At 48.5% G+C, this 69,474-nt stretch overlaps 2 protein-coding genes across 5 annotated transcripts; one reads left to right on the top strand and one right to left on the bottom strand.

Annotated features, from left to right (window-relative positions):
• The first annotated feature begins 5,998 nt into the window (after window positions 1-5,998).
• Window positions 5,999-20,147, top strand: Elk4 (ETS transcription factor ELK4). 3 transcript variants are annotated; one of them, XM_042682298.1, is made up of 6 exons: window positions 5,999-6,143; window positions 8,889-9,032; window positions 13,613-13,828; window positions 14,727-15,608; window positions 16,340-16,456; window positions 19,853-20,147. In XM_042682298.1, exons 3-6 carry the CDS (start codon window positions 13,622-13,624, stop codon window positions 19,949-19,951), a joined length of 1,305 nt encoding a protein of 434 aa, XP_042538232.1. In that variant the 5' UTR covers window positions 5,999-6,143; window positions 8,889-9,032; window positions 13,613-13,621; the 3' UTR covers window positions 19,952-20,147. The 3 variants fall into 3 exon arrangements, with proteins under 3 accessions (XP_042538232.1, XP_042538234.1, XP_042538233.1); XM_042682299.1 differs by lacking the exon at window positions 5,999-6,143 and adding an exon at window positions 6,424-6,509; XM_042682300.1 differs by lacking the exon at window positions 14,727-15,608.
• Window positions 20,148-32,493: 12,346 nt separating this feature from the next.
• Window positions 32,494-58,572, bottom strand: Mfsd4a (major facilitator superfamily domain containing 4A). Of its 2 annotated transcripts, none has more exons than XM_042682305.1 (10): window positions 58,291-58,572; window positions 45,874-46,072; window positions 45,157-45,417; window positions 41,558-41,723; window positions 41,119-41,234; window positions 39,646-39,819; window positions 37,110-37,257; window positions 35,410-35,480; window positions 34,579-34,699; window positions 32,494-33,395 (listed from the first exon to the last, which is right to left on the bottom strand). In XM_042682305.1, exons 1-10 carry the CDS (start codon window positions 58,518-58,520, stop codon window positions 33,352-33,354), a joined length of 1,530 nt encoding a protein of 509 aa, XP_042538239.1. In that variant the 5' UTR covers window positions 58,521-58,572; the 3' UTR covers window positions 32,494-33,351. The 2 variants fall into 2 exon arrangements, with proteins under 2 accessions (XP_042538239.1, XP_042538238.1); XM_042682304.1 differs by having other exon boundaries at window positions 32,494-33,407.
• Window positions 58,573-69,474: the final 10,902 nt, after the last annotated feature.

Below are 69,474 nucleotides of genomic sequence, written 5' to 3' on the forward strand. Positions count from 1 at the left end.
CCCTAGCATGGTTAGCGAATTCTCAGGGAAACCATGGTGGGCTTACGGCATAAAAGTTAAAAAGAGGAAAAGTAGGCATAGGAAGAAAAACAAGATAGAGAACCAAAGATGAGCCCAGTGCTTGGTGGCTCATACCTGTAATCCTAACTACTTAGGAGGCTGAGATCTAAGGGTCTTGGTCTGTGAGACTTTTACTTCCAGTGAACCACTAGAAGACCAGAAGTGGCACTGTGGCTCAAAGTGGTAGTGTTGTTAACTTTGAGCAAAAGCACTTAGGAGCTATGCACCAGTAATGCTAGCTACTCAGGAAGCTGAGATCTGAGGATCACAGTTCAAAGCCAGCCCAGGCAGGAAACTCCATGAGACTCTTATGTCCAATAAAATACTAGAAAACTGGAAGTGGCCCTGTGGCTCAAGCAGTAGAGTGCTTGCCTTGAGCTGAAGATCGCAGGGACAGAGCCCAGGCCCAGAGTTCAAGCCCCATGGCTGACAAAAAAAAAAAGAAGTGGTAAATTTTCTCTAGTACATACTCCACATCCATTTTATAAGCTCTGTCTGAAAGGCTCAGTACAATTATTTTTGGCTAAAAGCAGTGGAGGAAGAAAAAAGCAGACTGGGTGTTGGGATGAAAGACACAAAGCATATGATGTTATTTCTGAACTGTTTCTGACAGGCTATTAAACATCTTAGATAGCTTCCATGCCCCGGGCAGGTAACTAAAGCAACTCATGTCTTGTCCTGTCCTTTCTGGGAAAATGATAGTTCTGTGAGGATTATAGCTAGGGTTCAAGATGCTGTCATAAACTTACCTCATAGAGGCCACAAGTATCTGGGTGGAAGACCTTTTTATGGGGTTTTGTTACCCCTGAATACCCTCTGAGTCTTACTGAGGATAAAATTTCTTTGCCTAGAACAGTGTTGGTGAGAAGTGTTTCCAACTAGAATTTTATGGCAAATTTTAAACCCTGACTGAAAATTTATTTTGTAAATGCTGCCAGCATCGATATACAACCACCAACTGTGTTTTCAATGACTTTTCCCCTCTAAGATTTAAGTCCACAGGAATATATGTGTAGGACCATCTAACAAGCCCTTAACACATAATTCAAGCAACACAGACATGGATGAGCCGTTGTCGTCTTCTTCTCCCCATCCTCCCCCTCCTCTCCTTCTTCCCCTTCCTCCTCCTCTTCCTCCTCCTTTCTTCTTCTTTTCTTCTTCAAGATATGAGGCCCAGAAAGCATATCAGAAGGATTTCATCGTCAGGAGGACCAAATTTCAAATTTAGAAAGCTCTAAAGTCAGATCTCTGACCTTTATTCGTGTATCTCAGTCATAGTGAAATTTCATCACACTTGTACCCACAAGTTGTAGATAGATGCTTTGATTTAAAGGATGTTATCTTGTTTTCTGCCCTGTGCCTGGACTGGGGTTGAACTCAGGGGTGGTAGGCAAACACTCTGCCATGTGAGTCATGTTCCCAGTCCTTTCTGCTTTAGGTGATTTTTCAGCTAGTGTCTCATTTTGTGCCAGGGCCAGCGATACTCCTCTCTTTGCCATCTGTGTAGCTGGAATCACAGGCATGTTCTACCACACCTAGGCTGTCTGCTGCAAAGGAGGTCTTATTAACTTTTTGCCCAGGCTGTCCTCAAACTGAAGTCCTCCCAATCTGTACCTCCTAAGTAGCTTGGATTATAGAGTAGCTGGGCTTACAGATGTGGCACATAGTACTGAGAAATAGCTATCTCTTTATGTTTTTCCCTGTAAGACACTGAGAGGCAAAAGAGGTAACTTTATGATTGCTCAGTCTGTCAGAATCTAGGATAAATTTCTTTAGGAAAAAGGGTACTAACTGGGAATAATAATGACACAATGAAACAGAAGAGAAGAAATGATGTTAAGTATGTGCTAGAAATGCAACTAAGAGCCAGGCGCTGGTGTCTCAGGCCAGTAATCCTAGCTACTTGGGATGTTGAGATCTGAGGATCATGGTTCAAGGCCAGCTAGGGCAGAAAAGTCCATGAAACTCTTACCTCCAATTAATTATCAGAAAACTGGAAGTGGAGCTGCAGCTCAGAGTGGTATTACACTAAGCCTTGAGCAAAAAGCAGAGACAGTGCCCAGGCTCTGAGTTCAAGCCCCAGGACCAACAAACACACATATAGAAATGTAACTAAGTCAAGGGATGGTTGACAGGGTAGGAACACCTGTAATGGGTGAGAAATAATCTACAGCTGGGCTCTGGTAGCTTATACCTGTGATCCTAGCTAATTGGGAAGTTGAAACCCGAGGAATGCAGTTCAACACCAGCCTGAGCGGGGAAAGTCCATGAGACTGTTATCTCTAATTAACCTCCAGAAAACTGGAAGTGGAGCTGTGGCTCAAATAGTAGAGTGCTAGCTTTGATCAAAAAAAAGCAAAGGGACAGCACCCAGGCCCTGAGTTCAAGCCCCAGCAATGGCACAAAAACAATCTAGGAAGTCAGAGGGAGAAAACAGGTATTTACACATTTCTTTTAAATCTCTAAAAGTTTATCTGGGATAACCGTGAGTTAGCTAAGGCTAAGCTTAGGCATCTATTTATCTGGTGAGAAAATGACTGAACAAGACAACACAATAGCAGTCTTCTTGGCCAGCCAACATAATCACTGAGGGATTGGTGGCAGCAGAGCCAGATTCTGTATTTATAGACTCCTGAGTGGGAAAACCAGGCACGTTAACCAGCTTCCCCAACCCTCAGTTTTCTAATTTGAAACTCACTTTTCTTCTAGTTTCTCTGCTGTCAACATGTACTGCATTTTTAAAAAAAGTCAATTTAAAAGCAGACGTGCTATGACTAATTTAAGAACTCCCAAAGCAGGCTCTTTTCCAAAAATACATTGCAATTGACAATACTGTAAACTCAGTCTAAAGGGCTATGACACAACTGCTGGCCCCGGGCAGAACCAGATGTTTACTACCCGTCTGGCAAACAGGGAGGTCTGCAGTTCTCCACACCCTTTTGCTAGACTTGGTATGGAGCTTAACATGAAACTTCTGTATAAACAAATGGTTTTAATTGGTTTATCTTAAAAGATCTAGACTAATATCTTTAGTTTTCATCTTGGTTTCTAAGATAGAAGTTGCATGGAAAAATTTATATTGGGGTCAAAATTGCTAGTGCTTTGCATATATTCTATTTCTCTCTCTCTTTTTTTTGTTGGTCGTGGGACTTGAACTCTGGGTTTGGGTGCTGTCCTTGTGCTTTTCAGCTCAAGGCTCTACCGCTTGAGCCACAGCTCCACTTCTCGTTTTCTAGTAGTTTATAGGAGATAAAGAGCCTCACGCCTGTAATCCTAGCTACTCAGGAGGCTGAGATCTGAGGATCGAGGTTCAAAGCCAACCCTGGGCAGGAGAGACCGTGAGACTCCTATCTCCAATAAACCACCAGAAAACCGGAAGTGGCACTGTAGCTCAAGTGGTAGAGCGCTCGCCTTGAGCTGAAGAGCTGAGGGACAGTGCCCAGGCACCAGAGTTCAAGCCCCACGACTGACAAAAAAAAAAAAAAAAAGTCTCACCGACTTTCCTGCCTGGGCTGACTTTGAACTGTCATCCTCAGATCCCAGCCTCCTGAGTAGCTAGGATCACATGAACCATGGGTGCCCGGCTCATATACTGTAATTCCTTTCTTTCTTTTTTTTTTTTTTGGGGGGGGGGGTCCGGTCGTGGGGCCTGAACTCTGGGCCTGAGCGCTGTCCCTCAGCTCTTCTGCTCAAGGCTAGCGCTCTACCACTTGAGCCACAGCGCCACTTCCGGCTTTTTTCTTTTTGCTTACGTGGTGCTGAGGAATTGAACCCAGAGCCTCAGGCATGCAAGGCAAGCACTCTACCACTGAGCCACCTTCCCAGCCCCATAAACTGTATTTCTTTAAACACACACATTTTCCCCCCTAGTACTTAGACCTAGATCCATGGACTCACCATGCTATACCCGCAGTCCTCTTAAAAATTATAAAATAAGCTGGGCGCTGGTGGCTCACGCCTGTAATCCTAGCTACTCAGGAGGCTGAGATCTGAGGATCGTGGTTCAAAGCCAGCCTGGGCAGGAGAAACCGTGAGACTCCAATCTCCAATAAACCACCAGAAAACCGGAAGTGGCGCTGTAGCTCAAGTGGTAGCGTGCTTGCCTTGAGCTGAAGAGCTGAGGGACAGCGCCCAGGCCCAGAGTTCAAGCCCCACAACCAACAACAACAACAACAAAAATTATAAAATAAAAAGTCTAAAGTTGAACTCACCATTCTCCTGCCTCATCCTCCCTGTCTGTGTTACTGAGGTTTGAGCCACACCTCCATCTCTTCCAACCTTTGTTTTTAATTGAGATAAGATGCTGGGCATAGGTGGCTCACACCTGTAATCCGAGCTACTCAGGAGGCTGAGATCTGGGGACCACGTTTCAAAGCCAGTTCAAGCAGGAAAATCTTTTTTTTTTTTTTTTTTGCAGTCCTGGGCTTGAACTCTGGTCTTGGGGGCTGTCCCTGAGCTCTTTTTGATCCAGGCTAGATCTCTATCACTTGAACCACAGCACTACTTCCAACTTTTTATGATTAATTGGAGTTAAAGAATCTCATAGAGGGGCTGGGAAGGTGGCCCAGTGGTAGAGCACTTGCCTTGCATGCCTGAGGCCCTGGATTCGATTCCTCAGCACCACATAAGCAAAAAGAAAAAAGCCGGAAGTGGCGCTGTGGCTCAAATGGTAGAGCGCTAGCCTTGAGCTGAAGAGCTGAGGGACAGCGCCCAGGCCCAGAGTTCAGGCCCCACGACTGGACCCCCCCCCCCCAAAAAAAAAAAAAAAATCTCATAGATTTTCCTAAGCTGGCTTCAAACCGTGATCCTCAGTTCTCAGCCTCCTGAGTAGCTAGGATTACAGGCAAGAGCCACCAGCGCCCAGCTGTAAAACTCACCTCCACTAAATTTCAAAAAGAGCCATAAATAGAGCTATTGATCAAGTGGTGGAGTGCTAGCCTGGAACAAAAGCAGCTCAGGGACAAAGTCTCAGGCCTTGAGTTCAAATGCCAGCACAGCACCAACGCACAACTGGCACGCGCGCACACACACATTATATTGAGAACTTGTGTCCTAGGGATTCACTGTGACCTAGGTGATTTATGCACTTGATCCCCTTTAATCATGACAGCTTTAGAAGATGAGGTTCTCTCATTCCATACAGAGGACAAACGCGCTCTGGAGAGGCTAACCATGTCGCGGAGGGTCCTGGAACTCTCAAGGGGTGCCGGCGCCACGGGATTCCAGGATACCTCCAACACCAACGCAAGCTTTTGCCGCCCTGCCGGTGTGGCCACTTGTCAAAGCAGAGAGAGGGTCAGAGTGCGGTTGGGGATCAGGTGTCCCGGGAGCTGGCACCTGGATGAGAAAGCTGCCACCAAAGACTTCTCGCGCAGGCAGTGACGGCGGGATCGGCCGCGCGCGGCTACCCGCGGGCCGAGGAGCGCCCAGCGGCCCCCCGCTCCGCGGCCACCCAGAGCTCGGGAGATCGTGGAACCCTCGACACCCCGGGGGAGTTCCAGGCCTCGCTTAGGTCCTGCGGATTCCGCCGGGCGAGGGGCTGCAGGGCTGACAGCGATCGGTGGGACTCCAGGGGGCGCCCTCGTGACGCGCACGCCCGAACCCCAGAAACCTCCCCCGCCCCAAATCACTGCGGGCCTGCGGCAGCCGCCCACAGCGCCCCTGGGGGTCGCGGCCCCGCCTTCCCAGCCCCCGGAAGTGACGTCGACGACGGCGGCGTCAGGGTGGGGCCCCAGCACAGCCGGGGGGGGGGTTCGAGAGTGGCGGCGGCCCGGCCGCAGCGAGGGACAGCCCGAGCGTGCGTCCGGCGGGCAGCGGCCGGAGGACCCGCGGCGCCTTCACCGCCGCCGCTGCCCTCACCGCCGCGTGCGGGGGTGGAGCGTGGGACGCGAGCAGCCGCGGCAGCTGTACGGCGGCGGGAGATGCGGCCGGACGCAGGCACTCGGCGGGCTCGGCTCGGCCACCGCCGCCTTCGCCGGCCCCGTCGTGCGGGTCGCCGCGGCTACCTCGCCGTCTTCGAGTTGCCAGCGTGAGGAGCATCGCGTTTGAGGCGGAGGCCAAGAGGAAGCTCCGCACGCGGTCTGGTGAGCGACCCGCCGGAGCCCCGGGAGGCCGTCGCGCCGCACCCTGTCCGGCCGGGAGCGGCTGCGGGGGCGGGCGGGGAGCGAGGCTCGGAGGCACAACAGGAAGTGCGCGCGCCGCCGCGGGGCGGGGCTTAGGTGCTCCCGTGCGGCCCCGCCCCTCGTCCACGCCCCGCCCCCGCCCCGCCCCTCCGACGCCGTCGGTCCCGGCCCGGCTCGGGGGTGGTCCCCCGAAGCGCTCCTTCCGCCTGTCCGGCTCCTCGAATCCCGCGTGGGCCTCGGGCGAAGGTGGCCGCGGGTTGAGTGGCGTGGGCGGGGACCACGGGGCGCCGGTGACTCCATGTCTCGACAGGAAGTCGGAAAATGAAAGTACAGTAACTGGGCTCCGGCCGGGGCCGCGGGCGGACTTTGGTCTCCGGGGGCGCGGGGCGCCCGCGTCTCCGCCGCCGGGCTCGCGGTGGGTCCGGCGGGTTTCATTCTGCACACCTGCTCCCGACCCCCCGGCACTTCCCGCTTGTTGCACCCGGCGGCCAGGCCGGGAGCTGGGAGCCCCGTCCTCCTAAGAGCCGTTGCAAAAGTCTTTTTGGGGGTTGGGGGGTGCGGAATGTAAAGCAGGCAGGAGCAGCAAATAAAGGGGTGTCCTCGACAGTCGCGATTGCGGTCTGAAGCGTGAGGCGGTGGAGTGGGGGGCTTCGACACTCCGATGACGGATCGGACGCCTCCCTCGGCCACCACAGGAGCAAAAAGAACCCCGAACCAACTTGATGCTGCAGTATTTAGGGCTGGCAGTGAGTGGTGTTTTGGTTAAAATTCCATGTGATTCAGGTTTCCACCTTTAGGGACCCTCTGACTTCACGAGTGGTACAACTGCGGAAGCGCAGGCCGTTACATACTTTGGGAAACACGATCACTTAGTTTTAGGTAATCTTAACTACTTTTGGGATTTGGGATGTACTCAGTGGCAGGGTGTCTGCATGAAGCCCCAGGTGGATACCTGGCACACAAAGCGTACAGTTACACTGTTCTCTTTATATAGAATCCTGTAAGTGTTACACTTTTTTTTAAAACTGTTGGGTTTGAACTTAAGAGCTTTCTTCCCATTTGCTGTAGGCAGCTTTGCTAAAACTTGAGCCGCCCTGCCAGATAGGGCAGGTAAATTTTTGACAAGGATGATTATTTTGATTCAAACGAATGTTGATAAATTTTGAAATTTGCCTTTTTGTTTTATTTAAGCAGCTGCACTGAAGAATTTTGGGTCTTTTAGCTACTTTCTTTCTTTCTTTTCTTTTTTTTTTTTGGGTCCGGTCGTGGGGCCTGAACTCTGGGCCTGGGTGCTGTCCCTCAGCTCTTCAGCTCAAGGCCAACGCTCTACCACTTGAGCCACAGTGCCACTTCCGGCTTTTTTCTTTATGTGGTGCTGAGGAATCGAACCCAGGGCCTCTGGCATGCAAGGCAAGCGCTCTACCACTGAGCCACCTTCCCAGCCCCTCTTTTAGCTACTTTCTGAAAACTATTGGGCCATGGGTCACTGCAGGAGCTGGACTGTGTATTATAAACATGTTTGAAGTGGAAAAGGTTTATTTAATAGTCTTCCATTCTCCCATTATTTTATTTCAACATGGTTTCCTGTTTCTTTTTTTATTCTGTGATCCATCCAGGGTCTATAGTATGCAAGAAAGTGATCTACTGCTGCCTAATCCCTCCCCCTCTACCTTAGTGTAATGCAGGGATTGGACTTTCTTTGAAGTGTTAAGGTAACATTTTCTTCAGCATTTAATCCATCAAAAATGAGGTATCTTCATTTGACCAGTCTCAGTACATAGTGTAGGCTGGTCTCAAACCCAGGGGCCTCCTGCCTCAGGCTCCTGACTTATTAGGATTACAGGCATGTGCCACCATGCACACTATTTTCCTTACTTTTTGTTTTCTATTGTTGTAACAAGAATAAGAGTGTATTTTTGACTCTTCAGTTTATGCCTATAATTTTTAACATCTTCTGAAGTTATTTTTTTCCCCTTTAGTTCTCTTTTATGGCTGAGGAAGTCTTTGAGGTTCATAATTAATACCACACTTGCAGGAACTAAATGAGTAGTTTCTATTTAACCATAAATCTGGGAGTTTGCCAAGTTCTCTCTCTTTTCTTTTTGTGATGGTGCTGGGGCTTCAACGCAGACCCTAGTCTGTCTTTTAACTTTCTTGCTAAATAATAAATAGAGCCACAGCTCTATTTCCATCACCAATTTTATTATTGTAAGAACAACTGATATTAAAAAAAAAAAAGAATAACCTGATATTAAAATTGAATAAGAGGTTGAAAATGTAGCTAGGAGTTAGAGCATGTTTAGTGTATGTAAGATCTTGCATTTGATCTCTAGCATTACACATAAAAAATGTTTTAATGGCAAAATACTGTTTTAGGAGCGAGGCACTGATAGCCCATGCCTTGTAATTGTAATGCTCAGAAAGCTGAGCCCTGAATGATTGGTTCAAAGCCAGACGAGGCAGAAAACTGAAAGACTTCATCTCTCAAACGGCAAGAATCTGGGCTGGATATGTGACTATGCCAGCCAAGTAAGCAAACTGAGCAGGCAACGACCCTAACTAAGTTCAAATCCCAGTTCTAGAAATAAATATATAAAGTACTCACTGAAGATGTCCATTCTTCTGCGAAGTTTTTCTCAAAAAAAAAAAGATCAGATTTCTAGTACTTCAATTCCAAACCATAATGCCCTTTTGTTTTCCTCTTAGCCACCTTCTGTCCTGGACACGTTGATGTGCTGGAGCATTGGCATTTACCATAGGACTTTGCTTCTGTCCTAAAGTATCCAACACCCCACCAGCATCTGACCTCATACACCAAACTCTTGTAGTTAGCAGAGGGAAAGGCCGAAGGTAAGCCTTCACTACCTTGGGGGTATTCCTATATTTTTAAAAACCTTCCTTGCTCAGGATGGCTCTTATGTGCTCCTGGGGGAGATGTTAATACCTCACTAATGACTTAGTGGCTGTATCATTTGGCCAGTTTAAACCTGTAAGGCTGAAACATAATAGGTATTAAGAGTCAAGGATTTGGGTCTTAGAATTTTTCCCAAAACAGGGCTGGGAAGGTGGCTCAGTGATAGAGAGCTTGCCTCACATGCATGAGGCCCTAGGTTCAATTCCTCAGTACCACATAAACCAAAAAAGTTGGAAGTGGTGCTCTGGCTCAAGTGGTAGAGTGCTAGTCTTGAGTTGAGGAGCTGAGGAACAGCACCCAGGCCCAGAGTTCAAGCCCCATGACTGACCAAAAAAAAAAAGAGTGCAATGAGGTTATTATGTAGATTGTTTCAGTAAACAAACTGAAAAATATCACACACAAAAAAGGAACTTTTCTTCCCCAAACAAATGGAAATATAGGCACTACCGTCATTTATACTTCAGTTCTCTGCCTGGCTTTTCTCTCTCCCCTCTTCATCTCTCATACGTGTACGTTCCTGCCTCTGCTCCTGTAATCATTCTTTTTTTTTTTTTCTTAAGATGATGGTATGGTGGTTTTGTGATGTAGTCTAGGCTGGCCTAGAGTAGCTAGGATTACAGGTGTGAGCCACTGGAGCCTAGCCCTGACCTCTGTCTTGAGTGGTAGAATTACAGGGGTATGCCATCATATCTGCCTCTGTAAACATTCTTTTTTCCCCCCTTTTGTTTTTGGTGGAGCTTGACTTCAGGGCTTGGGTATTGTCCCTGAGCTCTTTTGCTCAAGGTTAGCACTCCAGCTTTTAGCCACAGCTCCACTTCCAGTTTTCTGATGGTTAAAGAGAGAAGAGTCTCACAGACTTCCGTGCCTGGGCTGGCTTTGTTCCCCCATCCTCAGATCTCAGCCTTCTGAGTAACTAGGATTACAGGTGTGAGCCACCAGGGCCTGGCTTAAATATTCTTTTTTTGTGTGTGTGTGTCGGTCGTGGAGCTTGAACTCTGGGCTTGGGCGCTGTCCCTCAGCTTTTCAGCTCACGGCGAGTGCTCTACTGCTTGAGCCACAGCGCCACTTCTAGTTTCCTAGTGGTTTATTGGAGATAAGAGTCTCACAGACTTTCCTGCCCAGGCTGGCTTTGAACCTCGATCCTCAGATCTCAGCCTCCTGAATAGCTAGGATTACAGGCGTGAGCCACCAGCGCCCGGCCTTAAATATTCTTTATACAAAGGTGGTATTTGGGAATGTGGAAATTGAGTTGTTTGGTTAAGCTAATACTTTGAGTCATTTTAGCAGTTGTAGACTAGCAACTGATGGCTTAAATGGGAAAACTGGATTTAAAAAATAACTTTCCTGGGCTGGGAAGTTGGCTCAGTGGTAGAGTGCTTGCCTTGCATGCATGAGGCCCTGGGTTCGATTCCTTAGCACCACATAAGCAAAAAGCAAAAAAAAAAGCCAGAAGTGGTGCTGTGGCTCAAGTGGTAGAGCACTAGCCTTGAGCTGAAGAGCTGAGGGACAGCACTCAGGCCCAGAGATCAGGCCCCACGACTGGACCCAAAAAAAAAAAAACTTTCCTTGCTTGAATAAGCATTATCAGAAATATGGTCTGTCTGGTACATGCAGAATGGCAGGTGATTCTTCTCCTGACATACTTAGTTGATATAATAACCAACTGTTGTAGCCAGGGGCTGGTGGCTCACACCCGCAATCCTATCTGCTTAGGAGCTGAGATTGGAAGAGTTGAGGTAAGGCTGGAGACGTGACCCAAGTGTTAGAGTGCCAGCGAAGTAAGCAAACTGAGCAAGCATGAGACCCTGAGTTTAAATCCTACTGGCAAAAATAAGTAAATAAATCAGTAAGAAGCCCAGCTTAGGTGAGGCTAGGGGGAACTGATTGCTAGTGGGCATGGTTATTTAGCATTAGAGGAAGCTTTTCATTTATAATTTATACATGCCTATCATGTAGTGGCTAACAAGTGTGTGATCACCTTAGCAAGGTAAATTCAGGGCAAGAAGGTCCTTTGATGAACAGAGGATGTGAGTAATGAAGGAGGCTTGCACTCATGGCCTCAGCTTCTCCAGGAGTTCTGACTGGAGGCATCTTTCCTTTCCTGTTTTTTAACTGTTTTCCCATCTCTGCTTCGGGATGATAGCATCTCTGTACAACCAGCTTCAAAGTGCTGCCTGTGTGAAGATTCCTGGAAGACATTGCATGTGTCCAAGGGAAGCTAGAGTTAGAAACCCAGGTGTTATTAATCAGCCCTTAAGGGTCCCGTTAGAATAGAATTAAGTTGTTAGAATTAAGTTTTCTCAAGCCTAACTTACTTAGTTTGTGGTGTTAGGCTTGTGTACTTTAAACATCTTTTTTTTTTTTCTTGCCGGTCATGGGGCCTGAACTCGGTCTGGGAGCTGTCCCTCAACTCTTCGGCTTAAGGCGAGCGCTCTACCACTGGAGCCACAGCACCACTTCCGGCTTTTTCTGTTTATGTGGTGCTGAGGAATCGAACCCAGGGCCTCATGCTTGCAAGGCAAGCACTCTACCGCTGAGCTACCTTCCCAGCCTCTACTTTAAACATCTTTATTGATAATGTAATTTATATGCCATGAAATTCACCTGCCTAGGGTGCATAGTTCAGTGAGTTTTAGTATAATCATGGAGTTGCGCAAACATCTTTTTTTTTTTTTTCCAGCAGCCCCAAAAGAAACACCTGAGATAGTTGTAGTGTTCCGTACCTACAATCCCAACACTCAGGAGAATGAGGCATCTGGAGATCCATTTTCTTGTTGTAGCTCTTCTAGTAGTTAATGACGTAATTTTTTATTGGTTAGATTTTTTTTTTGCCAGTCATGGGGCCTGAACTCTGGTCCTGGGCGCTGTCCCTCAGCTCTTCAGCTCAAAGCTAGTGCTCTACCACTTGAGCCACAGCGCCACTTCCGGCTTTTTTCTTTTTTGCTTATGTGGTGCTGAGGAATCGAACCCAGGGCATCATGCATGCAAGGCAAGCACTGTACCATTGAGCCACCTTCCCAGCTCTTCCCTCCCTTCTTTGAGAGTCTGGTCACATAGCCCAAGTTGTTTTTGAACTTATTTTCTTCTCCATTGTGGGGATTATAGGCATGCACCATCATACCTGGTTTAAATTTTTCTTTTTCTTCTTTTTTTTTTTTTTTTGATGGGTTGTGGAGCTTGAACTCTGGGCCTGGGTGCTGTCTTCAGCTCAAGGCTAGTGCTCTACCAATTTAGCCACAGCTTCACTTCCATAAATTTTTCTTTTTTTAAGTTGTAAAAGTTATTTATATATTCTTGGTTAAGGTTTTTGTTTATGTGTTTGTGTCTGTTTTGTAGTACTGTGGATCAAACCCAGGGCTATGTAGAGGACCACAGTAGTTGGAATAGGAGTAGATTATTTCCTCTACTTCAGCCCCCAGGCTACCCTGAGACAAATTTCTTGGCCAGTAAATAAAACTGGGTTAGCTGGGTGCTGGTGGCTCACACCTGTAATCCTGGCTACTCAGGAGGCTGAGATCTGAGGATGATTATTTACTGCCAGCCCCGGTAGGAAAGTTAGAGCACTAGCCTTGAGCAAAAGAGCTCAGGAACAGTGCCCAGGTCCTAAGTTCAAGCCCCATGACTGACAAAAAAAAACAAACAACTGGGTTATTTACATAGGTGCTAGAATTGTGGTCTTCTGAGAGAATATAACAATGAGAGTTTGAGGTAAAATTTAATAACATACTTTTTTGGAGGGTCGGTGTGAGCCACTGGTGCCTGGCTAACTTACACGCTTGATTGACAAGTTTTTCTGTTCCTGTTATTTTTGAACTAGTTTTTGCCTCCATGAAAGTTGCTTAAGAATTTTTTTTTTTTTTTCCAGTTCTGGGAATCAAACTTTGGGCTTCAGACTTACTAGGGAATGCCCTGCCAATTTAGCCACTCTTGGGCCATGCTTAGGAGGTTGGGTAAGGGGAAGGGGGCGGGTGGTGACAGATTAGAGTATTTGAACTCCAAGCCTCATGTGCTCTCGGCTTTGCTTGCTCAGCTGGTGCTCTACCTGCCGCAGGAAGTCCTGCTTTTTGCTTGTTATTTTAGAGACAGTCTCACACACTTTTTCTGCACAAGTGGCTTCCACCCTTGATCCTTCTGCATAAGTGGCTTCCACCCTTGGTCCTTCTGCATAAGTGGCTTCCACCCTTGGTCCTTGGGATCTTGATCTCCTGAGTGGCTAGGATTACAGATATGAGTTACCAGTGCCCATAAGTGCTGAGGACTTCTTAAACAGCATGTCATGCTTAAGAGTTTGGATTCTGGATCCACATTGCTTGGGCTTACTTAGCTTCATTTGTTATGTGATTTGGGGCAAGTTACATAATCCTTTGATTAGTCCATTTTTCTTTCCATATGTAAAACAATGCAGTAGTACCTAACTTATGGGATTCGTATGGAAATGAAATAACTTGTACACTTAGAGCACATAGAGCCAGGCCTGACAGTGTTAGATAAGTTATTGTTACCACATATCTTTCAGCCTATTGCTATGGACAGTGCCATCACCCTGTGGCAGTTCCTCCTCCAGCTCCTGCAGGAGCCTCAGAACAAGCACATGATCTGCTGGACCTCTGACAATGGGGAGTTCAAGCTTCTGCAGGCAGAAGAGGTGGCTCGGCTCTGGGGGATTCGCAAGAACAAGCCCAACATGAATTACGACAAACTCAGCCGAGCTCTCAGATACTACTACGTGAAGGTAATGCACCTCCCGGTCTTGAGTCTACAGATAGCCTCAAGACCAGCGTCATTCCTTCATTTCTATAGAGATTGTGGGTATTGCTCTCTCTGTTATTTTATATTTCAGCAGTGTGTAAATGTAAAATGTTCAGCTATATGTCTATAAATTCTTACTCAGTAACCTATTCTTATTAAATATTCTTTATTCCTGGCTGAGTTGTCTTTTAAAACAAAAAGTACAGGATTGGAATATGAAAAAAAGAAATAGTTTTTTTTAGGATAAATATTCCCGTGTTAGTCATAATGTATTTAAAAAATTGTTATACATAGATTTTTTTTAAGCTCTTAATTTTAGTTTTAATCTAGGGAACATAGATTAATATCTTAAAGAATAGCTGTTAATGGAATTGATTTCTTAGTAAAAATTTTATATATTTGATTCGTCGTTACTTTGAATTATGTTCTTGGGCACTGAGGAAAAACAAACAGCCTTGAAGGCTAGACTTAGAATAAGAGGCCGAACTTGTTTCCTTTTGCCTTTAAGTTGATCTTATCAGCTTTCTCTGAAGGAAGTAGCAACCTCACAGATGCAATGCTCAAATTCCTTTCTGCCTTCTTAGGATGCTATGGCTTGTGCCTGTGGACTTATTTGATATAGCAGTCCAGTGAGTTCTGACTTAATAAGTATATTTGAAAAGGTCACAGAATTAACAATTGCTCAACTTTTTATAGTGAAACTTTAACTTCTCCGCATTAACCAGGGCTGTTTGGTGTGGCTAGGTTGATGTTGAAGATTGTGAAGCTTTTAAGTGAGCTATGTCCACTTCTCAGATAGCTTCACTAGGTCAGCTTTTTCATTAGCTGTGGGATGTAAGTTAACAAGAAAGTATAAGAATGCTTATTTTCTTTACCTACAGAATATTATTAAAAAAGTGAATGGTCAGAAGTTTGTGTACAAGTTTGTGTCTTACCCAGAGATTTTGAAAATGGATCCAATGGCAGTGGGCAGGATTGAGGGAGACTGTGAACCTCTAAATTCCAATGAAGTCAGCAGCAGCGGCTCCAAAGATGTGGAGAATGGTGGGAGAGAGAGAGCAGCCCCTCAGCCTGGCGCCAAGGCCTCTAGCCGCAACGACTACATCCACTCTGGCTTGTATTCTTCATTTACTCTCAACTCACTGAACACCTCCAGCAAGAAGCTTTTCAAATCTATAAAGATGGAGAATCCAGCTGAGAAACTGGCCGAGAAAAAATCTCAGGAGCCAACACCATCGGTCATCAGATTTGTAACAACACCTTCCAAAAAGCTGCCCAGTGAACCTGTTCCTGTTGCCATCTCATCCGGGCCCAGTATCTCTCCATCTTCTGAAGAAACTATCCAAGCACTGGAGACTTTGGTTTCTCCAAAACTACCTTCCTTGGAAGCCCCAACTACTTCCGTATCCAGTGTAGAAGCCACTTTCACCCCCACACCTCCTGCTCCATCCTTACCCCTTTCTTTGAAGGAGCCTTCTCGAACACCTTCTCCACCACTGAGTTCCAACCCGGACATCGATACAGACATTGCATCATTGGCTTCTCAGCCAATGGAACTTCCAGAGAACTTGTCACTGGAGTCTAAAAATGAGGATTCAGTTTTGCCAGAAAAGGACAAAACAAATAGCTCATCAAGGTCCAAAAAACCCAAAGGGTTAGAACTGGCACCCACTCTTGTGATCACAGGCAGTGACCCGAGCCCACTGGGGATTTTAAGCCCATCTCTCCCTACGGCTTCTCTCACACCAGCACTTTTTTCTCAGGTAGCTCACTCCTCCTTTCTAGTGCGGCTATTCATGTTTATTCGCCTTCTAAAACAAACCTACAATTTCCACCTGCAAGTGTGCTCTCTATTCCTTAGGTTTGTCTTAAAAGGGTTCTAGATAACTCAAACCCAATCCCTCACCTCAGGATGGCTAAAATGGAAGGTTTGGGGTATTGGCTTTAAACATTCATTGTTCTACAAGTAAATACTGATTTCAGATTTTCTACTTCCTCCTATTGAAAGTATTTCTTCTTCCTTTCTTCATAAAACTTGGTATCTTATGAGAAGACAGTAGGTACTAAGAGCGGTAGAAAGGAATGGGTGTGGTATGGAGTCTCAAGTTTGTTTAGTTATAGCTGGTATTTATTAACTTGCTCATCTTGTAGAACATTTTACTAGATCACTCCCAGAGCATCTCATTATTAAAGAAGGACTGTGTTGTTGACTCAGTTACCCATTATACCTCTGTACCTGAATCGAGGTTGCTTTTGCTATTTGCTATAAAAGCTGAATTGAAAAGTGGTTATTTTGACCTTTAGCTTCATTAAGTTCCACAAATGACTTCTGAAATTTTCATCATGAAAAATTTCAGACCTAGAGACATTTGGAGTGGAGAACCACACAATACTTGGGTTGAATGTGTAAACAGATTGTTTGCAGCTTGTATACTGTTGCAGGGACAGAGCACAGGCCCTGTTTTCATTTACTGGCTCTCTTTGTGTGTTGCAGACACCTATCCTACTGACCCCAAGCCCTTTGCTCTCCAGCATCCACTTTTGGACTACGCTCAGCCCTGTAGCTCCCCTGAGTCCTGCCAGACTTCAAGGTGCTAACACACTTTTCCAGGTAAATTCCATCAAAGCCTGTCTCTTGTAATAGGAGTACTAAGTGAAGAAACAGCAAAGCAGCATCCACTGTTCGGATAGTCAGCTTCTACTTAATAAAGATTAGAGTTTAGTTTTGAAGTTCCAAGGGTTGATTTTCTGCTAGCTTATTTTGCTACACTGGGGATTGAACCCAGGTCTTTGTGCATGTGAGGCAAATGCTCTACCACTTGAACTACACCTCCAGACTTCAAGTGTTGTCTAGCCAGCAAAGAAACTGGATAAATACCCAAAGTTTACCTTTTCGTTGCTTACTATTACATTTGATTTTAAATTGTTCTATTTTGAGGTAGATTTTGAGTTCACTTAAATTTTTTGTCATCTTGAACACCAGACATTTTTTTGTTTGAGTGTATGTGTGCGCATGTGTATGCACTTAAGCTGGTCTGTGCATCTATTCAGGTATACATCTGTGTCTATATACATAGACATACAGTAAGTTGCATGCTTGTAGTCCTTGCCACTTTGAAGTGAGTCAGGGTAGTCTGCTTGAGCCTAAGAGTTTAAGGGCAGCCTGAGCCACATAGCTAGACTCCATCTCAAATAAACAATACATGTGTATAGATATGTTCTCAGCTTGCAATGGAATTATGTTCTATGCAGCCAGTATAAGTTGGAAATATCATTTAAGTAGAAACCATTTAATAACCTAACCAATGGACCATCATTGCTTATCAACATGGGCCACTGTATAGTATTGGATAGTTTTCCTTGTGATTCAGCAATTAACTCAAGGATATGGCTCTCTGTTGTTGCCCAGCATGACAAAAGAGGATTGTACTGTGTATCGCTAGTCCACGAAAATACTAAAATTCAAAGCATGGTTTCTATTAAATGTACCTGGCTTTTGTACCATCATAAGCTGGAACAGTCCAGGGACTGTCTATATATGTATATAAATATACAAAAGTGTCCATATGCACAGCCAGCGTTGCTTGATGAAGGGGATGCCTTCTGTGAAAGGAATCCTGTGATTCCTGATTTCATCGTAGGATGGTCCATAGTGTATTTCACAAACCAAGGTGTACAGCCTGCTGTGTACCTGGGCACATGGTGTCTGTTTATCAGTCACAAGATTAAATGATGCAGCCGAGAAACAAGCCACATAAGACAAGAAACCTGACAGGGTTGGGGCTGGGAAGGTGGCTCAGTGGTAGTAGAGTACTTGTCTCGCATGCATGAGGGCCTGGGTTGGATTCCTCAGCACACATAAGCAGAAAAAAGCCAGAAGTGGCACTGTGTAGGGCGCTAGCCTTGAGCTAAAGAGCTGAGGGACAGCGCCCAGGCCCAGAGTTCAGCCTCTGCAACCGACCAAAAACAAAACAAAACAAAAAACCTGACAGGCTATCGCTGGCACAGTGACATTTTACAGTAAATTTTTTGTAAGTACACTCTAAAATAGCAATTGGAAGCTTACAGTAGTACAGTAAATACATAACCTTGTTATACTAGTAACCTTGTTATTAGGTACTATATGTCATTTTACATACTAAACTTTTCTTTTGATGGTATTAGTGTTTAAACTCAGGGCCTTGTGCTTGTTAGGGAAGTTCTTTACTGCTAAACTACTCCAACCAATCCTGGCTTTTTGCTGGTTACTCTTTCTGGTGCTTGAACTCATAGCTTCATGCTCACTTAGCTTACTTGTTGGCTACTGCTCTACCACTTGAGCTACACCTCCAGCCCTGTTTTTTTTGCTGGTTATTTTGGAGACAAAGTATCAGACTTTGCTGTCTGGGCTGGCCTTCAACCATGATCCTCTAGTTCTTGGCTTCCTGAGTCACTAGGATTACAGGAGTGTGTCCCCTGAGATAATGTCTCACCTCCTGCCCAGGCCTGGTCTTGGACTATGAATCTACCTATTTTAGCCTTTTTTTTTTTTTTTGCCACTACTTCTAGCTTCTTTCCATTGAGATGGAATCTTGCAGACTTTTCCATCTGGGCTGGCTTGGAATAATGATCCTCCCAATCTCAGCCTCACATGTAGTTTAGGATGAAAGATACTCCTACCCAACTATGGGTTGAAAAGGAAGCTTACAGTGTTTTCTGTCCAGGCTGGCCACAAACTCCTCCTCCCATTCCCAGCCTCTCAAGTAGGTAGGATTATAGGGATTATAGATGTGAGCCACCAGTGCCTAGTTTGTACTACATTTTACAAGTAATACATTGCATTGAGACCTTAGCATGGCTTCAGTGTCACTAGGTGATCAAAGAATTTCAATTTCATTATCTAATAGTAACAGTCTTGTGTATGTGGTCTATCCTTGACTGAATATCAAGATGCAGCACATGACCCTGTGCGTGTGCATGTGTGTGTGCGCACGTCTACAGCTTGAGCCACATCACGCCACTTCTGGTTTTTAGGTGGCTAATTGGAGATTAAGAGTCTCATGAAGTGGGGCTGGGAAAGTGGCTCAGTGGTAGAGTGCTTGCCTTGCATGTATGAGGCCCTGGGTTCGATTCCTCAGCACCACATAAGCAGGAAATGGTGCTATGGCTCAAGTGGTAGAGCGCTAGCCTTGAGCTGAAGAGCTGAGGGACAGTGCCCAGGCCCAGAGTTCAGGCCCACAACCTACCAAAAAAAAAAGAGTCTCATAAGGATGTTTCTGTCCAGGCTGGCTTTGAGCCATGATCCTCAGATCTCAGACTCCGAAGTAGCTAGGATTACAGATGTGAACCACAGGCACCTGGCTCTTTTTTTTTTTTTGGTAGGAGTCTGGGCATGGAATTTAGACTATGTGCTCACCAGTGAGCCACATACCTCCTTTCCCTCCCTCTCTGGCTTTTAAAAAAATTCTAAATTATTTGTAGAGAAGAGTGTTGAGCATTTTCTATGTTTTATTTTTAAATTTTTCTTTGCCTCTCCCCAGCAGATAATTGAGTGATAGCACAATCTAAGAACTTGAGCAAATGTTGATGTTCTCACACAGGTAGTCTCAGAATACACACACAGAACCTTCTGCTAGATGAGTGACTTGTAACTAACTATTCTACCATTCTGGTCCTCCAAGGATTCCCGATTTGCCTAATAATTGAGTAACACTCTGCTAAATTCTGTCACTTACTGATTTTTCTAAGACTTTCAAGGTTAAATGTATACCTATGTATCTTAGGAGATAACAGAAGATATTTCCACTCCATTGAGATAGTTTGGAGAATGCTACATTTAATTTTAGGACAAATAATTTTCCATTTTGATGTTATAGCAGTATCTCCCATGGTAAACAGTTAATGCCTTTGTTCTGTGAGCCACTGCAGAAGTGTATCATGTTCTGCCTGGGAGGGAATATAGTAGGGATAGAAAGTGAAAGTAAGGATTGAATTACAGTAAAATAACCTGTTTCATTTTCTTTCTCAGTTTCCTTCTGTATTGAATAGTCATGGACCATTCACACTCTCTGGCCTGGATGGACCTTCTACTCCTGGTCCATTTTCTCCAGACCTGCAGAAGACATAACCTATGCACTTATGGACAGAACCAAGGAACAAAAGAACCGAGCTCAACCTGATTGCATTTGAAGTGAGCGATTAGTTCTGCAGTTCTGATAATAGACTATTGTGGTTTTTTACCATTTTCCATCAAGATACCTTTTATGGGTTCCATTTGACTCAGTGTTGGACTGTGTATAAAAATGCCTTAATTGGAGTCCAAACTCCACCTCCTCATTTTCTCCTTCTTTTCTTTGTCCTTTAGAGCTTTGTGCTAAAGTAATTTTTGGTGGGGTTTAACAGCTGCACTTTGTGAGTATGTTTAAGAACAAAATTATTTCTCCTGGCCGTCGGGACCCTTTGTCAGGAAAAAAATATGCTTAGACTCTTGTTATTTCAAGGAGTATTAGTTAAATGACATGGCCATGTGTTTAGGGCTAAGTAAGCGCTGTTGAACAACTCAGTTGTTCTAAGCAGTGGGAGACAAAGAACCATTCCTGTTTATAAACAGTAAGATGGGGGGGATTCTGTGTTGAGGACTGTAATGTAGGTATCCTGTTTATGCCCATCCAGGGCAGGACTCTTAGCCATGTGTATGGTCTTGTCTGAACCTGTCAGTAGGGCATCAAGCTAGTCTGTTTTGACATAGAAGATAGTCAAAGCTTGGGTTGAAGGTGGTTTTTGAAACATCTGGTGGCTGTCTAGGACCCTGCATCTAGCATAGTGATGTGGTAAGATTGCATAACTGTGCAAGCACAGCACGTAAGTGATGCGCCTTAGAGGGAGGATGGACCTGGGCTTTGAAAATCGGAAGCATCTCTAAGTAAAGTGCAGTTGAATACCTTCAAACAATACGTGAGGCTTTTCCCGGTTCAAGGTTCCTAGAGTAAAGGAGCCGTTCTTCCCGCGCATCGTGCCCTGTGTTCTGCCATATATTTAACATCTTTCCTTTGACATCTAAGGCTGGTAAGAGGTGACTAGGAAGGTGAAGCTGTCCAGTCAATAGAGAGAGAAAGATTCCTCCCAGAGAAGAAGAGGTTTCTCTCGGCAGTGCCCACATGCCGGGCTCCAGCTGTTTGTATTAGTAGTAAGAACTTGTGATGTCATACTTACATCACCTCACTAACAGAATATAACCATTGGCCATCAGTGCCAGGAGCAGGCAGATAGGGTTTGATGCTCCGCCAACTGTATCACTGGAATTGTCTGAAAAGTTTGACTTTCAACCAAGACTCAATTACAGGCTGCCCACACCTGCATACCCATTGACGTTTTTTAACCCTGTGACAGAATCACATGAGCTATGTGGAAAGGAGGAGTAAGGACTCAAGGGCTCAAAATGACACTGCGATGGGCAAACCCACACCTTCAACATGTACAGTATTGACTTTAAATGTCCTTCTCTGCAGTAGTGGAGAGAGCGTGGATGCTCTCTGCTGCCTTTCTTTGGGTGGTGTAGGAGACCTGTTACTGGCTCATTTGTGGTCTAAGTTCTGTTCCTGAGATGTGCAATAGTAGTGTGGAAAGGCCGTGTTTGGTGTGACGGGACAGGCTTTCTCCATTTTCTCCCCATCTTGTTGAGTTTGCTTCCCTGTTTGACCCCTCAGCTGCACTTTGTACCGGTAGTCAATAGTAGTGGTTGACTTAACCATGTGTTTTAAATTCTGAGAGCACAAAAGTATTTTTACCTTTTTGAATGAAAGGAGAAAAGCCATGGTCTGTTTTTACAGATGGTGTGTTTGATAGGTTATGTTCGCAGAACAGAGTGGCCTAATGCCACAGGCACTCTTCGCCATTCAGGCTCTGAGCAACTTCCTAGGAAGCGGGGTTAGAGGTTAGCCCGCCTGTGGCTTTCTGTGAGCCTGTGAGTGAAGTCTCAGAAAGGTGCGAGGTCTCCGGAGGAGAAGAGCATTTGCTTGCATTTTGACAGCAGCCACTTTGGGAAGTGTGCACCTGGTGTGTGTGTGTGTGTGTGTGTGTGTGTGTGTGTGTGTGTGTGTGTGTGTGTGTGTGTGTGTGTGTGTGTGTGTGTGTGTGTGTGTGTGTGTGTGTGTGTGTGTGTTTGTGAAATCGTGCCTCTTTTCAAGTTGGAATTTCCAGATTCAGGAGGTAGACCATTGTCTTTGTAGACTACCTCCTTTTTGGAAAAGTCTCAGCTTTGTATTCTTTTGAATGTCTTGAGAATTCTTGGCATCAAGAGGTGGCTTTGTGATCAGTATTCTCTGGAGACACATACTTGGTGGCCACATCTGGTTTGCATGTCCAGAACCCCACCCACAGTGAATGGTGCTCACCAGCAGAGGCTTTAGGTGTGTGTGTGTGTGTTTGGGAGGGGGTGTAAAAGGTTGCCTGGGGTCTAAAGCAGTTTCAGTGACTTCTTACCCTTTTCTCTGCCCTGACCCCTACCTACTCAGTGTTGTGCTGGAGAATCTTTTGACACCAGATGTCTGAGGTGGAGGAAGCCCTGAAGTGCATAGGGTTATTCATTCCCTTCATGCATGCTACTCCTTTGTGGCTGATTTCAAGCTGCCACCTTGCAGCTGAGGAGAGTGCGCAGGTGGCGCCGTGCTGCCAGCAAGCCGCTGCGTCTGCCGCCCACAGTGGGCTGTCACATCCGAAGCTGTATTTTCTTAAAAAAAAATTTTTTTTTTTTGGTCAGTCCTGGGGCTTGAACTCTGGGCCTGGGCGCTGTCCCTCAGCTCTTCAGCTCAAGGCCAGCACTCTACCACTTGAGTCACAATGCCACTTCCAGCCTTTTCTGCTTATGCGGTGCTGAGGAATCGAACCCAGGGCCTCATGCATGCGAGGCAAGCACTCTACCACTGAGCCACCTACCCAGCCCCTTAAATTGATTTTTAAAAGTACAAAATTAAATTTAGTATGGGATTTCAGTAATCCTTTTTTAAAAATGGTTACCATGCTGTGTGTTTGTATTTAAACAAAGGTATAAATTTCCAATGATTTAAAAAATCTTACACCTAATTGAGGCCTTTAAAGGTCAACCTTAAGCTTTTTGGAGTTAAAATATAGTTCCCCCCCACACTTTTGACAGTTAAAATTTAGATGGAATTTTGTTTTCTTCAAATATTGATGGAGAGCTGTTCAGCTTGTGAGCATATACAAGGTTCTGGATTTGCTTTGTTTTAACTGGAAAATTCCTTGAAGATATATGTACTCTATACTCGAGGTCACTGAAGGCAGGACTGACTGTCGTATAAGTGGAAGCAAGGCCTTCTCTTCTGCCTGCTCACATATAATACTGTTCCTCTGTGCTTTTCTCCACACCAGTCACTGTGTCTGTCTCTCACATTCTAAAACTGTAGCTTTAGATGTCTAGTGATTTAAACACCTTTAGTGGCACTCAGTATTTCAGAAAAGCAGTCTCCACCTTGATCCAGTAGTAAAAGTTTTTGAATATAGAAATTTATGTCTTTTTTTTTTTTTGCCAGGCCTGGCACTGTCCCTGAGCTACTTTTGCTCAAGGCTAGCATTCGGGAGCCACAGTGCCACTTCCAGCTTTTTTTTTTTTTTTTCTGTTTATGTGGTACTGAATAACCAAACCTAGGGTTTCTTGAATGCTAGGCAAGCACTCTTACCACTAAGCCACATTCCCAGCCCCAGAAATTTATGTCTTAAAAATCCTTATGGGAGCTGGGCACACTGGTGGCTCGCTCATGTAATCCTAGCTACTCAGGAGGCTGAGAGCTGAGGATCAAGATTCAAAGCCAGCCCAGGCAGGAAACTCCATGTTGAGACTCTTAGGTCCAATTAACCACAAGAAAATCGGAAGTGGTGCTGTGGCTCAAAGTTGTAGAGTGCTAGCTTTGAGCGGAAAAATCTCAGGGACAGTGCCCAGGCTCTGAGTTCAAGCTGCATGACCGACCAAAAACACCATAATAATCCTTCTGAGCTTTTGTGAAGTTTATACTAACCTGGCATGCGTTCTGCATAGTCTCCCGGCAGGTGAGGGAAGGCCCCAGGTTCAGTGCTGTGCAGCAGATCCGTGATGCCCTTCCTGCTCATCAGCACCCAGACCACATACCCCCATGTCCACAGACTCCCGCACACCACTTCTCACTTGAATCTTGGCAAGCCATGTTTGTTTTATGTGTGATATGTGGCAGAGGCCTAGAAAGAGACTTGGAATTTTTCAGGAGAGGCTTTTGAAATTTCACGTTCTTTTTGAAAATTTTGAAAAGTCCTCAGCTTTTGAAATTTCTCATTCTTTTGTGTAAGTTGCCAAGTAACCCATTAACAAATGTTCTCTAGAACATCATGCACATTGTTTTTTTTGATAGCATATTGTCTCTTTCATCATTGTATTAGGCATAACTCTTATTTTTAATTTCCTAATCTGCTTTTGGTTTTGTATTCTACCCACAAACTCAGAATTACTTTATGGTAAAATATATAACAACGTTGAGGTCCTTGCATATATTGTGTTTTTACTTGTGTGTGCGTGTAGTATTTCAGTATTTGAAGGAATTCTTTGCTTGATTGGCTGCTTCTGTTTAACCACTTTATTAACTAAATTCCATGGCAGAAATCTAGATCATTTTTATGTGGGGAAACAAGTGTGAGACTAGCACAGGCTCTGAGAGGAGACCTGGGGTTCCGAGTGAATTTCCTGGGCCAAAAGGAAGGTTAAAAAGACTGCATGTTGTAGTCTGTTGGCTGAGGTGTGCTTAGAATGCATTCTTTCTCAGATGGAACTGAGCAGTTAAGAGTTCAATCCACAGGACAATGAATGATCCACAGGGCAACCAACCATAATTGTGTCTTCAGAAAATGGGTTTTATGGAAAGTGTGTGTTATCTTGTAGCTCTGAGATCAACACATAGATTTTCAGCACTGCCCAGGAGCTGCTCTGTTCCTTGTCTACATCATTGGAGCCCTGTTGACTAAAAGTGAAGTTTTACTTCACCTTAAGAGTCTGGTAACTTTGTGGGTGATGGTACATTAAACAAGGAATGGAGGATATGATTTCACTGCTTGTCCCCAGTGGAACCTGTTGCTGGCCTAGTTATCCTTTGGCCTGTGAACAGCAGATGGGAGAGGTGGATGAAGGGCCTTTCCAGTGCTCCGTCTGCAGCCGTGTGCTTTTTCTGAAGCTAAGTGCATCATGTGGCTAGCCTGCTAGAAAGAAACCACTTTTAGGGTGCCGCCATTCTTGCTTAGCCCTCATGAACAATGGAAATCCTGACTGGTTTGTGTGTAAGGGGAAATGCTGGCTTTGAACTTCCAGAAACCAGTCAGTTCAAGCTGGTGCGTGTGTGTGTGCGCGCGCTTTTCACTCAAAGCTAGCACTCTACCATTTGAGCCACAACTCCATTTTTTTTGGTGGTTAATTGGAGATAGGAGTCTCTTGGACTTTTCTGCCCAGGCTGACTTTTTTGAACTTCACCAATCCTCTGATCTCAGCCTCCTGACTAGTTAGGATTACAGGAGTGAGTCATAGCACCCAACGTATTTGCCTTTACTTTGTAGTGTGGTGATCAGACAAACATGGGGTATCACAGCCAGGCAGCTAGACACCAGACCCCATGGCTTGAAGCGAAAGATTAACAAGGAAATTCACGAGGATGCAAACAAGTTCTCTTGAACATTAATTTTTTTAAAATGGAATACGTATCAAGACTTAGGTTTAAAGCTTTGAAAGATTACAACATTTCTGTCTTTCTGATTTAGTGGCTGAGTGTGTATTGTGTCAGTATATACTGCGTATTGTGTCAGTATATACTGCTGTTTTGACTGAGTGTGTGTAAATCTGTTTTTCAGAGAGAACATGTATTATTTGATCCTCTTGACTAAGATGGATCCTACTCTTATTTTATATTAAAACTAAAAAAAAAAAAAAAATGGCCTGCACTTTGTAGTTGCCACTTTTTAAAGATGAATGCCTTGCTCACTTCGGATCTAAAGATACAGAATCATAGGCCGTAAAGACTGATTGCTTGCCACCACTTTAAAAACACAGCCCCTAACTGTGACATACTTTAAACAAAATCATCTTAAATTTTCTTCTAGTTTATGTGTTGTTGGGCGCCTAAGGATGTCTGTTCTTCAAGTTTCCACCTTCATCTGCTTTCTTGTGAAGTCTCTCATTAGGTCCAGGTGTAAATAGACTAGAGCAGTTCTGAAATGCAGCGCTTTGGCCAGGAGTTCGTATGGCAGTGGAGGACTTGTGGCTGTGCATATGCAGCATTCTCGGAAGCTGCAGGGGTGAGGAGGACCGCTTGCCTTCTCAGCTTCACTTGTTCCCATCTCAGCAAGGCCTACTGTGGCTTTCATCCCTGTTAGGGTCTGAGCTGTGCTCTCCCAGGCCTGGGATCTTTAGCTGGGGTAAAGGTAGACACTTGGTGTGTTGTATGGCCCCTGTTCAGAAGTCAGGGGGAGGCTGCCATACTAGTGTTAATCAAGTGGCACTATTACACTGCTCATTTTTAATAACTGGAAGCACTTAATGATTATTTAATGTTAACTTCAGGATATCAGGGGTCAGGGAAGTAGGACTAATTTCTCACTTGTGTTTGGGAGCTTGAGTAGCCAAGGGGTAAGTGGATTATGTTCTGGGCCATTCTAGGTTCTGTAAGGTGTGTTGTTTTGGAGAAGATGTTAGACAATTACAAGCTTTCAGTATTGTGCTTTGTAGACATTTATGGTTTTCAAGATAAGTTGCAGTTGATAGCCTATACTTAACATTAGAAACATATCCAGTTACAAGGTTTTTTTTTCTTGTTTTCTTCCTGCTTTATCATTGTTCAATGCCTGCTGTGTAGGGAACACAGTCCCTTCTCAGACATTTCATTGTTTTGAGGGCAGTATTACAAGTGGCCTCTGTGTACATTCATTTCTTACGTTCATTGTGTATGTGATAGAATAGCATGTTTTACCAACTTCCCTCTTCAGTATTAGTGGAATTAACATTAGGGTAGAAACAAATATGATTACCCTTTGATTATTAGAGACTCTTTTATTTAGTCCACCCCTGGATGACAATCACATTTCTTCACTTTTGCCTTCCAGCAGTTTCATTTATCTTTCTAGGTAGGAAAGGTTAACTACGAAACTCAGCCCATTCATTTTTCTTACTGGTTAGTTTTGATTTAAAGCAAAATTTTGGGTTAAAAACTAGTTTCTTAAGATTGTGCCCTTTATTTACCAGATAATCAAAAGAATGTATAGTTTTTATTTTTTCCTTCCTTTCCTTCTTTCCCTCTCTCCTTCCTTTTCTTCCTTCCTTCCTCTCTGTCTCTCTGCCTGCCTCCCCCCCCCACCCCCCCCTTCTGCTTTTGAGCTTGGGTTTCACTGTGTTGCCTAGCTGGCCTTGAACTCCTGGGTTCAAGCAATCTCCCTGCCCTCAGCCTCTTGGAAGCTAAAACTACAAAACGTGCCAGCACACTCAGCTTACCTTTGTATTTTGAAGAACAGGCTAATAAATTTCTATGGACCTACTAGATCTTTTTTTTTTTTTTAAGGCCCTCCTAACAGACAGCTAGGACTGCGTGACCAGTGGGAAATAACTGTAGGGGATTTATACACCACAGGTGATTTAACCACCGTGAGACTGGAACCACAATGTGGGTTAAAGTGTGGATATCACGTAAAAGTTATAAACTCTTCATTCTTTCATCTGCTGTGTAATTTTGCAAATGGACATTGTGCTGTGCGTACTGCAGTGATTTCCCTGTTAGCATCGGAGCTAAGGAAGTACTGTATTTGTGTGTGTCTTAGTTTGAGTATGTGATGGGAAGAACTTGACAGGCTGCTCAGCCCAGCTGAGAAGAGTACTTTGTGTTTATTTTCCCTCATTTCCTGAAATCCATTCCACGAGATCCACCATACCCCACTTTTTATAACCAACCAGATGCAGTACATACGCGCATCTACCCAAAAGATTGAGAAATGGTTAAGGTGTTATTACTTACTTAATTTCAGTTTAATGGACATTAGGGAGACCTTTAACTATTAAAATCACTTTTCTTTTTCCTAAAAAACAAAAGAAAAAAATGAAAATGGTAAATGGTGGACAAAACTCCTGTCCTTTAGCTGAGCAGCTGCACTTAATGGTTAGGGAATGGGGACGCATCTGGAGTTGACACCTGTAGCTCAGGCCTTGGGTTCCGTCTCTGCAGCCAGCATGGGAGCCGGGCTGGGAGGGAAGGGGTGCACGGGCGCTTCCAGGGCTTTGTAATGTGCTGCTTTTAAAAGAAAACCTGGAGTGTGCTCAGCACATCTCCAGACATTGTAAGGGACTGCTCTGAGTAACTGGTCGGGTAAACATTATTTCTATTGCTTCCCAAGTTTTATGCAAAAATTTTGTTAAATTCTGTAATAGTGATATGTATCTTTTAAGAAAAATTGATACTTAAAAAAACTATTTTATGTAAGAACTGACAGGAATTTGCTTTGTATAACGCAGGCTGATTTTATGAAAGCACTGTAGTGAATTTACAAAGTCCAAAATTATAGATGTATGTTAATAGATACATGTATAACTAGATATGGACAATTGTATTTTTTTAAATAAATATTTTTAACAAAAGGGTTTTCTGATTGCCTTTCTCTCATGTCTATTAAGGTGGTCTGTGCTGTATTTTCATCCATGCTAATTGGGTTAGGAGATTACCATTTTGCTAGTGGCTATGAGTAAAATCTGGTCTTCAACCACTTGATGGTTGATTTAATCTTAAGTAAGGAGGGAGACTGTAAAGTGATTGTTGGCAAAAAGAAATCAGAAGAGCCAGTGATAGTGGCTCATGCCTGTAATTGTATCTACTCAGGAGGCTGAGACCTGAGGATCTTGGTTCAAAGCCAGCCTGGGTAGGAAAGTCCACGATACTCTTATCTCAAATTAACCACTGGAAAGCTGGAAGTGGCGCTGTGGCTTAAGTGGTAGAGGGCTCGCCTTGAGCTGAAGAGCTGAGGAATAGTACTCAGGCTCAGCGTTCAAGACCCATGATCGACCAAAAAAAAAAAAAAAATCAGAAGAGAACTGAAGGGCCAGACTTACTGAGGTAAGTCTGGGAAACTGACCTGACTGACCTGGATTCACTGTAAAGTAGATTGGGCGGAGAAAGGGTGGATAAGACTGGAAAATGGAACAGGTATGAAGATCTCTAGCAGCTGTGCTGGGGTACAGGCCCTCATGGTGAGGAAGTTGCCGGGTGTTCGGCTCTAGTCCAGGTCCCCTTTGGGCTTGCCAAGTCCAGTGTCTGATGCTGGACCTCACCAGTCCGCATGTGCCTTACCCGCACTACTTCCTCTTATTGAGTTACTCGTCACTTACCCTCTAGGCAGGAAACCACATATTTCCCCAAACCTGCTTCTAGTTCTGGCTCTACCTCTTTTTTTTTTTTTTATGCTGGTCCTGGAGCTTGAACTCACTGTCACTGAGCTTTTCTGCTCAAAGCTAGCACTCTACACTTGAGCCACAGCTTCACTAGTATCTTTTTGGGGGGTAGTTAACTGAAGATAAAGATAGGGACTTTTGAGTCATGATCCTCCTGAATAGGAGGATCTCAGACTCGCCTGAATAGGATTATAGGTGTGAGCCACTGATGCCCAGCTCTGTCTTAAATTTGCTCTGTCAGATCCGTTCTTTGTAAACTTCTAAGTGTTGAAGAACTCTAAAGCTTGGCCTTCCAGCCTTTCTATATTCATAACCCTTCACTTGGAACCCAAGGTATCTGACCACAAAATTGCTCTCGTTAGCCTTGACTTGCATTGTAATACAGCACTAGGCTGGTATCTAATAGCCTTCTTGACACCCCAGATCAAGGCATAAACCAGTCATGTAGAACACAGGACTGTCAGGCAATGCCCGGGCCCTCCAGTGTTAGAACAGCCTCAGACCTGACCTTGTGCATTGGAAGCCTTGATTGCCATCCCACTCTCAGTGTGGCTGCAACTTCAAAAATAGAGCTTTTGCCGGGTGCCTACGGCTCACACCTGTAATCCTAGGTACTCAGGAGGCTGACATCTGAGGATCACAATTCAAAGCCAGTATGGGCAGGAAAGTCTGTGAGACACTTACCTCCAATAAACCACTCAGAAAAACTGGAAATGGTGCTGTGGCTCAAGTGATAGAGCACTAGCCTTGAGCTGAAGAGCTGAGGGACAGTGCCCAGGCCCAGGGTTCAAGTCCAACAACGGACAAAAAAAAAGAGCTTTTGTCTAGCACCATTCATCTCCTCCACTGCTACTAGAATGGTCCAGGAAACATCATCTCACAAAGTCTTATAGTTGTACCTGTGTCAGAGGGAATACAGGCTTCTAGCATTCTTGCTGTGTTTTTTTTTTTTTTTGTCGATTATGGGCCTTGACCTCTGGGCCTGGGCACTGTCCCTCAGCTCTTCAGCTCAAGGCTGGCACTCTACCGCTTGAGCCACAGCGCCACTTCTGGGCTTCTAGCATTCTTGTCCGTTTCAGGAGTTTGCTTTGAATATACCAGTAGCCATAAGAGCTTACTTAGCAAATATGAGTTCCATCTCTACACTTGCTCTCACTGGTACGCACATTCTCTCTCTCTCCACACACACACACACACACACACACACACACACTATATATATATATATATATATATATATATATATACACACACACACACACACACACACACACAGATACATACATTATATAAGCTGGGCTCACGCCTATAATCCTATCCTAGCTACTCAGGAGGCTGAGATCTGAGGATTGAAGTTCAAATCTGGCCCAGGCAGAAAAGTCTGTGAGACTTTTCTCCAATTAGCCACCAGATAACCAGAAGTGGCGCTGTGGCTTAAAGTGGTAGAGCACTAGCCTTGAGTGAAAGAGCTCAGGGACAGCACCCAGGCCCTGAGTTCAAGCCCCATGACCTACCAAAAAACCAAAAAAAAAACCCCAAACCCCAAAACTTTATATATATATATAACCCATAGTAACGAGCGACTTGTCTCTGTGAAACACATTAAGCCATTTGTTTCTGAGCTTTAATATAAAAGGTCGATTGTCTCTTAATAGGTAATACATTAGGTTTAAAATATTTTAGGAAAGAAACCCAAATTTGTTTTAATCTTATTGACTCTAATAAACAAATGAATCACAACTTACATACAGCCATTGATTCTCTTTCTAAATCTGTATAAAAAAAGATGTTTTCTTGAAAAAAAAACTCAAGAAAAATACATCTGCATCCTCTTTGCCCACATGTCTCTAGTGAGATTGCACATTGAACTTTGGCCAGTATCTGATACTTCAAGTATTTACAGACAAGAGTTATGACCTCCCTACACCGGCCCCTTTCCAGAGAAGTTACATCTGTTTGACTTACAATAAAGATGTACCAAAACACGAACAATTTCTAAGCTATTGAGGCTTTAAAAATGACTTGATTATTGATGATGCAATTTCTGTGTCAGGAATATAACATGTGCTTTATACAGATTCCTTTAATTTTTCCAAGAATTCCTGTGAGGTAGGGTACTTTTAGGAATTCCACTTTCCTGGTTCAAAACAGTTGAGGTTGGACACAATGTGGCCTGCCTGGAGCTGTGCAGCTAAAAGTGAGGTCAGCACTTGACCTGGCTCTCCGGCCAGATGCTCAGGAAAGAAAAACACGAAAAAACTTGTAGTGTCAGGCGCTGAATTACAGCTCTTGGAACAGGAAAGGAAGCCCAGAGCCACGATCCACTGCAGTGTTACCTTTATACACACACGTACATAGAGAAAGTGCAGGCAGGCTGCCTAGGCAACAGCTGTTTCTCTGCTTCCAGAAGTCACCTCCGCTTCCTGAGTGGGTGAGCTGCCTTTGCTATCACTGCCCTGTGCTGTGCATGGGAGCTGGAGGTCATGGATGGCCCTGCCCACTGGATTCTGTGCAGCTGGAACTTGTTCAGTACTCCCAGCCTTTTCTAAAAGACAAGATCTTGACCTGCTATAGAAGTTTTCCTCTAGCCAGGCGCTTAATGGCTCATGCCTGTAATTCTAGCTACTCAGGAGGCTGAGGTCTGAGGATTGCAGTTCAAAGCCAGCCCAGGCAGGAAAGTCTGTGAGACTCTTATCTCCAATTAACTACCCTTAAAAACCAAACAAACAAAAAGCTGGAAGTGGAGTTGTAGCTCAAGTGGTAGAGTCCTAGGCTTGAGCAAAAAAGCTCCCAGGCCCTGAGTTCAAGCCCCAGGATTGGCACAATTCTTTTCCCCCTTCTATAAGTAAAAGATGGAACGCTCTACACTTGAGCCATAGCTCCACTAATGTCGAAACTCCTTGGTGCTGGTCAATGTCCTTAAAGAAGAATAGGCCAGCCAGTTCCTGGCCGCAGGTGACCTCTGGCGCTGTCGCACTGGTAGTGAGCAGCGGTGAGCTGGAGAGGGGCTGCACCTGGCTCCCTGGGGGAGCAGCTGCGCTTGGCAGCTTTGGCTGCAGAGTGTTTGTGGACGTAAATACTCCACCACGGCCAATCGTAGCTACTAAATGCCTTCACTGAGCGCCTGGAGCTGGGGGGCAACCGGGCTGCACTCCACCTCACAGTGACCCCCACCTCCCACGAGCACACGCATCCCAAACCTCAAGAGTTAGGAAATGTGAAGTGTTGAGCATTTATTGGCTTTGTTTTTACTTGGTTCGATAGGAGTTAACTTTTGGTTAGGGCTGTATTTAACAACCGGCTCTCAAAATGAAAACAGAAGGACAAAGCTGGTGTGAGCTAGCCACCAAATCGGTGTCCCAAAGGAGCAAGATTCAACTTCTCAGAAGTGGAGGTGTGCTTCAAGTGTTAGAGCTCTAGCCTTAAGCAAAAACAAAACAAGACACAAAACAAAAACAAAACTAAGGTAGGGTGAGGCCCTGAGTTCAAACCCCAGTTCTGGCACAAAAGAAACAAACAAAAGACTGAACTTCATGTGATATCTTAGGCTACCGAACTTCAGCAAGAACCAGAAGGACTCTGGACATAAATCCAGAGTAAAAAAAATCACATACATCCTTTGAACATGCCAGAGAACAACGAGATTTGTTTTGATTTAAAAAATATATCTATCTATCTACATGTAGTGACAATCATCAAGCTTTATCATTTCAGCCTATTTTCCCAAACGGAAACTAAAAGTGATCGCAAACCCAGGGTCTGGGTCCATGCATGAAGCGACGTGCAGCTGCGTCCTGTCCTGCCCTCCCCTCCGGGTGTTGTGGACAGCGGGTCTGAACCAGGGAAGAGGAGAGCAACTGGAAATGTCAGGTCCAGTCCGCATCTAATGATTTCCTGGGGAAGAACCCAGTACCGGAAAGTCGATTTAATTTCTTCTGTCCAACCGAGTGTAAGTGGATTCAAGCAAGGCAGGGAGGGAGGCCTGCCTCTTCCCTGCAGACGTCTGGCTTCCTATGAAGCGTGGTCACCTTGATGCTGAGGAGATTGGGGTCTTCACCTGCTTCCTGTACCCTTTTTCACCTTTGGTAGCACTCAGAATTCTCCAGGCCGAGTGGCTTGTCTTGGGTGGAAACTAAGAAAAGAAAGCAAACAGTTAAATAGAGCCGGCAGCGTGTCTCGGGATCTCCCAAATGCTGCAGCATTTTTCTGAGAGCTGACCAAGTTTCTTGTTCTCTGCCTCCGGGGCTCATTTGCAAGCACCGAGCAGAGGAACGAGTCAGATGTACAAGTTCTGGCAAACTTGGGGGAGGCGCTTTGTCAAGACTAGAGTCTAGGGCGAAGGGAATGTGCGTTTGTGTTTGCCTCCCATGAGAAAGGAATGCAGAGCCGGGTGCTGGTGGCTCACACCTGTAATCCTGGCTACTCAGGAGACTGGGATCTGAGGCTTGGGGTTCGAAGCCAGCTCAGACAGGAAGGTCTGTGAGATTACTTCCAGTTAACTAGCAAATAGCTAAAAGTAGAGGGCTGGCCTAGGTGGTGCTAAGGGCAGACCTAGACAGCGACTGCTACCTGCCACACTAGATGTCATTCCAGGCCTCAGTACTAAGTGGTTTTTCTTTTAGGGGGGGGGATACGTCCATCCAGTGAGCACACTGGGGGGGTGACTTCACTTAAGACCAGGCTGTGCACATGACTACAGTCCCTGCTGGAGAGGAGAGCTCTGGGCAGGAGGGCGGGGGAGTGGTCAGGATAGAGAACAGCCCGGGACTCCCCCTGCCCGGGGTCTGTGGGAGGGAGACTATTCTTAGGCGGTGATTCAGCCCCAAAGGAGCTTTTCTCTGCCATTTGGCCTGAAGGCCTCTTATTATTTTAATTTTTGAAGATGTGATTTGGATCAAAATCAAAATTCAGAGCTGTAAGGAGGGATGGCCAATGAGACAGCTCCGGCCAGGGAGGCAGGTTCTGCTGCCCCGGCCCTAAACAGGCTGGAAAGAGACTTTTGGCCCCTGGTTGCATGTATGGGGGGGATGCTGGAAGGTGAGCTCTTAGTCTATGCCCCTCTGCTCATGGAGAAACCATGGGTGAGCCCCCCCTTCCCCACCGGCCTTCAGAGCCCAGTGTGGCCATCCCAGGGAGAGCAGGAAGGGGAGGGAAAGGAAGCTGTAGAAAAATAAACATTTCCTTGCATTTTGCTTGGAACAGAACAGTATTTCCGGTGTATTAAGATCACCCCCACCGCCTTCCCTGTTTCCCCGCCCCACTCTGTTTTCCTCCCCTTGTGTAGAAACGGATTCTCTCCTTACCAGAAGAGAGCCCGGGGTGCATCCTGTGGAAAAACAGGAGTAAGACGTAAAAGGCAAAAGCCAGGCAGCCAAAGATCACACCACACACCAGGAAGCTGTAGCTGCCCTGGGCCTGGAAGATCTGCCAAAGGGGAAAACACACAGACACAGGCCATTAAAACTCCACGTGGGAGGTGAGCGGGAGCAGAACCTCCCAGAACCTCCCAGGCCGCTTGGCTTGGCAGACTCCATCAAGGTGAGACACCCCTCACCCCCCAACGGGAACACAGAGGAGGGCCGTCCTGGCTTTTCCAAGGTTATGCATCTGGAGCCAGAAAGTCCTGCCCGGAGGCTAAGGTTGGATCTGGCCACCCTTTGTAGTCTTTGAGCTGTGAGTTCTGGAACTTTCGATAAATCCCCACAGCGTCATGGGATTGCCAGTCACACCAGGTGTTTCTATACCCATAGGCCTAACTGGACAGGACCCAGGCTCTGAGTGTTCAAGCTTCAGAACTGACACACGCGTGTGCACGCGCACACACAAGATAGCAGGCAAAGCTGGTGTGTGGCACTTCCTGGCAGGAGGCTGGGGTCCCAGCAGCAAGGGTGGAGAGGACCCTGGGTGTGGGGCACGCGGTCCAGGCTCAGTACTCTGGGTCCCCTCCCGCCTCCCTGCCAGACTCCACCGATGTTTGCTTTGGACCTGTCTCCGGATTTCACATTTGGAGGCTCAGCTTTCAAGTGTGGCCTGGGGCCCTGCAGGCTTCCTGGGCTCAGGAGGCCCCAGCGTGGGTTTAGAGGGAGCTGGCTGTCACCTGTTGGAGGTGCCCTCCCCCACAGGGCCCCACATACCAAACCGACCAGCATCTGCAGGGCCATCTCTCCAACTCCAGCCCCCGTCACCAGCACCGTGGTTGCACAGCCTGCCGGACACAGAGGCTCTGGTTGGACGGCGGCAGCACAATGAGGGCTGGCAGCCCCGGCCCTCACTGACTCGCCGTTGACAACCTCTTTGGCAACAGGGCCCTGACTTCAGAGTGAGTCTTGGAGATTTGTCTGCCTGGGCTGGCTTCAAACCTCCATCCTCAGAACTCTGCTTCCTGAGTAGGTTACAGGTGTGAGCTGCCGGTGCCTGGCTTTCATTTGGATGTGAATAGCCACGTGTAATAGATTCTCAAGAAGTCAACAGGGAGAAAAACTGCTAAAAGGATTATTTTCAGCTACTTTTCCTGGCTGCCTGAAAATATGCTTGTGCAATTTGAGGACTATTTTGTTTTTCTTTTGCCAGTCCTGGGGCTTGAACTCTGGGCCTGAGTGCTGTCCCTGAGCTTTTTGTGCTCAAGGCTAGTGCTCTAGCATGTGAACCACAGCTCCACTTCCCGCTTTTTGTGGTTAATTGGAGGTAAGAGTCTCACAGACTTTTTTTTTGCCCAGGCTGGCTTCAAACTGCCATCCTCAAATCTCAGCCCTGAGTAGATAGGATTATAGGCGTGAGCCACCAGTGCCCAGCAGTTTGAAGATTTTGTAATGAGCAGATACTACTTTTTTGGGTATTCCTGGTATTTGAACTAAGGACCTCCTACTTGCTAGGCAGGCACTTTACCACTTGAGCTACATCTCTAGCCCTGCTTTCATAATTAAGAAAAACTTAAGGCTGGAGATGTGGCTTAAGTGGTAGAGAGTTGCCTAAGCAGCTCCGGGCCCTGAGTTTCAACCCAAAGACCACCAAAATGAATAAGCAAACTAGTGTATTTTGAAAACAATGTGGAAATTTATGATAGAAAGTGTTTTATTCCTAGTGACCAGTGATGACGCTGGGTGTTAACGTTATTTGGGCGGTTTTTTTGGGTTTACCCTGTCTCATGACTGGATAACCAGGTTGGATAAATGCGCTGGTTGCTCTACCCCTGATACACCAACCTCCTTGCCCCTCTAAAGAAATCACTCACCTTACAGCTGAATTGCTAACCACTGGATCATTTCCAGTTACTTCTATGGGTGATGATAAGCATGATCATTTTTTAAGGCGGGGTGCCAGTGGTTCACGTCTATCATCCTAGCTGCTCAGGAGACTGAGATCTGAGGATCATAGTTCGAAGCCAGCCCAGGCAGCAAAGTCCATGAGCCTCTTATCTCCAATTAACCACCAAAAAGCCAGAAGTGGAACTGTAGCTCAAGTGGTATAGCGCTAGTATGGAGCAAAAAAGCTAAGGGACAGTGCCTAGGCCTGAGCTCAAGGCCCCCCCTCCAACCCCCCCCCACAATGGATCTCATCTGAACACACTTAGCAGGGAGGCTAAGGAAAGGGGTAATAAGTTTTTGCTTTGAATTTGGCACACCCCTGATGCACACTATGTCAGCATATCCAGAGATATTCCCACATGGATAAAAAATAAAATGGAAAAGAATGGCTAAGGGCCTGTGTGGCCTGAAGTGGCAGCCGTCCTCCTTTATGAAAATGCCCCTGCCAGTCAGGAGGTGGGGTAGGGACCCTCCTGCTGGAAGACACACAGGAAGACCGGTGTAGGAGAGGAGGCGTCCCCGACACTCACCTGTGTATTGGAGAATGTCCTCCGTGTAGGCCAGCATGCTGGGGAAGGTACTACTCAGGAACAGGCCCAGACTCGCTGTCCCCGCAAACAGGAAGATGACATTGTAGGAGAAAATAAGCAGCAACAGGAATGTCACCACCACGCCCACCTGTTGCAGAAGTGGCGGCCATTAGGAACCAGAAAGCTGGGCATCCCAGAGAAAGGAAAAACCAAGGGATTCTCTCTCTCCCTGCTCCAGGAGCAGAGCAGAGCTGTGTGACTTGATCGCCACCTTGTGGACTGACCAGGCACTGCAATGTTCATAGTCAAGCTCAAGGAGACACAGGAAGGTCCTGTGTGTGTGTGTGTGTGTGTGTGTGTGTGTGTGTGTGTGTGTGTGTGTGTGAGAGAGAGAGAAGATGCTGGGATAGAACCCAGGACCGCAGGCATACCAGGTGAGTGTTCTACCACTGAACTATCCCCAGTTCTATGTGTGGGCATGTCATACAGTCCTAAGAGATGACGATCTTCCATAGTATTCTACAGCTTTGAGGGGAAATGTCCTGGACTTGGTTATGTTCTGGATCTAGTTCATTGGCAGAGCATGTGCTTAGCATGTGTGAAGCCCTAGGTTTAATCCCCAGCACTCAAAACAAAACAAAACAAGAATATATTTAGTTTCAGGGCCAAGCGTGGTGGCTTACACCTGTAATCGTAGCTATTTGGGAGGCATAGGAGGATTGAAGTTCAAAGCCAGCCTGGAAAAGACTTTGCTACATTTAGCAAGATCCCATCTCAGCAAATAATCTGGGCCTGGTGGTGTGTGTTCACCTATAATCCCAGCTATCCAGTAGATATTGCGAAGAGTTTTGAAGTTTGAGGCTAGAACCTTACATGAAAAGTGGGCTGGGGACGTGGCTCAGGTGGTAGCACCTGTCTGAAAAGTGCAATGCCCTGATTTGAAGATTGTGGAGGAAAAAAAAAGATTCAGCTTCTTTTGAAACCCAGGGCCCTAGCCAAATGGCTCTGCTGAGTAGGCTAATATTGTTCTTCAAGAGGTCTCCTGATGGCCCCGTGCAGTGGCCATTGTCTAGAGCAGGGGATTCAAGAAGCCATTAAGGCCAACTAGACTAGTTCCATCGCAGCTCTGAACTGGCAGAAATGCACAGGAAACACAAAGAAGCCAGCCAGCTTCTGTTGGCTGCCACTGTGTAGCAGTGAACTGCAAAAAAATCTCAGGTCGAGGATGTCACTGAAGAGTACTTCAAACACAAGAAATGAGCAAACTAGGGGCTGGGAAGGTGGCTCAGTGGTGGAGTGCTTGCCTTGCACGCATGAGGTCCTGGGTTTGATTCCTCAGTACCACATAAACAGAAAAAGCCAGAAGTGGCTCTGTGGCTCAAGTGGTAGAGCACTAGCCTTGAGCTGAGGGACAGTGTCCAGGCCCGGAGTTCAGGCCCGACGACTGACGACTGACAAAAAAAAACCCAAAAAAGAATAAATGAAATGAGCAAACTACGAAACTTGGTTCTGCCAGGTACTGGCAGCTCACACCTGTAGTCCTAGCTGCTCAGGAGGCTGAGATCTGGAGGATCATGGTTTGAAGCCAGCCTAGGCAGAAAAAGTACACAAGACCCCATCTCCAAAATAACCCCCAAAAATAGCAAGTGCAAGGCCCTGAGTTAAAGTTCCAACAAAACAAAGCAAAGCAAAGCAAAACAAAACAAAACTTGGCTCTCCAGGAAAAGAACAAAGCAGCATTCTTGCTATCCTTTTTTTTTTTTTTTTGGTCAGTTATGGGATTTGAACTCAGGGCCTGAACACCTTCCCTGAGCTTTTTCTCTCAAGGCTAGTACTCTACCACTCCCAGCCACAGCACCACTTCCAGTTTTCTGGTATGGTTCGCTGGAGATAAGAGTCTCATGGACTTTCCTGCTGGGCAGGATTTGAACTTGGATCCTCAGATCTCAGCCTTCTGAGTAGCCAGCGACTAGCTTATAGTTCCAATCTTGAAAGACCGTGTGATAAAGGCCTGGTCACCAGAACAGTGTTCTAGGAGGTGGTGGGACCTCACGGGAGGCCCCTAGGTCACTGGCAAGCCCTGGAAAGGGACTGTGGGTCTCCTGCCTCCTGCTTCTGGCTTGTGAGGTGAGCAGCCTCCTCACCACACTCCCACACGGTTGCAGCCATACACCCACCGCAGGCCCAGAGCAGCGGCTCTGCCTGCTGGGGATGCAGCCTGCAGCGCCAGCCAGAGGAATCCTCTGCCTCCGGAAGCATGCCAGGGACGGAAAGCTGAGCCGCTGGGGCCCATCCCTGTAGCTGCTCACGCCCTAGTCATTCTTTTCCAGCAGGAAACATGTCAGAATCTTTCTCTTTCCCAGTCCACCAGCACCCAGGCCTCTCCCTCCCATGTCTGCGCTCGGGGGACATCAGCTCCCTGGATGCTGCCCTCACTCTTCTATTTTTCCCATTAGTCACGTAAACCCAAGCAACTGTCCTGGGGCAGTGGTAGACAGAAGCAGCGCATTGCAGGTCTGTAGGCATGGCCACTTACCACGTTGACGAACACCATGGTGGCTGGCCTCATTCTGGAGGAGATGGGAATGGAGGCGAGCCGCCCCAGGGTGATGAAGCCCCAGAAGAGACTGGGGAGGTACCCGGCTGTCTTGTGTCCAACGGACAGCGGCTTCTCCACTGCATAGCTGTACACAAAGGCAGAATACGCCCCCTGTGGGGAGCAGGCCTTGCTGAGCACACCTGAGCCCGGCCTGGGCACAAGTCGGGGGCTGACAGGAGGACCGACTGACCCCGTCTCCAGAGGCTCAGCAGGAGCCAGGGGCCAGGCCGGCGCTGAGGCTAGCACCTGAGGTGCGCAGGTTGGGGGGGGGGCCCAGGTGGGTCTCTGCAGCTCCCTGGGGGTTTGGGCAGACAGGTGCTTGCTCTGTAGCTAAAAGAAAATGGTGTGCACACCTCTCGTTTTCCAGATGAGAGAGAGCAGGGGAAGGTCACCCAAGGTCACCTTGGGAGCTGGACGTCAACCAAGTGTGTTCTCCAGTACTTTTCACCAGGTCATTTGGGTTTTTGTTTGTTTGAACTAAGGGCCTTGTGCTCGGCAGGCAGTGCTTTATCACCTCAAACCTACCCTCAGCCCTTCAATAATTGAAGTTATTTTATTTATTTGTTTTTGTCGGTCGTGGGGCTCGAACTCTGGGTCTGGGCGCTGTCCTTCAGCTCTTCAGCTCAAGGCGAGTGCTCTACCACTTGAGCCACAGCGCCACTGCCACTTTTCTGGTGGTTTATTGGAGATTTAGAGTCTCATGGACGTTCCTGACCAGGCTGACTTTGAACCTCGATTCTCAGCTCTCAGCCTCCTGAGTAGCTAGGATTACAGGTGTGAGCCACCGGCGCCCGGCTAACTGAAGTTATTTTTAAGATAGGGTCTTGTGTTTTTATCTCAGGGTTATCCTTGAACTACACCTCCACTTCCAGCAATTTGGTAGAAGCTAATAGCCGGAGATAAGAGTCTCTTGGACTTTCCTGTCTAGACGGGCTCCAGACTGAGATCCTCAGACCTCAGCCTCCTGGGTAGCTAAGATGACAGGCGTGAGCCACAGAGCCCGGCGGCGCCGGTGGCTCATGCCAGTTGCAAGCTTGAGCAGTGAGGCCTGACAGCACAGCAGGAAGCTGGGCGCTCTGCCCTCTAACCGGAAGAACAGGACTCTGCCCCCCTGAAAAATGCGGATCCCCGATAACCAGTAAAACAGACAACCCACCCACAAAAAATAAAAACAGGCCAGCGAAGATCCAAACAACTGGCCGAGACAGAGAGCCTGGGCTTTCTGTGGGTGGTGAACAAACTTGGGGTGTGGAGGGAGGGACATCACCGCCAAGGAGCCCACGATGAACCTGCAGACCCCAGAAGGAGGTCTGGAAGACTCCATGCTTCTCTCTTCCCTTGCTGTCCAGGCCCGGTGTGGAGATGAAGGCCCCCCCCCCCCGCCATCCGGGCATGCTCAGACAGACTCACCGTCATCCCGTCCGTCATGAACAGCACCAGGGCCGCCGAGATATGGATGGCAAAGAAGGAGCAAGGGGCTTCCCGGAAGTTCCTTCTCTGGCAGCAGCTGAACAGGTCCTCGTGCCCTGGGGGAGGCGGGAAGAACAGGGCTGAGGCTCCCTTCCTGGGCACCCTGGGTCAGGACACAGAGGGGTCCTGGCGGGCCAGCCCCTGACCGCCTCCATGCCTCCACTTCTACACTCTGTGAGCAGCAGCCTGCGTCCTTGTCCCAGTCCTTGGCCAACCTCGACTGACTCAGAGATGCCAAGTCATTTCCCCAAGGTAACACAGCCAGGGCCTGGGCCAGGTGAACGTCTCCTGTCCCATGAGCCTATCAGGGCCCAAGATTGCTCTACCCATGACCTCCAGGGCGGGCCTGGAGACTGGGATCATTCACAGGGGCCCCCACCTGGGTAGAGTTGAAACTTTGGGGGTAGCGAGGAGGTGTCTTCCTTCTCCGGGGGCCGTGTCTCCAGGGCCAGCTCGTCCGCCGGCAGGAGCAAGGGCTTCCTCTGGGGGCAGGTGAGCAGCCGTTCCTTGGACAGCAGGAAAAGCACAGCCAGGGGCACCGGAAGCTGGGGGGCGGAGGAGGGTCACGTCAGGCTCGGTCTTCCTCCACCCGTGTGCTGCCACCCCCATGTGGCATATAGTATGGCCACGTGGCTCCCATTTCAGCAAAGAGCCAGCTCCAAAGCCGGGCACTGGCAGCTCACCCCTGCAATCCTAGCTACTCAGGAGGCTGAGATGTGAGGATCATGGCTCAAGGCCAGCCCAGCCAGGAAAGACTACAAGATTCTTATTTCCAATGAACCACCAAAAAAGTGAAGCTGTGACTCAAGGGGTAGAGTGCTAGCCTTGAGCAAAAATAAAAGCTAAGGGACAGCTCCAGGGCCTTGAGTTCCAGTCCTAGGACTAGCAAACCAAACAAAAGCAACAGTCAGCTCCAGTCCACTAACCAGTCCCCTCAACCCCTGCTGGCTTGGGGTAAATGCTGCCCAATCCTGTCATACCCATTTCCTTGAGAAGACAGAAAGGCTTTTCAAAGCCTGGACCCAAGAGGCAAGGAGTCCTAGCCATGCGGCTGGCTGGAGCAGGTGAGGTTACAGCCTGGTGTTCCGGCTGTGTGGGGAACGCCTCCACCCCAGGTCCTGCCCAGCACTGCCCTGCCCAGAGGGCACAGAGCTCTGCTTCACTCTGCTTTGTACCTGGTGTCTAAGGTTAGAACACACACACACACACACACACATTCCTTTTGGTTAACAAATGCATGTGCACAATCACGCCAGATGCATGTCAACATTCAGGTCTGTGCTCATTATGCTGAGACACTTAGTCTCTCCTGAACTCCCCAGAGAGCTTCCTCCGAGGTTGCCTGGAGAAGCAACCTCCCTCGGGGGCCCCGCCTAGATCTAACCAAGCTTGCCACTCCGAAGCTCTTTTTTATTTTTATTTTTGTCAGTCATGGGGCTTGAACTCTGGGCCTGGGCGCTGTCCCTCAGCTCTCCAGCTCAAGGTGAGTGCTCTACCACTTGAGCCACAGCGCCACTTCTGGTTTTCTGGTGGTTCATTGGAGATTTAAGAGTCTCGTGGACTTTCTTGCCCTGGCTGGCTTTGAACCCCGAAGCTCTCTGCCGGGTCTAAGCGCTGTCCTCCGTGCTCAGCTGCAGCTCCGCTCCTTTTGCTTAGGAAGGGGAGCAGCCCATGCAGCTGCAGAAGGCTCTGAAGGTCGGTGAGCACCGTCACTGAGGCCAGGCAGAGATGGAAGCTGACTTGATGCTGCCCTGGGGGATCCCCTCAAACAAGCAGGGGTAAAGCCCAAGAGCGATTCTGAGAGCTTTTGCATGCACTCAAAAGTAGGTAAGGGCTGGGACCGTGGCTTAGTGGTAGAGTGCTTGTCTAGCATGCATGATGCCCTGGGTTCAATTCCTCAGAACCACGTAAGTGGAAAAAGCCAGAAGTGGCTCTGAGGCTCAAGGGGTAGAGTGCTAGCCTTGAGCAAAAGAAGCTCAGGGACAGCGCCCAGGCCCTGAGTTCAAGCCCCAGGACTGGCAAAAACAAACAAACAAAAAGTCCAGGTCAAGGCTGGATATGGTGGTACACACCTATAATCCCAGCTATGGAGAGGTGAAGCTGGGAGGATGGCTTAAGTCCAGGGGTTCAAGCTCAGCCAGGATTACATTAGTGAACGCCATCTCACGAAGCAATGACAACACAAGTCGCGATTGGCCAGCCTCTGGCAGCTGTGAAGCCGGGAGGGAGTGGGAAGAGACCAGGCCTCTGTCCCCAGAGAGTCCAGGCCTGACTGGGGGTGGGGGTGGGGAGAACTGGTTGCTAGGGAAACAGGAAATGTATACTGAGGCCTGCAGAGGCAGAGGCCTGGGAGAAGGCCAGGCGGACACAGCTGGAGGAGGGAGGTCACTCAAGTGGGGTTTTCCAGGGAGGTGGGTGGGAAAGGCTTCCCAGTGGCAGTTTGGTTGGCAGCATTCAGAGCTCCAGTGCCAGCCCAATGCCAGCTAATGCCATGTGGGTGAGCATGGCCATGCCCACTGTATGCACAGCCTCGTTTTCTTCCTTCATTTTCACATACAATCCAGGGGGAAAATGTGGAAATCCTTATGGCACACAAGTTACACACACACACACCCCCACTCCCCCGGCTGGATGTATGCAAGAGAGAGGGGAAACCCCGGGCTTGAGCAGGGCCTTGGGGTTGCCAGCCTGCAGAGCAGCCTCTCCTTCTGCAAGCCCCACCCCTTAAGACACAGGCCCAGAGCTTCATTGCTTCAAACAATGACAGAGCTGGGCAGAAAGGGGAAGAAACAGAGGGCGCTGCGCATTGATGAGAGCCCCCCAGGAGTTTCTGGCACAGGGAAGAGGGGTTACAGAGGAGCAATGACTTTGGTGGGTCTGGGAGTCAGGGCTGCCAGCTCTACTTCCCTCTTTCTAGACCCTTCTCCAGGCCTTGAGCCAGGGAAGGTTGAACATCCTCTCTGGGGCTGCTGCTCAGCAAAACTGGGGGGTGGGGGGGCTCGAGGGCTCCTTTCAGGGTAGACAATACCCCTGGAAGGCCAAGTCAGCCTGGCACCAAGAGGCTCTGCACCAGGGAGACAAGTGGGAACTCTGTCCCCCGACAGACTCCCACCCAAGCGCCATGCTCCAGGAGGCCAAGGGACACTGCTCAAGCTGGGGTGTGGGGGGGTTCACCACCTACTCTATGCTCCAATTTGGACTCATGTGAGAGACCCCATTGTAAGGTCCACCCCAGGAAGGCGGGGCAGACTCCTCCCCCCTCTTGGTTAAGTCTCTGCCCAGTACCTGCATCACCTAGGCAACCGGCACACCTGGAAGAAGTCACCCCCCCCCCCCCCCAGGTCACCTCCTGGGCCAACTCCAGTCAAGCCTCCCATCGGACCGCGGGAGGGTCCCAGACTCTGAGGTCACATCCGAACCCAGTGTGGCCACACCTTTCACCCACCTGGCCACACTTTCTCCTCCCCCGCCCCTGCCCTGCACCCCCCCCACTCCCCCATCCCCCGCCCCTCTGCTTGCCCCTTTCAGCCATGCGCTCTCCACCACGCATGGCCCCTGAGCAGTTCAGAAATAAAACTTCTCTTCCTGCCTGAATACCAGATGGCGTTCTCATTTATCAGCAACCTATTTTAATTTACCTTACACCCATAGGGGGTGTCCTTACGGCCCAGTCACAGAGAGGAGGTGGCCTCTTCCCTCTGCTTCTATGCTACAGGCCCGGCCCTCTGCGGCCATCTTGTCTCCACCCCCAGCCTCCACTGTACCTTCCTAGAGAGCTGCAAACACAGCTGGTCACCACTGAGGGACCTTAGCGATGGCCCCAGCAGGCCAGTTCTCCGTCCCTCGGGCCTCCTGGGGGCACACCTCAGCCCGGGCATGTTTCTCAGAATCTCAAGTTTGCACCGTGGGAGCTGGGTGGGGGTGGGGCACGGGATGCACGCGTGGTCACGGGGTCCGCCCCCTCCCCATCACACTCACATTGATGAGGGCCATGATCCAGAAGGCGTAGGACACGCGGGTCTCGGCCCCCTCCTTGGTGGGCAGCCCAGGGACCGTCTGGTTGGACCAAGGCTGGGCTCCTGCGTGGTGCTGGCCTAGGACCCGGGAGGTGTGGAACGGGTGGCTTCTGGAGGTGGCATTGGCGGTGCTATTGTCAGGGAAGCAGTTGGCCTCGGACAGGAAGGGGTCAGCGATCAGGGGGCTCAGCAGAGCACCGAAGCCCACAAAGAAATGCAGCACCTGCGGATGGGGAGGGGTCAGATTTTAGACTTCCACTCAGTATGTGTGTGTGGGGGGGAACCTCCCCTTGGCTTCAGCTTGTAGCCCAACTAGGGAGTCTGGCTCTGGAGAAGGGAGGAAGAGAGGCAGGAGAGGAAAGGAGAGGAGGAAGAACCCCCTCTTACCACCCTCTAGGGGCCCTGGGGGAGAGGGTGGTCCCCTCTTTCTTGCCCTCTTCCTCTCCCAGTCTTAACCCTCATCTGAGACTGTTACATCTACTTTCTCCCCCACCAGGAAGGAAATAATAAAGAGATTCCTTCCAAGTGGGGTTCCTAAGGCAGCCCTCCCCTCCTCTCTTCCCCCCAGGGATTTCTGGGGGGTGAATTGTTTTACTGGGCTCAGTCTCCACTCTAGCCCTAGGCCCAAGGCCTGCAGGGAGCCATGTGGCCCAGGGAACTCCCCGCTCGGCTCACTCACCTGGAGGAAGAAGGCCGAGTCCTTCTGGTACATTCTCACCAGCTGCATGTTGGCCACCGTGTCGATGCAGCCCATGGCCAGGCCGGCCAGTGCCATGACAGAGGCGAGCACTTTCACGTCTCGACAGAAGGGGATAACCACAAACACCAGGGAGATGGCCAGGGTGGAGGTGAAGAGAGCCCATAATGACTGGGCCAGGCTGGGGTAGGGGAGGGCTGGGGTCAGTGGAGGGGCTCAGAGCCTTGGGATGAGGCTCCCGCTCCAGCCCACCACTGGCCAGTGGCTTGGGAAGCCCAGACTCTTCCCCCATGTGGTAGAGGTGGGAGGGAGCCCGCTGTGGGGGTGTGGACAAGCTGTGGAAGGTTCCTATCTCCTCAGAGGACAATCCTAATCCCACAGATGTCATGAAATGCAGCTTGACACCATGCCTAGATGTTATTATTATTATTATTATTTTGTCGGTCATGGGGCTTGAACTCAGCACCTGGGCACTGTCCTTGCGTTTTTGCGCTCAAAGCTAGCTAGCGCTCTACCACTTGGAGCCACAGCTCCACTTCTGGTTTTCTGGTGGTGAACTGGAGATATGAGTCTCACAGACTTTCCTGCCTGGGCTGGCTTGAGACTATGCCCTTCAGATCTCAGCCTCCTGAGTGACTAGGATTACAGGCTTGAGCCACCAGAACCAACGCCACAGACTGGTATTTGGGCGATGCGGTGACCCTTCTAGCAGGCAGGAGTCAGGGGCTCTGTGTCTGGCATTTTCTGGGATCTGTCTGCAAGGCTAATGGGGATGAGGAACTTGGGCATCAAGAAGGTTCTGGATGTTGAATGCTGGTGGTGCACCTCTGTAATCCTAGCTACTTAGAAAGCTGCAACCTGAGGATCATGGTTTGAAGCCAGCCCAGGCAGGAAAGTCTATGAGACTCTTGTCTCCAATCAGCCACCAAAATGGCAGATGCGGTGCTGTGGCTCAAGTGGTAGGGTGCTAATCTTGAGCAAAAATGCTCAGGGACAGTGCCCAGGCCCTGAGTTCAAGGTCCAGGACCAGCACACACGCACACACACACACACACACACACACACACACACACAGGGTTCTGTAAGTTGTGGAAGAACTGTCTTGGATTATGAAAATCTGGAGGTGGGTAAGGGTACAGGGACACCTCTCCACAAGTTTCCAACACTGCTACCCAGCCGCTGTGTCATTTGCTGGAGCAAGCCTCCACCCACCCTCTTGGCTCTCAGCCACCACATCCAACCCCATATCTGATTAAATCCTCTATCAGAAGAGCTCTGTTGATAGCTGCAGTTCGTTATTTTGTTATTTTCTCATTTCCTGGCTGATCTGTCAGGGAGATTGCTTTTCATGACCCTTGTCTGTTCCCTGCACACAGCCTGGCGGGAGTGGCGGGGGGGGGGGGGGGGGGGAGGGGGAATACTGTAAGGCCTGTGTGACAGAGGACACATGGAAAAGAAGGTCCTGCTAAGGAATTGCTGGCTGTTCTGGTCCCACCCTGGCTCTCCCTGCTGTGACAGTCTCCAGCCCTGACAGCTGGCTCTCTCTGTCCCTCTGCCCATTGGGTGATGGCCACTGGACCACCAGGCACCTCTTTCTGCACGCAGGAGCAGGCCCCACGCCTCAGGTCCTCCTCCTGGGTACCTGATACAGATGCAGGGGTGCAAGGATACTGCTGACCTCTCACAATACCCCCCCCCCCCCCCACACACACACACATACAAGGCAGGCCAGAGGCTGGGAAGGTGGCTCAGTGGTAGAATGCTTGCCTTGCATGCATGAGACCCTGGGTTCGATTCCTCAGCACCACATAAGCAGAAAAAGCCAGAAGTGGCTCAAGTGGTAGAGCACTAGTCTTGAGCTGAAGAGCTGAGGGACAGTGCCCAGGCTGAGTTCAGGCCCCACAGCTGACAAAAAACAAACAAACAAACACAGGCCAGGCAGCCTTCTGGGTGGCCCAACCTCAGGGATAGTTAAGATGACCCCTATGAACACCCTCAAGTGTCCCCCCCTCCAGTGACAGACACTGCATTTCCACCACTTCCCTGACCACTTTGCAGTAATGGAAGGAAACTTCAGGTCAAATGCAAATGCTCTCTCAAAGAATTAACACCTTCTCATTATTGCCTTATTAAAAACAAAAACAAAAAAAAAAACCTAGGTAAGGCTGGACACCTGTGGCTCACGCCTGTAATCCTAGCTACTCAGGGGGCTGAGATCTGAGGATCATGGTTCAAAGCCAGCCTGGGCAGGAAAGTCTGTGAGACTCTTATCTCCAATAAACCACTAGAAAACCAGAAGTGGCGCTGTGGCTCAAGCGGTAGAGCACTCATCTTGAGCTAAAGAGCTGAGGGACAGCGCCCAGGCCCAGAGTTCAAGCCCCACAACCGACAAAAAAAAAGAAGAAAGAAAAGTCCATGAGACTCTTATCACCCATGAACTACCACAGAAGTCAGAAGCAGAACTGTAACTCAAGTGGTAGAGTGTTCAGCCTTTAACATAAAAGCGCAGAATCAATGCCAAGGCCCTGAGTTCAAGCCCCAGGACTGGCATAAAAGCAAAGGCAAACAACAACACACACATACAAGCAACAACAAAGACAAACAACATGAAAATAAGAATAAACAACCAGGTTAGGACTGGTAAGGCACTTGCCTGGCACCTACTACCATTGGTGAGGCCCTGGGTTCCATCCTTCGCCCCACCAAGACAGACAGACAGACAGACAGACAGAGGAAGAAAAGAAGGAAGGGAAGGAAGGAGGCAGGGAGGAGGGAAAGGAAGCACCTGAATGCAAGTGGCTGGGTACAGCAGTCAGCATGGGGCAAAGTCCTGAGGGGATGGGAGCTGGGGTCAGTCAACTGAGATAGGAAGGAACTGGGGGAGGTGTGGGAACGGAAGCGGTGCATAATAACCAGCCTGACGGTGTACATGAGAACCACCAGTGTTTGTTTATACTGTCTCAGATGCTCCGTGTACATTGTAACACTGTGGAGGAGACTTCACACTTACGCTATCTGACCCATGAGGATGCTTAACTAAGTAGCTATATAGTTTGGACCAGCCCAGGTGTCCTGGCTTCATGCTGTATGTACATGCATGTGTGCACGTGTGTGTTGTGTGTGTATGTGCACATGCATGCACATCAGGTGCTGGTCATGGACCAGCCAGACAGGGGCAGAGGGGTGCCAGCAAGAGGTCTTTGATCAACAGGGCTCTGCAGCCTTGGATGGAGAGCATGCACCTGCTGGTGTCACCACAGCTCCAGATGCTGCTACTGAACGCTGGCCCTACAGTAGCACAAACATGCTTCCCACTGGATTACTGCTGTGCCCTGTGAAACCCAGGCCCAGCCCCCTGTGTGTGGCCCTGACAAGGCTACTCAGTCCAGGCTGAGAACGTTGCTGGTGAAACAGGACAGTGCCTGAGGGATCTCTGATCAGCCACCCACACAGGGCGGCCTAGGGAAGGGACTGGAGACGGTCAGACACTGATGCAGGAGTATTGCTAGATTATCTGATGGAGGCGGCAGAGACAGAGTTGACGGATAATGTGGTCAGGCCATGGTAGCTCATGTCTGCAAATCCCAGTGACTCAGGAGGCTGAGATCTTAGGATTGCTGTTCAAAGCCAGCCAGGGCAGAAAAGTCTATGAGACTCTTATCTCCAATTAACCAGCAAAATAGCTGGACTGGAAGTGTGGATCAGGTGGTAGAACAACAGCCTTCAACAAAAAAGTTGAAAGGTGAAGGGGTTGAGAGGGAGTAGAAGGCCCTGAGTTCAAGCCCTGTTACCAGCACACGGAAGTACACACACACACACACACACACACACACACACACACACAGATACTGGAATAATAATTTTTTTTTTGGTGGGTCATGGGGCTTCAATTCTGGGCTTGTGCGCTATCCCTGCGTTCTTCAGCCCAAGGCAAGTGCTCTACTGCTTGAGCCACAGCATCACTTCCAGTTTTCTGGTGGTTCATTGGAGATAAGAGTCTCACGGACTTTTCTTCCTGGGCTGGCTTTGAACCATGATCCTCAGATCTTAGCCTCCTGAGTAGCTAGGATTACAGGTGTGAGCCTCCGGCGCCCGGCTGGAATAATTATATTATTAATAAACAAAGAAGGTTGGAGTGATCCGTGAGAGGCTCAGGAGAAGGGAACTGAGAAGCCTGCTGTACCCATGATCCTTTTCACCCTGTCATTCCAGAAAAAATGTCCATGAGGCTTTTTTTTGTTTTTTGTTTTTGCCCTTGGCCCAGTGATAAAGCAGGCATGGGAATCCTTCCTGTGCCTCCCTCCAGGCTCTGAGCTGAGATCGGAGCCAGCTGCTTGCAGCTGGTAGAGAGGAATGAGCCCACACATGGCCCGGGATCTAAGGATCCAAATTGGGACATTTGTTCCACAGGAAGTCTTGGTTTTGGATCCCACCCTCCCTAGTTGCTTTAGCAGGGCTGTGTGCTTGGGTAGTTCCCCAAAGTGGCCTGCACAAATGTCTTCAGAATAATACATGGATACCAAGAAAGAAGTCCTGCACACATCCTAGAGCCAGACTGAGCTATATTCATTGCCTGTTGTAAATGGTTTGGCCAATGGCCCCTTCCAGGAATGGCAGTAATTGAAAATGATGGAATAATGTCAAAAGACTTGCTAACAAGGATGTAATGGGACAGTCATCAGAAGATGGGCTTCTAGGCCCACCTCTAGAGACTCTTCTGAGCCAGTTTCTCCTATAGTAACATGGGGCCAGCATGCTCTCCTTCTCTGAGCTGCTGGCCAGCGTCCTTCCCAGTGCTCACCCCTAAAGCTGGTTCTGGGCCCGGGGTTATGTGCCCAGGAAAAGAGGGCAGGGATCAGTGTCTGCTCCTCTTCCTCCCAGGCCCATCTCTAGCCCGGCTGCCACCCCCTCTGCAGTGACATTAGGAAGCTAGTCCCAGTGTGCTGGCTAAAGTGACTGCAAGGACCTTAGAGTCCTGTTCATTTTAGGGATCAGGAAACCGATGTCTGGCATGAAGACAGTGACACAGAACTGAGTTGAAGCTGGGCGCTGGTGGCTCACGCCTGTTATCCTCCCTACTCAGGAGGCTGAGATCTGAGGATTGTGGTTCTAAGCCAGCCTGAGCAGGAAAGCCTGTGAGATTCTTTTTTTTGGGGGGGGAGGGGGGGGGTCCGGTTGTGGGGCCTGAACTCTGGGCCTGGGCTCTGTCCCTCAGCTCTTCAGCTCAAGGCTAGTGCTCTACCATTTGAGCCACAGCGCCACTTCCGGCTTTTTTCTTTTTGCTTATGTGGTGCTGAGGAATCGAACCCAGGGCCTCATACATGCAAGGCAAGCGCTCTACCACTGAGCCACATTCCCAGCCCTTGTGAGACTCTTATATCCAACTAATTACCAGAAAATCGGAAGTGGCATCGTGGCTCAAAGTGGTAGAGCACTAGCCTTGAGTAAAAGAGCATAGGGACAGTGCCCAGGCCCTGAGTTCAAGCCTCATAACTGACAAAAAAAAAAAGAAGAAGAAGAAAAAAAAAGAAAAAGAAAGAAAGAATGAATGAACGAATTGAGTTGAGTTGAGACCGAGTGGACTCCCAATATAGGCAAAGGCCAAGAAAGTACACCATTGTCTCCCCTCCTCTCTGCCCCCCCCCCCCAACATACACACACTGTTTATTTGGGCCAATTACAAGAGAAGTCTCCTTCCCCCAGGCCTAGGAAACCTATGTCAAGATGCCTGAGAAACGGCCAAGTTACTTATTAATGTCTCTAGGTAGAGGGGCAAATGGGGGAGGGGAAGGGCAAGAACGGGGTCCTCCCTCTTGCAGCCTGGCTGTGCCTGTTGGAGTTCCCTGCTGGGCAACTCTGTACCCTTGAATTCACTGCTGACCCTGGTTCACCTTGGCGATCTGCCTTACCCAAGTAGTCATGTGCCCAAGTCACACCTCAACCTGGCCCTGCCTTGGGCCCCTGTCCTGCTTCCAAGTGTGGTGAAAAGGCAGGTGGTAGGTAGGCCCATCCTGCTCTGCAGCCCTTCATTGGGAAGAAGGCCACTGAAGCCCAGCCCCATACTACCAAGACTGGCTGCGGGTCTGGTGGCTGGGACATCCTCATGGTCCAGCTCAGGAGCTTCTTGGTCACAGGGGAGAGTCTTAGGACCCCTTGTCCCCCACCTCCTTTGAGGACCAAGACAGACAGCAGAAGGGAGATGGTGAGGGCTGCCCCTCTCCTCCTCCTCTCCAATTCAAAGGGGCATGCAAAGTCTTGAATGAATGGCATGGGGTTCTGGACACAGGGCATCCCAGGGGAGGTGGTAGATGGTCCCATCTGAAGCCATTTACAAACCTCTCAGCTCGTTCAGAGGCTTGAGCTAAATCATGGGGGATCCAGGGGAGGGGCAAACCAGCCCATCTTTGGGGGAGGTCCCAGTCTAAAGCAGGACCACCCTGAATCTTGAACTGGGGGAAGTGTATGCACCTTAGACTTTAACCTGCCGGCTGTCTGCATAAAACATCTCCCATTCTCCCCAGGTCTGGCTCTTTCCTATCACTCAGCAATCAGCTCTAATGTCACCTCCCCAGAAAGACCGTCCCTGAGCACCTAGGTAAAGAAGTTCTGGTCTCAACCCTGGCATTCTCCATTCCTGCTCTGCTTCATTTCCTTCTTCTGATCAATCTAATATTCCTCTCTAGAACATGAGCTCTAGGACAACAGGGGTCTTGACATTATCTGTCCTAAAACAAAGTCTGGCTTAAGAGACATTTGTTGAATGCACAAATTAATTAATTGATTGGAAAAGTTTTTAAATTGAAAAGAATAACAACAACAACACACTATAGCCAGGTGTGGTAATCCTAGCGACCCAGAAGGCTGAGAGCTGAGGATTGCCGCCATTCAAAGCCAGCCTGGGCAGGAAAGTTCGTGAGACTCTCAAAGTGCTGGAGTGTTAGTCTTGAATGGAAAGAGCACAGGGACAGCACCTAGGGCCTGAGTTTAAGCCCCATGACCAACAAAAAACAAACAAAAAAGCTCCACTGTAAATCCTAGCTCGTTGGAGACTGAGATCAGGAGGGTGGAAATTATAGAGCAGCCAGGGCAGAGCAGTTCATGAGATTCCATCGCAACAGAAGAAGCCGGGTGTGGTGGTGAGTGTCTGTCACCTCGCCTGGGCAGGAAGCAAACCAATAAGAGGATTATGTGGCCCAGGTGCATTCCTGGGCAGGAATGGAGCCTCAAAAATAACCAGTATAAAACAGGATTGGAGGCGTGGCTCACTGATAGAGCACTTGATTAGCAAGAGCAAGGTTCTGAGTTCAAACTCCCATACCATCAAAAACAAAGCAAACAAACAACAAAAAAACACCCAAATTGATTTGTGTAGCATAAAATTCATAAATATTAGTGTAACATAAAAGAAAAAAAGAGAAAAAAATCACCTAGTTAAATGTACGGTTCAATGACTTTGTCTAGCATATTCTTCTTCTTCTTTTTTTTAAAATTGGTCATGGGGCCTGAATGCTGTCCCTCAGCTCTTCAGCTCAAGGCTAGCATTCTACCACTTGAGCCACAGCACCACTTCTGGCTTTTTCTGCTTATGTGGTGTTGAGGAATCGAACCCAGGGCCTCATGCATGCAAGACAAGCGCTCTACCACTGAGCCACCTTCCCAGCCCCCATATTCTTCTTCTTCTCCTCTTCCTCCTCCTTCTTCTTCTTCCTCCTCAGAAAGAAACCCTGTATCTGTTCATAGTTATTCCTCTAGCCCCTCCACAGTCTCCTCCAGCCTTAAACAACCACTAGTCCACTTTCTGTGACTACAGATACCCCTAGGCTGGCTATGTCATGTAAATGGAACTCTATCTACGTAGTTTTTTTGTGAATGATCTGTTCTCTTAGCACAATGCCTAGATGATACAATATGTTATTATATACATAAACCATTTTCCCACCCTTTTGATCACAAATATTGAGGTTGTTTCCATTTGCAGGATGGGGTGGGGTGGGAGGGTACTAAGGCTTGAACTCAGGGCCTTTTGCTTTCTCTTAGCTTTTCCCCTCAAAGCTAGCTCTATCATTTGAGCCATAGCTCCACTTCCAGCTTGTTGCTGATTAATTAGACATAAGAGTCTCATGGACTTTCCTGCTTGAGCTGACAATAAACTATGATCCTCAGATCTCAGCCTCCTGAGTAGCTAGGATTACAGGCGTGAGCCACCAGCGCCCGGCAAGGGCAAATGTTTTTTTAACTTCTCTTGGAAATCACTTAAAAGTAGATTTTCTGGTTCTCACGGTAACTTCATGTTGAGACTTTGTGTGTGTGTGTGTGTGTGTGTGTGTGTGTGTGTGTGTGTGTGTGTGTGTTGGTCCTGGAGTTTGAACTTAAGGCCTAGATGGTGTCCTTGAGCTTCTTTTGCTCAAGGCTAACACCCTACCACTTGAACCACAGTACCACTTCTGGCTTTTTCTGAGTAGTTTGTTGGAGATAAGAGTGTAATCAACTTTCCTGCCCAGCCCGGTTTTAAACTGCAGTCCTCAGTCTCCTGAGTAGCTAGGATTTATAGGCATAAGCCACCACCGCCTAGCTGAGTTTTAAAGCAAGAGCCATAACTGGTTCTGGATGCCCAGAAAGGGGTGGCATGGGTCTGTGGCCTGCTGCAGGGTGAGCAGGCTCCTGATGGCACAGGCAGAGGACTTCTAGGAGGAAGGCCAATCAGAGCCAAGCTCAAGGAGAAGAAATAGCTTGTGTTCGCTGGGCATTATGGGGCTTTGAGGGGTAAGGGAGTGTAACTTGTGGGGCAGGTCTGAGAGTACCTTTACAAATAGGCTAGGAACACTGGGTTTGCTACAAGGCACTGCCCTTAGTTGGGGCTAGTAAGATGGGACTTGAAGATTAGAAAGAATTTAAGAAAAAGAAAAGAAAGGGAAGTCCAATATGGCAAGGATATGGCCAATGTGTACAGAGAGGAGGCCAAAGGGAGGCTGGGGAAACTCTGCTGTCCCCTCTCTACCCTGACGCCTTGGAGATGCTGCCCAAGGTGGTTAGACAGGTCCCAAGAGACCAGGAAGTACAACAAAAAACCCTCTAACCTTTTATCTAAATACCCCTTCCCTATTCTCGCCCCACAGAGCACACTACCTAGTCACCCTGCCAACCAGGTGGATTTTGCTTCTCTTTGCTGAAAGATTTCCTAGTCTTTAGGTCTTGCTCATATTCTTCTGTCTGACTGGTACACTGCCCCTTCCCCTTCCCTTGACCATACAAGTGGTGGCCATGGTCAAGTCTTGGTCTCTGCTAGAAGCCTCAGAGTCAGTGAGAGAGAGGGGGAGGAGGAGAAGGGGGAGGGGGAGGAGAAGGGAGGAGGAGGAGGAGGAGGGAGAGGGGAAGAAAAGAAGAGAATGAGGGGAGATGGGGGGGGGAGGGTGGTGTATCTCTGAGCAGGGAGAGGGTTCAAGTTCTGCCCTGGGTCCAGCTCTCCATTTGCTGTCCCTCCAATGCCTGCCCACCGGATGGAGGCGTCTAGAAGCCCTATCATCTGGACTAAGTAGTAGGCAGGCCCTAGAGAAAGAGGTGCGGCTCTTCCATGTGTCATTCCTCACTCACACTCCCCCACACCCTCGCAACAGCTGGCCCTCGAAGAGATTTGTTAAAGCAATCCCCCCACTTCCCAGTGCCAGCCTGACACACTGGCTGGTAATCACTTAAGCTGAAAAGCACTTCCTTGCAGGACCTTAGGATTTCAACAGAGGCACAGCTTGGAGCTTTAGAGCAGGTGTCAGGGCTGAGGCACTGTCCCCAGTGTGTGTGTGTGGCGGGGGAGGGGGAAATGGCCTGAAGTGCCAGGAGTTTGCTCAGGGGTGAGACTATTGCCTCTGCTCATGATCACCCCTGCCATTCTCCATTTCCACTGGCAGTCTGCTTTGCTCTTTGCAGAAGGAAAGAGTGCTTGGTGATGACATTTTATTGGGGGGTTGGGGGGTGGAAGGACTAAGGTTCAGAATTTAAACCTGAACCACCTGCCTTCCCATGAGGCTTTCGTTTATTTGTGCCAGTCCGTGGGATTGAACTCAAAGCCTGCATGCTGTCTTTTAGCTTTTTTGCTCATGGATGCTGCTCTACCATTTGAGCCACAGCTCCACTTGAAGTCTCATGGACTTTCCTGCCTTGGCTAGCTTTGAACTGTTATCCTCAGACTTATGCTGATTACAGGCTTAGCTAGGATTACAGGCAGGAGTTTTTGTTGTTCTTGTTTCTATTTTGTATTTTGAGACTGGGTCTTCCTATGTAGCCCAGGTTGGCCTGAAACTCATAATCCTCCTGTTGTCTCCCAAGTGCTGAGATGTTAGGCAGGTACCATCACACCGGGCTGTACTTCCTAGCCTCTGTTTCAGCTTTATGGGTAAACTGGAGACAAGAGTATTAGTCTGCAAGACTGTGGTAAAGATGAACTAGGTTGATACAAATCCAGTACTAAGCAGAGTGCCCAAGATGAACTCCTTTCTACAACTAATATATGCTAATACAAACAAAATAGAATAAACAGTGCTCAGGACACAGCAATGCACAGGGAAGTTTGTTCATACTGTTACTATTGCCTTTGTCTTTACTGTGAGTCACTTTCCTTGTTCAGGACCCTCTCTGCTCCCTGATCAGAGTTCCAGTGGGGGAACAAAGGCACAAAGGTAGTCAGGAAGAGATGGCCCAATTGGTGTGTACCTTGCTCATTTCAGACCAACAAACCTGCAAACCTGTCACTTACAATTATCCTTATTCTCCTGCCTGCTCTTACATTACACAGGTTCCTAAAAAGTAGGTAAGACATTGTAAGTCAAAATACCAAAGTACAAGGCAATAAACACCTCGGAGAATGGGGGGAGATGCGATACAATGGCAGAGCCTTGCATTGAGGCCCTGGGTTCCATCCCCAGCACAGCAAACACAAACACTAAATCAATAACAACAAACAACAACAACCACCCACTGTATTTAGAGATACTCTGCTTCATTTCTGATTAATGTCTAGGCAGAATGAGCTTGAGCTTTTTCTGAAGATGTTCTGAATCTCCTGTACACCTGATCCTACACCAAACTCACTGGCAGGTACCTGGAGACTTCCTTTGCAAGGCCTTGTGCATAGTAAGCAAATGCTAGACCATGCAGCTGCTGCATATAAGCAAGCCTCAAACTGCTTCTGAAGAGAATTCTTCCATTTTTAAGAGGGCTTTGGTAGAAATGGGGTGGTGGTGGTGACTATTCCCTAACCGTTTAAGTTTGGTAATCTGGGGTCTACCTGCACAGGACACCACCTCCTGCACACCTCCAGGAGGATATGGACCCCAGGGTCAGTTAGCCCTTTGGCCTAGACCGGCCCTTCTGGAGGTCTTTGGGATAGCCCAACTCTGCTGAGCTTGAGCTGAGCTGAGCCTCCTCAGCCCACCTGCTGGCTTGAGTCCCTGCAGCCAGGGAAAAGAACTCAGCCAGAGCCAGGATTTAGGGTCATGACCCAGTAGCCTCTGGAGGGTAATTCATCCATGCTAGCCTGGCCTTCACAGGACAGCGAAGGCTGATCCTTTCCCAGAAGGACCCTGGGAGGTGGTCCTGCCAATTAGCCAGGAAAATGATGCTCTGCAGGGTATCCAAAAGGGCAGCAAGTGGGGGCCATACCAGAAGGAGTCCAGAGCTCTGCCCAGGCAGAAGAGCAGCAAGGGAAGGCACTGAGGAAGGAAGGTCCCATACCAAGCTGTGGTGAGAGGCTATGCACCTCCCGGGCTGGCTCAGAGGCCCAAGGCTCTGCCTCCGGGGGCTGGTGCAGGAACGGTGATCTGGCTCCTTCCGGAGCCACCAGCTCCATGGCCACCTGAGCAAAGGGACAACCTGTGCCAATTGATGTGGAGTTAACTTTGCGCGGAGCCACTCATGGGCGCCTGGTCAAACCACTCGCCAGCCTGGGCACCTGGCACTGCCTCTGAGCTGGCAATGTCTTTCCACCTCATTGCCAATTTCCGCCCCTGGTGGCTGGGGCACCAACCTCAAAGGAACTGCACAAGAGGGGGTCTCCCCTCCCCACCAACACAGAGCTCCCCACTCCTCTACCCACAGGCTGGAGGATGGGGGGGTAGGGAGCCTGGACTGGTTAGGCACGCTGGGGGTGGGGATTTGAATGAAGACAAATAAAGGATCCAGGAGTCACCTTCAGTCCCCGGAGAGAGTTTTCCGGGGAGACCTGGGGTGGGGGCGGAGGCGCCCTGGAGCTAAGGCGGGGCACAGCTGGCCAAGCTGGAAAGCGGCCCCCCTCCCCCGGGAGGCAGGGGGAGAGCCGGCGGCCCCTCACCGGGCCCGGGATGGGGGTGGGGGCAGCGACAGGGAGGCGTGGGGAGGGTCCGCAGGGGGCGTGCAAGCGGGCACACTCACGTCCTCTTGAAGACACCCCCGAGGGCGCTGCCCAGCAGGAGGCAGAGCTGCTGCGAGAAGAAGACCCAGGAGATCTGGGGCAACGAGCTGTGCGTCTGGCAGCGCAGGTCCAGCAGCGTGGGCCCCAGGAAGGCGATGCACAGGCCGAAGCTGAAGAAGACGCTCCAGTAGGTGAGTGTGGGCTGCAGGTGGCGGCGGAGCAGCCCCGACACGCGACCGTCGCAGCCCATGTCTCGGCCGGCGGGCTCGCGGCTGCTGGCTCCGAGCGAGCCCGGTGCCCGAGTGGCGCGCCGCCCGCGGGAGGGCCGGGCCGGGCCGGGAGGAGCCAAGGCGGGCGGGGCGGGGCGGGGCCGCCGGGCCGAGGGCCCCACCCTCGGGTGCGATCGGGGTGCAGCGGCCCGGGGAGGGGGCGGTGTGGGGGCGCCGCGTCCCCCGATCCCCGCGCGCGCGCGGGCGCACGCGCTCGTCCTCCCCCCAAGCCGGAGGGAACCGCGCTTCCCCCGCGCACCGCCGGGCCCGCAGCCTCTCCGCACACCGCCGGGGGGGACCCGGGGACCCGGGCGCCCATTGTAGAGCCGGGCAAACAGAGCCTCCGAGGCGAGGCGAGGCGAGGCGTGCGCCCCGTTCTGTGCGCGCTTTGCCCGGGCCCCGCATCTCCGAGCCCTCTGCGCACACCGGGGCTCTGGGGGAGGAGGGGACAGGGAAACGTGAACCTCACCCCTACAGTCCTGGGGCTTCACAGATGGGCTGCGTGAGCCTGACAGTGCCCCCCGCCCTAGAATAAAACAAAGCAAAACCAGCCCACACCCTAGGGCATGGCTTTCATTGGAACCTCAAAAGGATTAAGTACTTGAGAAGGAAAACCCTGGAACTTGGCTCCTGCTCCAGGCTCCGTTCTCTGTAAGGGCCTGGGTGCCTCAGCACCAGCCTCCTGTCACCTGTGATCCTGGCACAAGTGTAAGGTGGGGTGGGATGTTGTTCTATTCAGACTCCATCTCTCCTTCCTCCCTGTGGGGAAATCGTCCTGTAGGGAGAGCGGTGGGTAGATCTCTTTCCCCTGGAAAAGCCATGTGGGGGTCCACGGGGTTGGTGAGACTCTAGGCTGAGAGTGTTCTTTTGATACCCTGCTGCTGATCATGCTGGGCTTTCCCCCACGGCGCCAGCCATGGTTTCTGTGTGGTCCTGTGTGTGCAGGACACGGTTCCTGCTTTGGTCCCCACTATACCTTGCAAGGTCACCTCTGCTCGCTTGTAGAAGTGGGGGAGGCCAGCTGAACTCCAGTGGCTCAGGCCTGTAATCCTAGCTACTGGGGAGGCGGAGATCTGAGGACCTCTGTTGAAAGCCAGCTGGAGCAGAGAAGTCAGTGAAATAACCTGCCAAAGAAAAGCGGGAAGTGGAGGATGGCTCAAGTGGTAGAGCACCACCAGCCTTGAGCAGAAAAAGCAAAGCAAGAGCAGAGGCAATGAGTTTAAGCCCCACTAGTCACACACACACACACACACACACACACACACACACACAGAGTGAGGGTGCCATATATTGCCCACTTGCTCACCAAGGAGAGCAGAACTAAAAGATAAGGAGGTCTTTGGGTGAATGTCCCCAATATGGCTTGGCATGAGGTGGGAGCAGCCAACTTTTCCTTCAGGAAATTTCCTTTCACAGTGCCATCTGGTATCAGCTCCATCATATTCCGGTCTGTGAGCACCAGAGGAGGGTTCCAGGCTTCCTGTGATGAAGTAGCCCTGGTGGATGATGACAAGTACGCTCAGTGTTGATGATGGTGGACCTGCACAGCACTGGTAAGAAAGAACAAAGTCATTTAGGGGGAAAAAAAGGACAAATCCTGATCACAAGGGCTTGGGACACTCTACCACTTGAGCCATGACTCCAGTTTTTTGTTAGTTCATTGGAGATAAGTCTCACAGATTCGTCTTCCAGGGTTGGCTTTGAACCTTGGTCCTTTGGTCTCAGCTACTTGAGTAACTAGGATTAGAGGAATGACCACCTGTGTCTGGCTCTACAGGAAATAACTTGATCCCTTCCTTGTACCTGCTGGAAAACATCTGCCAGCCCTGTTCTTGACTAATCCCTCCACTGATGGGGCTCATTTGTGATTTTCTGAGGACCTGATCTCACTTTGAGTCAGCTGTGGTCATGGTAGGGCCTTATAGCATATGGAAATGCTCCTCCAGTAACTGCTCCCAAGTCCTTACACAGAACAAATTTGTTCTGCATGTTAGCTCTTCGCACACGATGACCTTGACCCAGTGATTCTGCCTTTCCCTCAGGAACACCTGAAATAATGGGATTTCCCTAGACCATGCTTGCCAGCTACATTGCCCTACCAGCTCAGCTCCTCTGCAGCAATGGCAGCGAACCTGTGGGCAGCCCGCAGTGCCTGGGCTAGAAGTGATTTTTATAACTTGATCAGGATGATCATTAGGATGGTCATTACTGCTGGGAGAACAAAACCCCAAAACAGTACTTTTTTTTTTTTTTTAATTGGTCATAGGGCCTGAACTCTGGGCCAGGGCACTGTCCCTCAGCTCTTCAGCTCAAGGCTACCATTCTACCACTTGGGCCACAGTGCCACTTCTAGCTTTTTCTGCTTATGTGGTGCTGAGGAATTGAACCCAGAGCCTCATGCATGCAAGGTAAGCACTCTACCCCTGAGCTACCTTCCCAGCCCCACCAAAACAGTACTTTTTTATGATGAGATTTGTGAGCTAAAGAACATTAAAGGTCCTTAAACAGTACAGAATCAAGATCCAGGTAGCTCGCCCTTCCCTCCGTCTTTCCTTCCTTCCTTCCGTCCTTCCTTCTTTGCTCCCTCCCTTCCTTCTTTACTCTCCTCCTCCCTTCCTCCTCCCTCTCTTTTGCTGTGTCCCTAACTCAGAGTGTTGCACATGCTAAGAGTGTGCTCTACCACTGTACCAAACCCCCAAGCTTTCCCTATACTCTCTCCAGCACAGTGAGAGGACTAACAGCACTAAAGCCAGACTGTAAAAGAGAACCTAGTTACTTTCCACTGGAACTTCATTATGTAGCTCAGGAAGAAAGACACCAATATAACACACCTGGACAGACTTCCACACAACATAGTCTGTGTCCCTTTGGCTCATGCAGACAGCCAAGAGACCATCTTTATGACCATTCATTCCCTCTGCCCTCAGATAGAAATCACAATCTCATGCAAAATAAAACAAAAAAAGCTCTAATCCCCCCCCCCATCACATACACGCTTGGCTTTCATTGGAATCTCGTGTGTAATCATTTCCATAACCCTCAAAATTGTCTAAAATTGTCTTCTTTGCCCATTCTCCCACTTCCCCATAGAAAAAGGATGTATGTATCTGAGTAATGTCAAGCAGATGGGTAATCTGAGTTTTAATTTTTTTTTCAGTACTGGGTGTTGCACTCAGGGCCTTGTGCTGACTGGGTGGGTGTTCTACAGCTTGAACCGTGCCTCCAGCCCTGCTTTTTTGCTGGTTATTTTGGAGATGGAGTTTTTCCAACTTTTCTGCCCAGCCTGGCTTTGAATTGTGGACCTTCTTGATCTCAGTCTCCTGAGTAAGCTTACATGGATGAGCCTGGAGGAAGGTCTTACTTATTATTTTCTTCCCCTCTGCATCTCTCTCCCCGGCTTCTGTTTTCAAGCATTACACATTGCTTATCTCCTTTTGACCAATTTGAACTCAAACTGTAGAGGTATAACTTGATTTAGTGTTGGCCAATTCCAACCTGATAAAAATGAATGCTCCAAAGAAACTCATTGTGCAGGACTTTTAAAAGAAGGAGAGGCAGAGGACCAAGGGAGCTGTGCCAGTTACGTGAAAAGAGAGGTGTGTAGTGTACAGATAGATATTCCTAGGCTACTGCTGATTGATTGCTGGACTGTCTCAAAGTATAAAGTTCATTCTCATTTGTGAAACAGTTGCGGCTGCACTCTCCAATAAAAAATGCTAATAGCGTCTCCGTCCTTGGCCCAGTTCAAAGGTTCTCATTCCCATGTCATTTTCATGCCCAGTTAAAGAATCCCTAATGTAATGGATCCTGACTCCTTGACTTTCTACAACTGCATTCTAAAATACAAGCCCAAAGTTACTGTGTGTGTGTGTGTGTGTGTGTGCGTGCGCGCGTGACAATACCAAGGTCAAAATCAGGAACACTGTCCCTTAGCTTTTTTTTTTTTTTTGGTTGGTCGTGGGGCTTGAACTCTGGGCCTGGGCGCTGTCCCTCAGCTCTTCAGCTCAAGGCGAGTGCTCTACCACTTGAGACACAGCGCCACTTCCGGTTTTCTGGTGGTTTATTGGAGATAGGAGTCTCACAGTCTTTCCTGCCCGGGCTGGCTTTGAACCGGGATCCTCAGATCTCAGCCTCCTGAGTAGCTAGGATTACAGGCGTGAGCCACCAGCGCCCAGCTCCCTTAGCTTTTTCAGGCCGGCTCTCCCCTACTTCAGTCATTCTCCCCTACTTCCTGAGACTCATTGGAGATAAGAGTCTCAGAAGACTTTTCTGTCCACTCTGGCTTTGAACCAAGATCCTCTGATGTTAGCCTTCTGAGAAGCTAGGATTAGTGGTGTGAGCCAGGCGCCTGGCTTCAAGTTTTGTTTTGTTTTGCTTTGTGAGTTGTGGGGTTTGAACTCTGGGCCTGAGTGCTGTCCCTCAGCTCTTCAGCTCAAAGCTAATGCTCTACCACTTGAGCCACAGCGCCCCTTCTGGTTTTCATGGTTAATTGGAGATAAGAGATTCTCAGACTCCTGACTAGGCTGGCTTTGAACCTCGATCCTCAGATCTCAGCCTCCTGAGTAGCTAGGATGACAGGTGTGAGCCACTGACTTCAGGCACTTTATCCAACTTTTTATCATAATTATCTTTGGGATTTCATACTCCTCTAGAAACCCTCCCCAGGTAGGGGAAGGCCCTAGTTCCAGCAAAGCCTTGATCTGCTCACTCCCCTCTATCTGGGCAGCCATTATAGTCCAGGAACTGCCTCTTGTCCAGCCACCCAGCCTCCCCCGGAACCTCAGCCAGTTACACCTGCTGCTCTCAGGCCCAGGTGATACTTATCTATAATCTTAACTGGCTACCCCTGGCGGCTGACAGCCAGTCTAGGTTACAGAACTAGGGAACTGGTTATTTGCACAACAACTTTACAATTACTTTTAGTTTTACATTTATATGTCTTATCTTCCAATTAAAACAAGTTCCCCAAGGGCAGAGGCTGTCCTATTTTTCCTTCCAGTTGGTATTTACATGTCTATTTTTGAGGCTAGGGGTGTCGCTTAAAGGTAAATCTGCTTGCCAGATAAGTGCCAGGCCTTGGGTTCATCCCCAGCAACTCTTCCTTTACCCCATCCCCCTAATTTTGATTGGGCACCTCGAGGCCATTTCTAAATCAGGAAGTCAAAATCTTGGATGAAGAGCTGGGGGGGGGGGGGGGCGGGGAACGGGTAGCTTGCCTGGAATATATTTGAGTCCCTGGGTTCATCTCCAACTCCGCAAAAGAAAAGAAACAAAATTTTGGACGATCCCTTAACTACTCTCTGATTTCCTGATCAGTGGGAAGGATAATGGTCCCAGTCTCTTACAAGCTCTGGGGAGCAATCTGAGACCCTCAGGTGTGGAAAGCCTGAACTGTAAGGAAGTCTTCTGTAGGTGGGAGGGGTTTTCTAGCTTGAAGATCATTGCCATGAGTTCTGGAGCCAGCTCCAGAAGCTTCCTTTGAGGGGCCTGGGTTCCCTCCTCTGGCTCCTGTGGTATCCCAGGGCTCGCTCACTACGTACTTCTGCTCTTTCAGAATGAAAATATGAGATGTATTCAGCTGGAGGCTCAGATTCTGGAGACCTCGGTAAGTCCTGAGCAGATACTGGACATTTACAAGCAGTCCAAGCACATCTTGGAGCACCTACAGGTAATGTACATCACAGAAATACACAAGAGAAGCAAACCTAGGAAATGTAGTGCCAAATAGGAGAGCTAGCCATCCTTCTCACTCACTCTGGCTCATTCCTACCAGCCTGGACCCTTTGATCTTGTTACTGTTTGGATTAGAACCAAAAACCTGCTGGACCCCAGCAGCTGATACCTATAATTCTAACTATCCTGGAGGCTGAAATCTAAAGGATAGTGGTTTGAAATCAGTCTAGGAAGAAATGTTCATGAGATGCCTTCTCCAAAGAAGTAGCAAGAAGCAGGACTGGAGGCATGGTTCAAATAGTAGTAACAAACCACACAAGCATGAGGCTTGTTCAAATGTTGGATTTAAAAGAGAGAGAAAGAGAAAGAGGGAGAACTGAAAACATTAAATACAAGAACTATGGTAGCTCAAGTGGTAGAGCACCCAGGTGGCACTGTCAAGCTCCAATACTGTTGCATGTGTATGCATGCATGCGTGTGCATGTACACACACATACACATACACACACTACATACAAGAAGAAAAGATCTGATCAGCACCAGCCTATAGGGCCCTGGGACTTGGGCCTGGCAGGATCCTCTGAGTAACCACAGGCTAGCCCTTCTTCCCTGGGGATCTGTGGTCTTTGCTTCCCAGACTCTCCAGAGGCCAGGCAGAATGAAGAGAGGAAAGTCTCCAGTTCAAGGTCATTGAGCACATCCTGTAGTCTTCTCTGGGGCATGAGGCCACCCTTCCCCTGCCTTTTGTCTTCTCAGCTGCCACATCACTGCCCTGCTGGCCAGAGTGTAGAGAGGAGATTAGAGGCTCTATCAAGCAGCATGGGGCGGGGGCAGTGGCAGAAAACCTGGTGCCAAGGACTGCAGTTGGTTAGCCTGGCCACACATGGACGCAAACAGCACAGGTGGACGTGTGCACAGGAGCCTCCCTGACCAAATATCCGGATGATCTTGTGTTCAACCTGTCCTGGAAAGTGCCAGGGAGGAGGGGAGGGGCAGGCGGGGGGAGAGATGTCCCAGAGCCAGTTTACAGTGAGGCCAGTGCCTGCGAGCAACCACAGGCAGGTTGCATAGTATCTGCTTTTTAGTTGGTACTTAATATGTGCTAGTGCTTCAAAGTACCAATTGAAGCTAGCCTTCTGGAATGATCTACTGCAACCTCCCACACCTAAGTGGAGTTCTACTTCCAGCCGCCCTTCAGGGAGCCACTCAGCCTCAGCCTAAGCATGCCCAGGCTCGGAGGTGGAGGGATGCAGGACATGCAGCGAGACCTAACAAGAGCCTTTTCTGTGCTTCTCTCTAAAATGGGAGCTTCCTGCCCATGAGAACATGTCAACTGTATGCAAACGGGAGCTGCTCCTTATTATATTAACCACAAGCTAGCAGAGTCTGTCCATGGGCCAGCAGCAGCAGCCTCCTATCCGAATCTAGGTCTAGCCACAGCCCTACTGAGCTCAGACACGAGGAGTGGGGCTCAGCAAGGTTTGGGTTTCATTAGCTATGCAGGGGATTCAGAGGCAGCTTTAGGACTCCAAAGAAAATGAGGATTTCTCAGTCTACAGAGAGCCAGATTGTCTGGGCTGTTTGCTCCCAAAATTCTACTTTCTCCAACCAGTCTTCATTTATCATGTGATTCCCTGGCCCTTATCTCTCCTCATGCCAGAGAAGGGGGGATGGGCTGGGAAGGTGGCTCAGTGGTAGAGCGCTTGCCTTACATGCCTGAGGCCCTGGGTTCGATTTCTCAGCACCACATAAGCAAAAAGAAAAAAGCCGGAAGTGGCGCTGTGGCTCAAGTGGTAGAGCGCTAGCCTTGAGCTGAAGAGCTGAGGGACAGCACCCAAGCCCAGAGTTCAGGCCCCACGACCGGACCCCAAAAAAAAAAAAAAGAAGAGAGGTTTCCAGCACCAAACTCAGGACTTCCCAGAGTCTAAGCAGCTCATAGAACAATGGCTCACTATCTCCTTTTTTATTTTTCTTGAACATTCTATTTATTGAGTTCTTACTGTGTGCCAAATCCATGATGTACAATAACTTTTTATTTATCCTTTTTTAATAAGGGTAAACTTACATTTTTGCGAGGCAAATTGGTGAATTTTGATATATGCCTATAGCCAGGTGCTCATCACTCAGATCAAGAGAGAAAATTTTGGAGCTAGAACCCTAGCTACTCAGGAGACTGAGATCTGAGGATCATAGTTCAAAGCTAGCTCAGGCAGAAAAATCCCCAAGATGCTTATCCTTAATTAACCAGCAAAAATCTGGAAGTGTAGGCATGACTCAAGTGGTAGAGTCTTAAGCAAAAACAAAAAACAAAAAAACTAAGCAAGAAGCCCTGAGTTCAAGCCCAGCACTGGCAGTGTGCGCACATGCATGTGCACACACACACACACACACACACACACACACACACAGAGGAAAACATTATATTTCTAGAATATACCTCGAAACAGCAGAATACTTGCTCAACATATTCATGAGACAGTAGTTCCTCCTTTTCACTGCTAAGTAGTATTCTAGAAAAAGGACACATTGTTGTTTACTTATTGTTGTCTACCATTGGTAGACATTTGGATTGTCTGAAACTGAGAGCTACAATAAGTAAAGTTGCCCTGAAGAGTCACGTACTTGCTTTTGATGGACAGTGATTCTCTTTCTTTGGAGTATATGCCCCCAAATGGAAAAGCTATGTTATAATGGTAGACTTGCTGCCAAACAGATTTCTAAAGGGGCTAGCAACAGCATACCAAGCGAGAGTTCATTTTTTTCTTCTCTTTCTCTTTCCTTCTTTCCTGTCTCCCTCCTTCCCTTCTTGCTTTCTTTTACATTCCTTCCTTCCTAGAGATCAGGCAGCCCTTGAACTTGAGATCCTTCTGCCTCTTCTTCCTGAGTGCTGAGATTAAGGGCATCTGCTTTCTTTTAAAATTAGGTGGTCTACCCTTTGAAACTTACTAAGGAACTTTTGCTATATTCTGGCTATTAGTCCTCTATCAGATACTTGTAACCATTTCATCCTTGCTCAGAAGACAAATTTTGTTTCAACTTCACAGTGTTTCTTAGAGGTAGGCATTATTACTCCTATGTTAAAGATAAGAAAGCAGAGGCTCAGAGAGACAGAGTTTCTTGTCTAATGTAGCTAGTAGGCAGTAAGGCTGCATCTTACTGAGCACCAGTAGCTCCCACCTATAATTCTAGCTTCTCAGGAGGCTGAGAACTCAGAATCATGGTTCAAAGCCTTGAACCAAAAAGCTCAGAGCTAGCACCCAGGCCCTGAGTTCAATCCCTAGTTCAAGCTCTGTCCCTGAGCTTTTTAGCTCAAGGCTAGCATTCTACCACTTGAGCCACAGAGCCACTTCCAATTTTCTGGTGGTTCATTGGAGATAAGAGTCTCATAGACTTTCCTGGCCGGGCTAGCTTTGAACCACAATCTTCAGATCTCAGCCTCCTGAGTACCTAGGATTACAGGTGTGAGCCACTGGTGTCCAGTATAAATAGAATTTTTTAAAAATAAAAATATTCTTTTTTAAAACTGCATCTTCAGCCTGGACCTCCTGGCTCTGGTTTCTGGGTCTTTCCCATGAGCCCCTCCCTGCCTCTCACCTCTTGCCCTCGGCTGTCCCTTCCCATGGCTACGTGTGCATAGCTTGCAGCTGTTCACATTTCCTGCAAGAATCACCATGGAGCCCAGCCTTCCTAATCTTGTCTATGCACCTTGATTTTCCTAACCTAAGCACAGAACTTGGTATGCGTGAGAAAACAGAAAGGACCCACGCTGGAGTGAGATGGCCCACGTCCCGGCTGTGCCCTCCCAGGGCCACGGCGTGGCTTTGGAAACACTGTAAAATACCAACGGAGAACAAGCTCAGATCATGCCTTGTGGCTCAGTGGGGCCCTGCGGACTCTTCCCTTCCCTCCACTGCTCTGGGGTCAAGGCTGGCTTCCTACAACTTGAACCACACTCCACTTCCAGCATTTTGGTGCGTCATTGGAAATAAGCTTCACTGGGGGCTGGGAAGGTGGCTCAGTGGTAGAGCGCTTGCCTTGCATGCATGAGGCCCTGGGTTTGATTCCTCAGCACCACATAAGCAGAAAAAGCTAGTAGTGGAGCTGTGGCTCAAGTGGTAGAGCGCTAGCCTTGAACTGAAGAGCTGAGGGACAGCGCCCGGGCCCAGAGTTCAGGCCCCACGACCGACAAAAAAAAAAAAAAAAAAGAAATAAGCTTCACCGAATCTCCACTTTCACTTTATTGTTATTATAAAGGTGATATACACAGGGGTTACATTTACATAAGGCAAGTAAAGACTACATTCCTTTTTGGACTACCTCACCCTTTCTCTTGCTCTCTCCAGGTCTTTCCCTTCCATCCCCATCCACAAGACACTTCAGCTTTTTGGTGGTTAATTGGAGATAAGAGTCTGGGCAGGAAACCTGTGGCTCACGCCTGTAATCCTAGCTACTCAAGAGGCTGAGATCTGAGATCATGGTTCAAAGCCAGCCACTCAGAAAACTGGAAGTGGTGCCGTGGCTCAAGTGGTAGAGTGCTTGCTTTGAGCTGAAGAGCTGAGGGACAGCACCCAGGCCCAGAGTTCAAACCCCACGACCATCACCACCACCACCAACAACAAAGAGTTTCATAGCCTCTCCCAGGCTGGCTTCAAACCATGATCTTCAGATCCCAGCCTCCTGACAAGCTAGGATTATAGGAATGAGTCACTGGTACCTGACTTCCCTGGTGTCTTTTTAAAAGATCTATTAATATATATTTTTTGGGGGGGGGAGGGGTCTGGTTGTGGGGCCTGAACTCTGGGCCTGGGCGCTATCCCTCAGCTCTTCAGCTCAAGGCTAGCGCTCTACCACTTGAGCCACAGTGCCACTTCCGGCTTTTTTTCTTTTTGCTTATGTGGTGCTGAGGAATCGAACCCAGGGCCTCATGCATGCAAGGCAAGCACTCTACCACTGAGCCACCTTCTCAGCCCTTATATATTATTATTATTAGTAGTAGTAGTAGTAGTAGTGGTGGTAGTGGTGGTGGTGGTGGTAGTATGTAGTTGTACAAAAAAGTTACAATTCCATAAAGCAGGTTATGAGTACAATGTTTCTTTTCCTTTTCTTTTTCCTTTTTCTCTTTTGTTGGTCCTGGGGCTGTCCCTAAGCTTTTTCCCTCAAGGTGAGTGCTGTACTACTTTGAGCCACAGCGCCACTTCCAGTTTCCTGGTGGTTTATTGGAGATAAGAGTCTCACAGACTTTCCTGCCCAGGCTGGCTTCGA

This window comes from Dipodomys spectabilis, unplaced genomic scaffold (assembly GCF_019054845.1).
Source record: "Dipodomys spectabilis isolate Male_0828 unplaced genomic scaffold, ASM1905484v1 ptg000069l, whole genome shotgun sequence".
Taxonomy (NCBI): domain Eukaryota; kingdom Metazoa; phylum Chordata; class Mammalia; order Rodentia; family Heteromyidae; genus Dipodomys; species Dipodomys spectabilis.

Excerpts from the sequence above, each read along its gene's own strand:
- Elk4 (XM_042682298.1), top strand. The coding sequence starts at position 13,622 with ATGGACAGTGCCATCACCCTGTGGCAGTTCCTCCTCCAGCTCCTGCAG. Across the intron at positions 13,829-14,726 it reads TCAGATACTACTACGTGAAG|AATATTATTAAAAAAGTGAA; the intron begins GTAATGCACCTC and ends CTTTACCTACAG. Across the intron at positions 16,457-19,852 it reads GTGCTAACACACTTTTCCAG|TTTCCTTCTGTATTGAATAG; the intron begins GTAAATTCCATC and ends TTTCTTTCTCAG.
- Mfsd4a (XM_042682304.1), bottom strand. The coding sequence starts at position 58,520 with ATGGGCTGCGACGGTCGCGTGTCGGGGCTGCTCCGCCGCCACCTGCAG. Across the intron at positions 41,235-41,557 it reads AAAGTTTCAACTCTACCCAG|GGCACGAGGACCTGTTCAGC; the intron begins GTGGGGGCCCCT and ends CGCCTCCCCCAG. Across the intron at positions 37,258-39,645 it reads CCATGGTGTTCGTCAACGTG|GTGGGCGTGGTGGTGACATT; the intron begins GTAAGTGGCCAT and ends CTTCTGCAACAG.